Source organism: Rattus norvegicus, chromosome 17 (genome assembly GCF_021556685.1).
Source record: "Rattus norvegicus strain SHRSP/BbbUtx chromosome 17, alternate assembly SHRSP_T2T, whole genome shotgun sequence".
NCBI classification, from domain to species: Eukaryota; Metazoa; Chordata; class Mammalia; order Rodentia; family Muridae; genus Rattus; species Rattus norvegicus.
In genome coordinates, this window is record NC_141550.1 from 2,855,126 (window position 1) to 2,927,214 (window position 72,089).

The following is a 72,089-nucleotide window of genomic DNA, read 5'->3' on the forward strand; positions in this document are numbered from 1 at the left end:
CCTAGCAACATCTTCTGCAGTGGGAAGGTGAAAAACATACAGCTGTAGTGGGTAAACTTCTGTCCATGAACAAAACAGATAGCTTAAAACTTCTCTCAAACTAAATATTCTTTTTGCTCTGATCACCATGTCAGTGAAGAAATAAGAAATTATAGACTTTCCAGAATTCAATGAAAATGAAGCCACAACACACACACACACACACACACACACACACACACACACACACACACACACACATACACACACACCCCAAACTGAACCCAAGAACACATGTAAACATCAACCACAGTCCTATTGAATCAAGGACCTCAACATCATATCAGACACAAGTGCTCAAGATGCAATTTCCTGACAAGAGTGGCAACGGTTCAGGCACCAACATCAGCCATTGAAAAGTGGGACTTCATGAAACTACAAAATATCTTTAAGGTAAAGGTCACTGTCAGTAGGACAAAATAGCAGCCTAAAGATTGAAACAGAATATTCACTAATGCTTTATCTTACATAGGGTTAGTATTAAAAATTTCTGAAGAACTCAAGAGGTTAGACAGAAACAGCTCAAATATCCCAATTAAAGTATAGGGTACAGTACTAAACAGAGAATGGTCAACAGAGAAATTTTGAATAAGCAAGGAATACTTAAGGAAATGTTCAGATGCTGACAAACAAGACCTCCGAATTTGGAATCATGCCAAAGAAGCTTCTCTACTTGAAATCCCTTGCTCCAAATGCTTTGTGCAGATGAGGCTCCCATACTGAAGTTATTCTTGTGAAACCCATAAGAACACTTAGAGGCTAGGACCACAAGAACCTCAAAGGTGGCTGCTAATTTACACCCTGCACACAGGAGGGCCACTTGGCCACCTCCCCATTCTCAGTCCTCTGATAATTCAGGTTAGGGACAGTGGTCACATGCTCACCACAATGAGACTTAGTAGCTCAGGCCTGCACTCCTGGAAATCACTCAGCAGAAGAGGTCAAAACACACTATACCAACCTTAGAAGCATCCTCAGCAAGAGAGCTGAACTTGCTGTAGGAACAAGGCACCTGTAAGATCCCTCCTCTTCTGATTGCAGGGTCTTCCTAGAGGCCCTCATTGGCCAGTGGATCTTGAGTGCCATAAGCACCTCTCTTAGGGTTGGATTGTGCTGAAGAGACACATCAGCTTAAGGTTTCCTGGGCCAGCATTCTAGTCCAGGAGCTGACCCTTTTAAGATCCCCAAGATGTGTGTTTCAGTATCAAATATGCCTGTCCTCCGTTATCCCACCTTTCTATCTTCCAGCAGGAATTTCTTTCCCCTCCTCCTCCCACTCATTCTTCTTGTCCTCATTCTCCTCTTCCATATACACTGCTCCTGCTTTTCCTTCTCACGCTCTTCCTCCTCCACTTCCTCTTCAGTTTCTTCTGCTCTGCTTTTTCTTCCTCCTCCTTCCTCATCTTGTTCTCCTTCTTCTTGTTGTCTTGTTCCTCTTCTTGTTCTTCTTTTCACTCTTCCTCTTCCTTTTCTTTTCTACCACCCCTTTGTCCTCTCCCTCCTCCTCCACTCAAACTATACCTCCTTGAATCAAGATGGATAGCTTCTAACGTCCATTATTCACTATATGACCCCTTGAAAGATGGGGTCTTCCCAATTGAAAGAGCTTCCTGGACACAAAATATGATGTTTGTTTCTGTAACTTCACACTTACATCAGGAAACTGTAGCTACTATTCATCTGCTATATAATGTAAGGGTCTGAATATCACTGAAGGCAGACCCCAGACTTAGATAGTAGGCAAAACCAAAGATGGCTTATTGTGCAGAGACGGTCTTCATACAGAGGTCAACCATTCTTTGAAATACCAACCCCAGGAAGAACACAAAATCATTTTATAGGGAACCAGGGAAAATCTCTAGCATAATAAAATATTTCTTTGGTGGATGCTATGAGGTCACAGGTTGTCAGTGTTTTGCATCCCTGTGTTATGAACTTTTAACCATGTAATGAAATAGGGCTGCCCAGTGCAAATGGTCCACTCGGAGAAAAGGTATTTCCCATATTTGTAGTTATCCCTTGACTGGTCTCTGGGGTGGGGGGTGTTTATGAATTTGTTCTAGATTTTATTGTCTGTTCCTAGAGCTGGTGTCTCATGACTTTCTCTATGTTAATTGTGGTCTATCCTGAAGCTGGTGCTTTATGGCTGTTTTTACAAACAGGCCTGGTGTTCCAAAAGGATACAAGGGTTGCTTCAGTGCAGATAAAAGGGGTTTATCTTTCCCTTTCAAAATAATTCTCCAGAAATGGGGTTTATCTTGTTCTTTCAATATGAGAATCCAGACAACCCTGGGAGAAAAGCAGGAAGTGGATGCCAATCTCAGTGGAGCACTATTGGTAGCCAGCACATCTTCCTCAGTGGGAGGTGAAAACACATATCTGTATTAGCAGAGGTTTTCCAGATGAACAGAACTGAAAGCATGGCTCTCTCTATGTATGGATGAAGTGGATATAGAGAAATGTCTCATGGAATATTGTCCACGAGTGAAACAATGACTGTGTAACAATGGCAAGCTGAAGAATACAGTCCTGTCTGTATGTCTCAGCTGGTCTTCAGCATATTCTAGAATTCCTAACAGGAAACCTCTAATGCTAGAAAAATAAAGTGATCTCTCTTGCCAGAGTATTGAAGGAAGAAAAAGAAAAATTCACCATCTTCATCATCCTCTATATGTAAGCTTCCACCAGCATCTGTGGTCTAGGTAAAAGATTTTTCTTGTCAACTCAAAAGCTCCAGAAACAAAGAAAAAAAGGTTTTCCCATGTTGCATATTCCAAGTAAGAAAAACCCCTCACAGTGCCCATCTCTTTCAGTTTAGGTAACTGACTGCAGTAATTTTACCTGAAGCCCATTTTACCTCATCCTGAATGCTGTGTCTCTCAAGGCTGTGACATGTTAAAGAACACTCCATTTCTCTTTTTTTTTCTTTTATAGGATATTTTCTTTATTTACATTTCATATATCTCCTTTCCCAGTTTCCCCAACAGAAATCCTCCATTACCTAGCGCCCCACCCCCCGCTTCTCTGAGGGTGCTCCCACAAACCCACCCACTCTTGCTTGCCTTCTTGGCATTCCACTACACTGAAGCATCGCACCTTCACAGGACCAGGGGCCTCTCCTCCCACTGATGTTCAACAGAGGCATCCTCTCCTACAGATGTAGCTGTAGGCATCGGTGGCTCCACGTGTGCTCTTTTGTTGGGTGTTTAGTTCCTGGAAGCTCTGGGGGATCTGCTTGGTTGATATTCTTGTTCTTCCTATGGGTTTGCAAACCCCTTCAGCTCCTCCAATCCTGTCTCTAACTCATCCATTTGGGACCACATTCTCAGTCCAATGGTTTGCTGCAAAAATCCACCTCTGTATTTGCCAGGCTCTGGCTGAGCCTCTCAGGAGACACAAAGATCAGACTCCTGTCAGCAAGCATTTCTTGGCATCTGCAATAGTGTCTGTGCTTGGTGACTGTATGTGGGATGAATATCCAATGGAGTCTTTTCTGGATGGCCTTCCCTTCAGTCTCTGCTCCACAATTTGTCTTTTTTTTTTTTCATCCTGTGGTTATTTTGTTCCCCCTTCTAAGGAATGAAGCATCCACACTTTGGTCTTCCTTCTTCTTGAGCTTTGTGTGGTCTGATAAATGTACTGTGGGTATTCTGAAGTTTGGGGGTAATATCCACTTATCAGTTTGTTCATATGTGTTTGTTTGTGACTCATTTACCTCACTTAGTATGATATTTTATAGTTCCACCCATTTGCCTAAGAATTTCATGCAGTCATTGTATTTAACAGCTGTGCAGTACTCCACTGTATAAATGTACATTTTCTGTATCCATTCCTCTGTCGGAGGACATCTCAGTTTTATCCTGCTTCTGGTTATTTAAAATAAGGCTGCGATAAACATAGTGTAGCATGTGTCCTTCACAGTAGTCACAAATAATACTAAATACCTTGTTGTGACACTAACCAAACAAGTGAAATATCTGTATGACAAGAACTTCAAGCCTCTGAAGAAAAATTGAAGATCACAGAAGATGGAACGATGTCCCATGCTCATGAATTGGCAGGAATAATATTGTAAAAAAAGGCCATTTGGCCAAAAGCAATCTACAAATTCAACTAAATCCCCACCAAAATTCCTATTCAATTATTCAAAGTGTTAGAAAGAGCAATTTGTAAGTTAATTTGGAATAACAAAAAACCCAGAATAGTGAACAACATCCCGAACAATAAAACAACTTCTGGGGGAATCACCATCCCTGATCTCAAGCTGTATTACAGAGCGATAGTCATAAAAACTGTATGATACTGGTACAGAGACAGGCAGGTGGAGCAATTGAATAAAATTGAAGACCCAGAACTGAACACCCACTCCTTATAGTCAATCGATGTTTGACAAAGGAGCTAAAACCATCCAGTGGAAAAAAGATAGCACTTCAACAAATGGTGCTGTACGAGTCTGTCAGAAGACCCCCACTCAATAAGGCCATAGAGACCAGAATTACTGCAATCCGCAAGAGGTTTACTGTCCCAATTTATGGTGGGGTTCCCCAGCAGGAAGGCAAGAGGAGACCCACAGCTCACAAAGCACACACTTTTTTTATAAACATTTTGGCAGGGCATTCAGAAGTCGGCTGAGTTGGACGGCTGCGACTGATTACCCTGAGCAACATTTAAAATTATTGGTCAACTCGAATGGGAAGGTTGTCTCCTTCATTTGGACCTGTCCTGCCCATCTTATGGAATTTGTGGTATTTCCTGGCATTTTCTTTTCTCCAAGTCACTTCCCTCTCTGTCCTCACCCTAGGCAGTGTGGTTCCCCGTTTAGGCCATTTCCTTATGGGTCCTTCCCCCAGGCAGTGTGGTGGCCTGCTGTTTCTGACAGGTGCTTGTTCAACTGGAGGTCAGCATGTGGAAGAATGCAAATTGACCCATTCCTATCACCCTAGACAAAGCTTAAGTCCAAGTGGATCAAGGAACTCTACATAAGCCAGATACACTCAAACTAATAGAAAAAGTGGGGATGAACCTCGAATACATGGGTATGGAAGACAATTTCCTGAACAAAACACCAATGACTTCTCTCCAGTGTGTATGCATCCATTAAGAGGACTGTGCTCTTTGCAGTCTTTCCCTGGCAGGTAGACATCTATCACCATAAAGGTTGTGCTGTACAGTTTCAGTGAGTACAAGATCTCCCTGGGACACGGGCAGCACTATGCCAGGACAGATGGGAAGGTTTTCCATTTTCTTACTGGCAAATGTGAGTCTGCTTTCCTTTCCAAAAGGAATCCTAGGCAGATAAACTAGACTGTCCTCTACAGAAAAGAAACAAAAAGGACAGTAGGAAGAAATTCAAAACAAAAGAACCCACAGTGCAGTCATGTTCCAGGGAGCCATCACTGGTGTGTCTTTTGCTGATATAATGGCCAAGAAGAATCAGAAAACAGGAGTCAGTAAAGCTCAATGAGAGCAGGCAATAAGGGCTGACAATAAATCAAAAAAGGCTAAGCAGGTATCAAAGAAGACAGCCATATTGGCTGTGAAGGCCCTGACAAAGGCAGCCAATAAACAAAAGATTGTGAATCCTGTGAGGTTCTCTGCTTCCAGAGTTGGTAGGAAATGCTAGTTTGGTAAATCAGACTTTAAAATGAAGATCTGCCTTTAACTCAAAACAAAACAAACAAAAAACAAAAAGATGACTGAGGATGGTAAAGCTGTTATTACATTGATACATTGACTAAATTTGTAGTGTTTCTCTCCAATATGTACTTTTTTTTATGTATTTGGAGACTATTATGTTGGGAAAAGGCTTTGTCACATTGATTACATTTGGAGGGCATGTTTCCTGTATGTTTTCTTTAATGTTTACTGTGTTGTGAAAGGCTTTACCACATTGCTTACGCTTGTAGGGTTTCTCCCCAGGATAAACTTATCCATTACTTTTTGAGGACTGAGATTTAGAAACGGTTTACCACATTGATAATATTTGTATAGTTTCTCTATTTGTGTTATGACTGTGTTGTAAAAAGGATTTATCACATTGATGAAATTCCTAGCATTTCTCTCCAATATGCGTTCAATTATGTTGTTGGAGATTTCAGTGCGGTGAAAATGCTTTACCACATTGATAACATTCATAGCATTTCTCTTCAGGATGAAAACTCCTATGATTCTGGAGGTTTCCGTGTTGTGAAAAGGCTTTTTCACATTCATTAGGGTTTCTCTCCAGAATGTATTCTTCTGTCTTTTGAGATTAACATATTGTGGAAAGAATTTATCACATTCATGACATTGGTAGGGTTTCTCTCCAGTATGAATTCTATTATGTATCAGGAGGTTATTGTGTTGTAAAAAAACTTTATCAATACATTTGTAGGGTTTCTCTCCAGTGTGAACTCTTTGATGCTTCTGGAGTCTACTGGGTCATGAAAAGGCTTTATCACATTCATTACATTTGTAGGGTTTCTCTTCAGTATGAAGTCTTTCATGCATTTTAAGTTTACTGTGATTTTCAAAAGCTTTCCCACACTGACTACATTCATAAGGTTTTTGTCTAGCTTGTGTTCTTTTATGTATTTGGAGAGTTGTGTAAGGAGAAAAGGCTTCAACACACTGAATAACTTCAGAGGGCTTCTTTTCTGAATGGATCCTTTCATTCCTTTAAGCATGACTATGAGCATGTAAAGCAAAGGGTTTTCCACAGTGAGTATATTCGGAGGGAATCTCTGCACTCTGACTTCTTTCATGCCTGAGAAGATGATAGGTGTATGGGCAAACATTAGCACACTGATGAATATTTTCATCATAATTTAATGTTCTTTTTGTCTAAATATAAGGACGCATCTCACCTTAAGATTTTATCACTTGATTCACATTCAAGCTTTCCCTTTCACTATGGGCTGTTTTGCATCTCCCAAGATGCCTGAGATGGCAGAGCATTTACTACATGGCTCAGCTTTACATATCCTCTTTATAAAAGATTTTTCCCAAATTTGAAGAAAAGGAAAAGAACTCAGACCTGAGTGTATTCCAATTGTTATGGTAATGTGATTCATAGTATATTTGCAAAATGATTCAGGAGAGAAAGCAATTGAGATAGATATAGAGAAAGAGAACAAGAAAGAGAGAGAGAAAGAGAGAGAGAAGCAGAGAGAGAGAGAGAAAATAGAGAGAGATGTACATTATTTTTTTCAATATCCCTTTTATAAACATAGCTTATACTCATTATTATATATGATATACCTATGAAAGGAAGACTAACACATTGCATTCATATAGTTTAACCATTTGTACCTCATAGAAATGTGATAGGGATAAAATTACTGCACAACATCCTTCTTACCACCAATAATCCGCCCATCTTGCTAAATATAAAATATCAAAACTAATATATGAGTAACACTAGTTTTACTATAGACTATTGGCTTATTAGAAGCTTTTGGACATGTATTTGTCAACTATTCAATGTTTGTAGCTTTTGCAAAATTAGCAGAAATGTATTGCCAGTTGGACAGTGTAGTTCTAATAGGGCTGTGTTTCAAATGGTAAGGCATTATTTTCAAGTCCTCTGTCCTGAAGGATTGTATTGCAAAAACAAATCAGGTACAGGACATTGAAGACTATGGTTTTGTTAGAATGTATCAATCATCAATACACTTAAAACTTTGCTTATTTACACTGTTGCTTTACTTTAAAACTTTAAACAAACATTAAAATTTCTTCAGTAGCAGATTTGTATAAACTTGTACATAAGAATTACCTTCTTTGTCTTCTAGAACTTTGACAATGTTTCTCAATATTTTGGCCTTCTCAATTAAAGCCTACAATAGAGCAATAGAAAAAAGTTTGTATGGAAATTATGAAAAATGTCTGTTAGTATCTTGAGTGAACCTTAGAGTCATGCATGTTTACACACCAAATTCTGCATTCATCTCTGTCGCGCCCACCTCGACCGGCAAGGAAGACGCAACACCGTTGGATCCTTCTCAATCAGCCTTTATTGCAGGAACACCTAATTGATAGTACGGGGACCCCGGGGAACAAAGGCACTCGCCTTAAATACAAGACAGGCTGTGGCTGTAAATTTGTCCACTGGGGATTGGTGGAGCATGAAATACCTATTTAGCATGAATATCACCCTGGCCTTGTAGGTGCTGGGGGTCTGCCAACACATGCACTGTAGGTGTTTACCACAAACGACCACCGGATGTCGGCGCCATCTTTAGCCGCTCCCTACACATCTCAATTGAAATTACAGAAGTGCATCCAAAGAAAAACTGTTTTAACCTATTTTAAAACAAGTAATGGAATTCACACTCTTTTTTTTTTTTTTTTTTTTTTTTTTTTGGAGCTGGGGACCGAACCTAGGGGCAATTCACACTCTTACCTGTAGCACTGAGGTTCCTGTAGGTCTCCCTCATGACATGTTTGCAGAGCTTCTTCTGGAAGGGATCCAGCAAAGCCCACTCCTCCTGAGTTAAGTTCACATGTACATCCTCATAAGTCATTGTCTTCTAGAGTATTCCATACATGGGTACAGAAGAAAGGAAGATAGAGTCAACATTAATGGGCATGTATTCTTCATAGACAATGTGTTCAAATAATTATGGGGCCTGTCCCACTTATTTCCTGACTCCAAAGTTCTACTGTAACTACCAAGTCATATTAGAAGGAAACTCATTATTATGAGGTTCACCCTGTCATTTCTCATTCTGGTGAACAGAATGTAGCCTTTCTAGGGAAATGTCACCTACATGTATAGAAAGGACACGAGCTCTACAAGACCAATAGTGCTTACCACACATCAAAGAATTTCTATTAACATTAACAATAACTAACCTTAAAAATCAGTAAGCATGGTGAGTCTATTGGCTTATGCCTTTAACACTGCAGTCAGGAGACAGAAGCAGAAGTATCACATTGAGTCACATGCCAGTGTGGTGTATACAATGTGTTCTAGAAGAGCCAAAGGTACATAGTAAGACCTTGTATCCTCTACCAGAATTAACCAACCAAACCAGAAATATAGAAAGAACTCGGGTTTTTCCTTAAAGTCCTAAAAGAATTATATATATGACCCAGTTCTGTATACATCTTCCAGAAACCAGAGGTCCACAGGTACAAATTATAACATTAACAAGATATTACCAAAAGGCAGTATATATTTAAACAGTAGCAAGAGGAGAGAAAAAAATATTAGCAATGTGAAAGTTGATTAGATGTAAGCAACAAAGTGCAGGAGAGATAGCTCAGCAGTGACGTATAGGGGCATGGTTCTGATGCTTTGACTGGGAATCTGCATGTAAATTCTGCAGTTCCTTGTCTCTAATTGGATTTTGATCAACTGAAATCCAGGATCAATATCCATTGACAGCATCCAATAAAAATGGTGAATTCCAGGTTTCCAAAGGTAAGGAAAGAGAAGCAGGAGACAGGAAACAGAGATTTGCGTTGCTTTGGAGAGAGAGCTGCTCACCAGGTGAGATGTCCAGAGGAGTGGTCATTGGCCGATTCCCCAGGTTGGAGATTAGAAATGCAACTAAGCTGAGATTAGTTTTATGGGGTTGAGCAATGAAAAGGTAACTGGGAAACTAAGCTAAGGGCAGATATAGAGTGTGGAGCATAGACTAATGGAAAGGACACACTAGCTGTGGGAGGTCTGGAAAACCACTGCCAGTGAGACATAAGTCAGGATAAGCATATTAATGTGTGTGTATTTATGTTATATTGTGTGATGTTGGTCCCCAGATACAAGGGAACCAGGGCAGGGACTGGAAGTGTGCCTGTTAGGAACTTAAGGCAGGGTAGATCAAAGGCTATCTGCTACAGTAACAGCTCTTGCTGGTCCTAAAAATAAGTGAGCTCAGTTGCTGGTATTTACAGGAGGATCATAGCTATCCAGTTTTTCACTTTCAAGAGGAGGTGTCAGACTATTGTCTGGCTACTCTGAGGACTGGACCCAGCTGAGGTATATATTCATGCATATAGGCAAAAGACTAATAGTCTTTCTTTCTTTTTTTTTTTCTGTTACCAATTTTTTTTTATTAACTTGAGTATTTCTTATTTACATTTCGAATGTTATTCCCTTTCCCGGTGCTGAGGACTGAAACCAGGGCCTTGCACTTGCTAGGCAAGCTCTCTACCACTGAGCTAAATCCCCAACCCCCTAATAGTCTTTCTAACACAAAGTCACGACAAACACAACAGGTAGAAAAAAGGTCAGTGAATGCCCTGCAATGACTGAGAAGACTCAGAAGTATTAACATCATGAGTACGTGGTACCCTAGGAAATAGAATGAGAATGTCTAAGAAATTTCGAAAAATCAAGATGTGGGGTAAGTTCAGCACAAAAGCATATGCTTGACATATAAAGACACATACATTCCAGGCCCATTTATATCATTAAAAGAGAAAAGCCAGGTATGTTGGCCCACATTTGATTCCAGCACTAGAACCCAGAATCAATTTGATCCCTACATTCAAGACCTGACTAGCATATAGGCCTACTTTGAGGATACCCAGGGCCATAGAGAGAAACATTGTCTTCAAAAACAAACAAACAAACAAAAAATTAAAAAAAATGAAAACATTAGTTAAGCAAAATAGCTTAGCATGGAATTGCTAGGTTGGACTGTGATATTCCTCAGATTTGCTAATGACTGTGTTTATGGGGAATCCTAGAAGAAATTGCTTGCTATCTCACACAGATGTGTCTGACTCCTTGGCCTCCCCACGTCCCTCATTAGTTTGGACCACCCAGCTAGGCCTCAGGAACTTAGCATCTCCGCTACTGGAAGTAGGGTGATCAAATAACTCAGACAAAGCAGGTCTTCTGCGGTCCACATTTCTACATGAAGTTGTCAGTGAAGTCAATTCTTTTTTTTTTTTTTCACCTTTATTAACTTGAGTATTTCTTATTTACATTTCTTTCTTTCTTTTTTTTTTTTTTGGTTCTTTTTTTCGGAGCTGGGGACTGAACCCAGGGCCTTGCGCTTCCTAGGTAAGCGCTCTACCACTGAGCTAAATCCCCAGCCCCTCTTATTTACATTTCTATTGTTATTCCCCGTCCCAGTTTCCAGACCAACATCCCCCAACCCCCCCTCCTCCCCTTCTCTATGGATGTTCCCTGACCCATCCTCCCCCAGATTACCGCCCTCCCCCCAACAATCACGTTCACTGGGGGTTCAGTTTTGGCAGGACCAAGGGCTTCCCCTAGTGAAGTCAATTCTTACACAGGTTCCACTTTACTTCTAATTTTCCCCCAAAGGACAGAGACCTCAGAAAAAACTAAAGAAAAGTCTTTTTTCCTTCCCATTGACCAGTCACGGCACATCATGGATGTTGTTGAAAGACTATCTTCCAGGAATGGATTGCAGAATCAAGATTGAGTGTTCAAAGTAGTAATCAATGACATAGAATAAGGCAAGCCTGAGCTACAGAAGATACTGCTATAAATACAGACAAATAATCAAAGGATTTGGGACATGAATTGAAAGCTTTAGTGTTTGGGAATCGATGGAAAATTGAAAGAAGCAATAAATTTGGCTGTGATTCTTTAAAAAAAGAAATTTAAAGGGTAATGCCAAAAATGGACTTTTGGGGAAAAGAAATGTAATACTAAAAATGCGTAGGTAAATTAACTTTGAAAAAGAGCAAGCCATTCTCTGGCAGAGGTAGTGGCATTCATAAAATTATTTTTTTAGTTTGCCCAGATGTGGACTGGTAGTTGCTCAGTCCTGTAACCTGACACACCGCCTCAGCCAATGAATGGGCTGTGTCTCAATTATCTGAGCTGACTTAACTATGTCAATGAGGACTGCACATAGCCACATAGGACAGTACCCTGACTGGAAAGTCAATATTCATTGGATCAACCTAATCTCACCCACCAATCTTGTGTGTTTACATTAAAATGTATGAATTAACACTCCTTAGGAAATTACAAAATCACACACCCTATGTCAAGCAGGACTTTATTCATAAAGGAGAGTCCTGCAGCTCAGTGCTTTAAACTTTAATTAGTCTATGATCCAGCTGTTGCCTACCCTGTTTCACTCTACACTGTATACAGGACTTTGTCCCTCCTGTACTGTTCTCAGGGCATAAGTCCTGCTCCACATGAAAATCCTTTCCCTGTTACTGCAAAGCACAGTTCATTCCACAACTCAAATAGGTAATTTTAAAACTTGGTTGTGGTACTGCCCTTTATCTTAAGAATTTAGAAACTTAAATCAAGAGGAAAGCAAGGTCATTGCTCCGGGGACCAATACACTGGGATCACTGACAGTGTCCCTGAGGCAACTTAGTTTGTGTCAGAAACATTTTTATAAAGGTCTGAAAATATAGCTGTTCTAGAATTTATATGTCTTCACAGGGAGGAAATCATTCAAGACGCAATTAAAATATTAATTAAGAGAAATAATATCTGCAACAATAGCACTCATCCAGTTCTGACTAATGCTGAGAGAAGAGCCAGGTCAGAAGACACTTTGCATTCCACATATAAATGATGGCATCCTTATCTCTCTTGTAGGTTCACACCACAGGTTACACTCTAAACAGTGTAAGAACAGAGTTAAGACTATTTGGTTTAGCTACTTGGTGGTTGGGAGATTTGCATTGCAAATATATTTCACCAACCATTGCTTAACTAGACCAATACTTTGAAACAGCAGGTCATTCTTCAGTGACAGTGTCCTAAGTGGAAGGAGTCAGAAGATGCAAAAGACAGAAAAAGCATAATGTAGAATGTATAAAAGGTTGCATGGGGAAGCCAGGAGCTAAGGCTTCTGCTAAGGAAGCTTCTGAAGAACAGCAGCTGTATCCTACCTACAGGGAAAAATGGAAAGAAATGGGAGAGTTCCATAAAGTCAGCAGAATCAACCATACAAGGTAACAAACTATAAACTCATCTGATCAAACAGTGCTGCTCACTGAGTACAGGGAAATGTCATCAACACTAGACACCATGCCTAGAGTGGTTTGGAACTGCTATCATCAGTCCCATGTGGCAGGAACTGTTGGAATCACAGGGAGCGAGACATCCTCTCTCCAAATAACCTGGGTCTAGACCATTAGACCTGGGCACCTCTCCCAAGCATATGCCTGGTTTGAGAGAAGGAGCTGTGTCTTTTGTTTTTGACAAATACCTCAAGGCTCAGTCCCTTACAGGCTCTGCCAAGCAGGTTTTGAGGCAGAGAGCTATGTAATTCTCTATTATGAAGGCCTCATGGAAAGCCTTACTTGAGATGGCCAGTCCTTACCACAACAGCGTTATCCCTTTCAACTGGTTTCACCCAATTTCTTACCCATGTGGCAGAACTATGCTTTTCTCAAGAAGAAAAATGATCCTTTAAGGCACACTAGGCTTTAGTATTGGTTGTGTACACCGCAATGCTCCCTTGAGCCAATTTTTAAAATACTGAACTAGATCACGGATAGGTCTAGTGGCTGATTGTTAATTACAGTTGTCTCCTTGTTTTTTGAATGGAGCCTTATGTTCCTACAATCTTAGTGAACAACCATGTGTATCCGACCACCCTAATCTCTAACATGCTTGGTTACCATGCTACCTATCTGTGGGTGTTTTAGAGGCAATCAAACTCCCTCAGCTAAATTCTACTTGTGCACTGTTGCTTTAACCTCTCCATCCCCAATAAGCCCTTGCAAAGGAAACACAACTCAACTGATATAAATACAAGCTGCATGCTTCGACTGGACAGATCTACCCCTGCACTACTCTAGTCACCAGCTATGAGATCCCTTAATCTGGGGGTTTCTCTAGGCCAGGTGCTTCAGCTCCATTTTCCTTCCTGCATCCTCACCTTCCCTCACTTCTCTCCTTCTCCCTAAAGCTTCCAGCTCCACCTTCCCTTCCAGGCCCAATTACCTGCTCTAGTCTTTATTTTACAAGTTAAAAGGGGGAGAAGATTCCAATGAAGTCACCTGAGTATGTGAAATATTCCTCATCCTAGGCAGCCCCTCTTGGGGAAGCGGGATTAGCATCAAAATACAAACAGCACCAGGGCAATCCACAGTGCCTCTTACTATTTCCTAAGCATTGGATAAGCCTTTACATCATAGATTCTCCTGTTCCCATCGCAGATTAAATTCCCAGTGCTACCTAGCCTTTAAGATGTGGTTTATAACCCCAACACAATTAACTCCACATAGATCTTAACTGGTAAGTGTCAAGTTCTAGAAGATGCCAAGAATCTATGTCACCCAATCTGGCATCCTGCCAAAGATTCGTCTCTACTTGAAATCCCTTGCTCCAAATACTCTGTGCAGATGAGGCTCCTATACTGAAGTTATTCATTAGAAACCCATAAGAACATTTGGTGACTAGGACCACAAGGAACTTCCAGGATGGCTGCTAATTTCCACCCAGCCCACAGAGGGCCACCTCCCCATTCTCACTCCTCTGATAATTCAGGTTAGGGACAGCGGTCCCATGCTCACCATGATGAGACTTAGTAGCTCAGGGCTGGCACTCCCGGAAAGCACTCAGCAGAAGAGGTCAAAACACATTACACCAACCTTAGGCGCCGCCTGCTCAGCAGTAGAGCTGAACTGGCAATAGTGAACAAAGCACCTGGAAGAACCCTCCTCTTCTTCTGATTGGAGCGTCCAACTGGAGGTCCTGATTGGCCAGCGAGTCTTGAGTGACATAAGTACGTCTCTTAGGGTTAGATTGTGCTGAAGGCAAATATCAGCTTAAGGATTCCTGGGCCACCATTCTAGGCCAGTAGGTGCTCTTTTCTGGTCTGTAAGATTTGCGTTTCAGTATCAAATTTCCCTGTCCTCCATTATCCTAACTTTCTATCTTCCAGCAGTAAGCAGGAAATTCTTCCCCCTCCTCCTCCCACACCCTTTTGTTCCTCTTCCTCCTCTTCCTAATGGTGCTACTGCTCCTCCTTCTTATGCTGCTCCTCCTCCTCTTCCTGTTCAATTTCTTCTCCTCTGCCTCTTCCTCCTCCTCCTTCCTCATCTTGTTCTCCTTCTACTTCTTGTTTTGTTCCTCTTCTTGTTCTTTTTCCTCTTCTTCTTTCTCTTCCTCTTCCTCTTCCTTTTCTACCACTCCCTTTTCCTACCCCTCGTTCTCCACTCATGTTAAACCTCCTTGAATCAAGCTGGATAACTTCTAAAGTCCATTGTTCAATATATGACCCATTCGCAGAATGATTTCAAGGATATTAAAAATTAAAGAGAGCTTTAAGGATACAAAATATGATATTGGTCTCGGCAATTTCACATTTACATCAGGAAAACTGTAGTTAATAATCCTCTGCTTCATAATGTAAGGGTCTGGAAATCACTGAACGAAAATTGCAGCCTCCGATAGTGTGCAAAAACAAAGAGGCCTTATTGTGCAGAAATAATCATAGTATAGGGGTCTACCATTCTTTAAAATACCAACCCCCAAAAAGGTACAAAATCTTTTTTATAGGGAACCAGGAAAAATCTCTAACATAATAAATATTTCTTTGGTGGATGCTATGGGGTCACAGGTTGTCAGTGGTTTGCATCCCTATGCCATGAACTTTGTAATGAAATAGGGCTGCCCAGTGAAGATGGCCCATTCTGAGAAAAGGTATTTCCCATTTTTGAAGTTATCCCTGGGCTGACCTTAGGTGGGGTGTGTTTATGAACTTGTTCTAGATTTTATTGTCTGTTCCTAGAGCTGGTGTCTCATGACTTTCTCTATGTTAATTGTGGTCTATTCCTGAAGCTGGTGCTTTATGGCTGTTTTTTCTAACAGGCCTGGTGTTCCAAATGGATACAAAGGTTGCTTCAGTGGAGATAAATGAAGTTTATCCTTTCCTTTCAAAATAATTCTCTAGAAATGGGGTTTATCTTGTTCTTTCAATATGAGAATCCAGACAACCCTGGGAGAAAAGCAGGAAGTGGATGCCAATCTCAGTGGAGCACTATTATTAGCCAGCACATCTTCCTCAGTGGGAGGTGAAAACACATATCTGTATTAGGAGAGGTTTTCCAGATGAACAGAACCAAAAGCATGGCTCTCTCTATGTATGGATGAAGTGGATATACAGAAATGTCTCATGGAATGTTGTCCACGAGTAAAACAATGACTGTGTAACAATGGCAAGTTGAAGAATACAGTCCTGTCTGTATGTTTCAGCTGGTCTTCAGCATATTCCAGAATTCCTAACACGGAATCTCTGATGCTAGAAAAATAGTGATCTCTCTTGCCAGATTATGGCAAGCAGAAAAATTTATAAAGTGTGACCAGTTTCATTATCATTTATATTTGTAAGCTTCCACCCGAAGGTGTGGCCTAGATAAAAGATTTTTTTCTTGTCAACTCAAAAGCTCCAGGGAAAAAAGGCTTTCCTATGTTATTTATTCCAAATTATGAAAAAAAAAAAAAACTCACAGTGCCCACCTGTTTCAATTTAGGTAACTGACTGCAGTGATTTGACCTGAAGTGCATCTTACCTCATCCTGAATGCTGTGTGTCTCAAGGCTGTGACATTCTGTAGAAGACTCCATTTCTTTTGTCCTTTTCTTTTATTGGATATTTTCATTATTTCCATTTCAAATGTTATCCCTTTCCCAGTTTCCCAATGGGACACCATCTATCACATAGCCCCTACCCCGCTTCTGTGAGGGTGCTTCCACATACCCATTCACTCTAGCTTGCCTTACTGGTATTCCCCTACAATGAACCATCAAGCCTTCACAAGACCAGGAGCCTTTTCTCCCACTGATGTCCAACAGGGTCATCCTCTTCTACATATGTAGCTGGAGCCATGGGTTGCTCCATGTATACTGTTTTGTTGGGTGTTTAGTCCCTGGGAGCTCTGGGGCATCTACTTGGTTAATATTATTGTTTTTCCTATGGGGTTGCAAACCCCTTCAGCTCCTCCAATCCTTTCTTTAACTCCTCTATTGGGGACCCTGTATTCAATTCAATGGATTGCTGTAAAAATCCACCTCAGTATTTGTCAGGCTCTGGGAGAGACTAACAGAAGACAACTATATATGGCTCCAGTCAGCAAGCATTTCTTGGTACCTGCAATAGTGTCTTGGTTTGCTGACTGTATATGAGATGAATACATGGTGGGATAGTCTCTGGATGGCTTTCCCTTCAGTCTCTGCTCTACACTTTGTCTCCTTATTTCCTCCTGTTAGTATTTTGTTCCCCCTTCTAAGGACTGAAGCATCCACACTACTTCTTCCTTCATCTTGAACTCATACGTTCTGTCTATTGGATTGTGGGTATTCTGAGCTTTTGGGCTAATATCCACTTATCGGTTTGTGCATACCATGTGTGTTCATTTGTGATTAAGTTCCCTCACTTAGTAGGATATTTTATAGTTACAACCATTTGCCTAAATATTTCATGTAGTTGTTGTATTTAATAGCTGAATAGTACTCCATTGGGTAAATGTATCATATTTTTGGGTTGGGGATTTAGCTCAGTGGTAGAGCGCTTGCCTAGCAAGCGCAGGGCCCTGGGTTTGGTCCCCAGCTCCAAAAAAATTTTTTTTAAAAAATGTACCATATTTTCAGTGTCCATTACTCTGTTGGAGGAGATCTGGATTCTTTCCAACTTCTGCCTATTATACAAAGGTCTGCAATGAACCTAGTGTAGCACGTGTCCTTGTTATATGCTGGAGCATCTTTTGGGTATAGGCACAGTAGTGGTATAGCTGGGTCCTCAGGGAGTACTATGTCCAGTTTTCTGAGGAACCATCAGAAGGATTTCCAGAGTGGTTGTCCCAGCTTGCAATCTCACCAGCAATGGAGCAGTGTTCCTCTTTCTCCAAAATCCTCTCAGGTATGTGCTGTCACCTGAGTTTTTGAGCTTAGTCATCCTGACTGGTATGAGGTAGAATCTCTTTGTGGTTTTGATTTGCATTTCCCTAATGACTAAGGGTGTTGAAGATTTTTTTAGGTGCTTCTCAGCCATTTGATATTCCTCAGTTGAGAATTCTTCGCTTAGCTCTGTACCCCATTTTTAATAGGGTTATTTGGTTTCTGGACTCTAACTTCTTGAGTTCTTTTATATATTAGATGTTATCCTTCTATTGGATGTAGGACTGGTAAAGATCTTTTCCCAATCTCTTGGTTACTATTCTGTCCCATTAGCAGTGTCCTAAGCCTTACAGAAGCTTTGTAATTTGTTGATTGTTGATCTTAGAGCATAAGCCATGAGTGGTCTGTTCAGGAAATTTTTCCCAGTGCCCATGTGTTCGAGGCTCTTCCCCCATTTTCTCTTCTATAAGATTGAGTGTATCTGGTTTTATGTGAAGGTTCTTGATCCACTTGGATTGGACCATTTCACAAGGCCACTTGGACTGGAGATAAGAGTAGATGGGTTTGAATTCTTCTACATGCCGACTGTCATTTGAACCAGTACCATTGTCAAAAATGCTGTCTTTTTTCTACTGCATATAAAGCACTACATAAGCAAATTCAAAGAAGGAAACCACATGATCATCTCATTAAGTTTCGACAAAGAACTGGAAAAAATTCCACACCCTTCATTGTAAAAGTCTTGGGAAGATCAGGAATTCAAGTCCCATACCTAAAGCAATATACAGCAAAAACTAGTAGCCAACTTCAAACTAAATGGAGTGAAAATTGAAGCAACCCCACTAAACTCAGGGACTAGACAAGGCTGCCCTCTCTCTTCCAACTGTGTATAGTACTTTAGCCAGAGCAATTGGAAAACAAAAGGAGGTCAATGGGTTACAAATTGGAAGAAGTCAAGTATCACTATTTGCAGATGATATATTTAAGTGACCTAAAAAATTGTACCAGAGAACCCCTAAACCTGAAAAATAACTTCAGCAAAGTGACTGGGTATAAAATTAACTCGAACAAATCAGTAGTACTCCTCTACTCAAAGAATAAACAGGCTGAGAAAGAAAGCAGGGAAATGACACCCTTCAGAGTAGTCACAAATAATATCAAATACCTTGTTGTGACCCTAACCAAGCAAGCAAAATGTCTGTCTGACAAGAATTTCAAGTCTCTAAAGAAAGAAATTGTAACCTATATTCCAGATCACATTAAGAGTTTTGATATAAAGTTACGTTTGTCAAAGCCTTTTTCATCATCTAATGATAAGATCATGGTTCTTTCTATCAGTTTTTATATGATAGATTATGTTGATGACTTTTCATATATTGTACCATCCCTGTGTCCCTGGAATTAAGCCTAGTTAACCATGGCAAAGAGTGCTTTGATATCATCTTGGATTTGATTTACAAGTATGTTATTGTATAATATTGCAATGATATTCATAATGGAAATTAGTTTGAAATTCTCCTAGTTTGTTGAGTCTTTGTTTATTTTGGTATTAAGGTGAGTATGGGTTTAAAGCATGGGTTTGGCAATGTTCCTTCTGTTTTTATTTTGTGCAATGGTTTCAGGAATCCTGGCATTAGTTCCACAGAACTGGACAGGACTGACACATCACAGCTGACTGAATACAGAGATTACAATAGAAGGCAGTGGAGTTCAGGTACACCACAAGCATTGTAGTCCAAAGGGCCTTTTCTTCGTCTTCTTCTTTAACATCCAAAGCACCTAATAGTTCATCCATAACCCATGGTTCTTTCTTTCTTTTTTGAAGATTTATTTACTTTATTTTTTATCAATACACTGTAGCTATTTTCAGACAAACCAGAAGAGGGTGTCAGATCCCATTACAGATTATTTGAGCCACATCTGGTTGCTAGGAATTAAACTCAGGACTTCTGGAAGAACAGTCAGTGTTCTTAACCACTGAGCCATGTGTACAGCCCCCATGTTTCTTTATAAATACCTGACTTCCACAGTTTTAGAGTAACTTCTATTTGAGGCCCAGTGTCCCTTGATGACTGACTTGATGTCACATAGAAGCGCCACCACTCAGATTTCCTAAATGAATGTTTTGTAGTCAACAAAGGAACAGAAAATCATTCAGCAAATCCATCTTCATGCATGCATGTTCCTGTTCTCTCCTTACACGAAGCACAACTCACATCAGAGGTCACCTGACATGCATTGTTGTGGGCTCCCACTCTGCCAACTGAGTCCAGAAAACACTCAGATTCTATTAGGAAATTTCAATAAAATGAGGTATGCTCTTTCTTTTTTCTTTTTGCTTTTTTTTTCTTGAGATAGAATGTCACTACCCTGGCCTAAAATTCAGAAAGACTGGCCTATCACCATCCCCATGTCCCAGGATTACAGGTATGCACCTCTATGTCCAGCTGAAATGTTTTTTGAATGTCTTAGCTTTGAATCAAAGAATGAATGACAAGGTAAGAATTAAAGAATAAAGCTCATGGTTTTGATGTTCAGTAATACCTACTGAAATCTTATACTCATAATTTAAACTGGCAAATCATTTCCTATGTTCTCAAAAATGGGGTTATTTTCTTTACCTTGTTCACTTTCTCCATGTAAAAATGTTTCAAATGTGTGTGTGGATATACACCTGTGCCATGGGTGTAGGTAGCAGTGAGAAAACACCTCACAGATGTCTCTTATCTACTTCCACTATGTGAGATTTAGACATAAAACCAAAGGAGGCTTTTAGGTTCAAGTGATATTATAGATCTGTATTTGATTTAACATTTTATATACTGCAGGTTTCTGACATACATATGCCAGACCCTAAGTATAGAAATAAGAAAAGAATTTGTAGGTAACATAGGTCTATCAGACATTGAAATCAGGTCATCGGGATTAGAAGCAACCAGCTGTACTCACTGAGACAGTTGTCTGGCACTCATTTGTGGTTCTGAGAAAAGTGCTCTGAAGAAGTATTTCTACAAATGAAAGAACACTTAAAAAAGAGTAGCACAACATTTCCTTTTGCAAAGAAGATTTATTATCAATTTGTACTCTTTCCCTCAATCCTTATAGCGCAAGGTATTTACAATCTGAAAAGAAGGCAGTATTTTCTGGTGAAATATTTCACCTAATCTTTTTTGAGCATCAGTGAGAAGGCTCATTGTGAAATGTCTCTGGTGTGCAAGGGTGGGAAACTGATCTAGATCACTACATTAACAATGGCCAAATACAGATCATACAACAAATGTGAATCATAAAAATATAATTGTCAAATTATGTATATACACACACATACATATATATCACTTCAAGTTATGATGTGAGATACAGATAGCTGATTGCTCCACAAGATTACATCTCTAGGATCAGATGAATTTGGGTATACACATTAGATTATTGAGTGACCCGAACACTTCTTTAGGGTTAGTGTGTTTTGTAGGCACACATCATCAAGCTTCAGGGCATAGGAATCTACCAGGATTTCCAGATTCATAGAGAATTGTGTTTCAGTAACACTCTGGCTGTTCTCCCATAGCCTATCTTTCTGTCTTCGAGCACTCAGCAGGCATTTCCTCTGGTTCCTCCTAGAATCAAGGTGGATAGTTTGCATAGTACATTATTCAACGTGCAGCAGTGTGAACTATCAAATTCACAGGCAGAACTGTTCCATGGATATTACCAATTAAGGAGAGATTTTGGATACAAATTAAGATATTTGTTTCTGTGACTTCAGGCTGGTAATAAATTTGTGTAAATGATTTGCCATGCATACAACAAACTTTAATATCTATTTCAAAGGTTTGAAAATACAAAGCACAAGTACAATTGGTGATCTCTACCAAAACACTTGAGTGAACATGGGAAATAATTTATTTCCTTCAAGGATATGATGAAGAAGAGATAAATAGGATGCATTTCTTGAAATTTAAACACACGATATACATACAGTCTAAAATCAAGTCATTTTCATGGATAGCACTTTTATCTTGTATAAGTTCTTTTTGTTTGTCCCAGAGAAGAGGGGTGCATATAGAGCCTAGTGAAGCTATGTGACATTCCTCTCAAGTTACTTCCAATTGGTGAAGAAAGAGGAGAGCAATCAATAGCTGGGCAGAGGAGACATAGGAAGAGTTTAGGCAAACTGGACTTTGGGTCACAGGAGAACCACAAGGGAGAGAAGAAAGTTGATAGAGAAAAATAACCTCCGTTTATATAAATAATAAAATAATGGCTATGTAGATGACTAATTGGAGTTAAGCATAGCCCAGAGGAAACAGTGCAAATTATATGATAACATTATTGTCAGGAAATACACATAATAGCATAGAGCATAAATATCTACCCATCTCCTGTTCTGATTAAGGTTTATTATAAATATGAAGGTTTGTGTGTCTTTTCCCTGGAAAATAAATGGTAAGTGGTGGGGTAGAAACCCTGGAATGGGATTAAATTTTTTCTACACTACTGTAGACATTTTATCACAGTGACAGAAAAGGCACGAATACGCACCCATTGAAATTTACACCTGAGTGAGTTCTTTCATGGAATGAAAGTGAACTGTGAAACCTAAACCAGTTACTTTATCAATGAAATTCATAAAGCTATTATCATTATGAATTTACAGGTACAAACAAAATAGAGACATCGCCACACTTGGTCAGATAGTTGACACTTGCTATATAGTTTTTCTCAAGAATGAACAATTTCGGGTAACTTCATGAAAGTGGGTTATCTAAAGATAGTACCAAGTCCATCAGAGTCATAGATTGCCTTAATTATGAGTTGTTAGAGATCTTGAAAGACTACTGTGATATGCAATATTTAACAGATTACTCCACCATGAAAATACCACAAAGTGCAAAATTTTGCCACATTGGCTATATTAATAGGGTTTCCTGCAGCATGTATTTTTCTCATTTCAAAAAATTACCACATTGCTCATTTTCATTAGGCTTCTTACAAGTCTGTGTTATTTTATACAGTATAAATGTCAACTTCATAGTCCTTACCATGTTACTCACACAGGGTTTCTCTCATTGGTGGGTTATTTTATCTCTTCTAAGATGTATTATGTGGTTAAAGATGACTGTGTAGTGCAAAGGTTTCCCACATTGTATAGATTCATAAGGTCTCTGTTTTTGTGTGAAAGTGTGTCTGTCTCTCTGTCTATCTCTGTCTCTTTATCTCTCCAGCATGTGCTCCTTGCTGTATAAGGAGGTAACTGTGCTGGGCTGGGCACAGTCTTTACCATCATGCTTATATTCAGGTTTCTTTCCAATACAAATATGTTCAGGATGATGAAGACTTTGATCACATTCATAGGGTTTCTCTTCAGCATGTTCATTTATACTTTCAACAGTGACGGCATTGTAAAAAGGCTTTCTAACAGTCATTACCTTGGTAGTTTCCTCTCTAGAATGTCTTCTTTTATACATTTGTAGATTATAAAGTTGAGAAAAAGCTTTGTCACATAGATTACACTTGTAGTGTTTCTCTCTGGTACGTATGTTTCCATGCCTTTTAAGATGACTGTGGAGTGTAAAGTTGTCATCACATTGATTACATTCGTAGGGCTTCTCTCCAGCATGTAGTTTTTTTTTTATGTATTTGGAGACTATAGTTTTGGGAAAAGGTTTTGTCACATTGATTGTATTTGTAGGGTAACTCTCCTATATGTGTTCTTTCCTGTATTTGGAGACTACTATGTCATGAAAAGGCTTAATCAGATTGAACACAGTTTAGGGTTTCTCTCCAGTATAAAGTCTTTTTTGCTTTTGTAGAATACTATGTCATGAAAAGGCTTTATCATATCGCTTACATTTGTAGGGGTTTCTCTCCAGGATGAATTTTCCATTACTTTTAGGATAACTGAGATTTGGAACCACTGTATCACATTGTATAGTTAGTTGTAGAGTTTCTCTCCTATATGTGTTGTGACTGTGCTGTGAAAAGGCTTTATCACATGGATGACATTCCTATCCTTTCTCTCCAGTATGTGTTCTTTTATGTTGTAGGACATTTCTGTGCTATACAAATGTTTTACCACATTGATGACATTCATAGGGTTTCTCTATAGGATGAAGTCTCCTATGCCTCTGGAGGTTTCCTTGTTGTGAAAAGGCTTCACCACATTCATTACATTCGTGAAGTTTCTCTACTGCACGGAGTTTTTATAATTCTAAAGCCTACCATATAGTAAAAAGGCTTTATAACATTGATTATATTTGTAGGGTTTCCTCTCCAGTATGAATTATTTTGGGCATCTAGAGGCTACTATGTTGTGAAAAGCCTTTATCACATTCACTACATTTGTATGGTTTCTCTCACAATGAATACATTAGAAGGGTTTCTCTCTAGTAGGTATTTTTTATGTTTCTGGAGTCTGTCATGTCAAGAAAAGGCTTTATCACATTAATTGCAAATTGCATTTGTATGTTTTTTCTCCAGTATGAATTCTTTTATGCTTAAGGAGGCTACTCTGTTGTGAAAAGGCTTTATCACATTCACTACATTTGTAGGGTTTCTCTCCAGTGTGAATTCTTTTATGCCTCTGGAGGCTACCGTGTTGTGAAAAGCCTTTATCACATTCATTGCATTTGTAGGGTTTTTCTCCAGTATGAATTCTTTTATGATTCTGGAGGATACTCTGTAGTGAAAAGGCTTTATCACATTGATTACATTTGTAGGGTTTCTCTCCAGTATGAATTCTATTATGCATCAGGAGGTTACTATGATCTGAAAAGGCTTTATCACATTCACTACATTTGTATGGTTTCTCTCCACTATGAATTCTTTGATGTGTCTGGAGTCTATAGCAGTGTGAAAAGGTCTTATCACATTCATTACATTTGTAGGGTTTCTCTCTAGTATGAATTCTTTCATGCTTATGGAGGATACTGTGTAGTGAAAAGGCTTTATCACATTCATTACATTTGTAGGGTTTCTCTCCAGTATGATTTTTTTTATGTCTTTTAAGATTACTGTGATTTGCAAAAGCTTTCCCACATTGAATGCATTCATAAGGTTTCTGTGCAGCTTGAGTTCTTTTATGTATTTGGAGAGTTGTGTAAGGAGCAAAGGCTTCAACACACTGAATAACTTCAGAGGGCTTCTTTTCTGAATCGATCCTTTCATTCCTTTGAGCATGACTATGAGCATGTAAAGCAAAGGGTTTTCCACAGTGAGTATATTCGGAGGGAATCTCTGCACTCTGACTTCTTTCATGCCTGAGAAGATAATATGCACATGTGAAAGGTTTACCACACTCATGAACACTTTCATCTGGATGATTTAATGTTACTGTTTCTCTAAATATAAAGAGGCATCTGGCCTTAATTTTTTTCACTTCGTTCACATTCAAGCTTTCCCTTGACTATGGGCTGTTTTGCATCTTTCAAGATCCCTGAGATGGCAGAGCATTTATTACATAGCTCAGCTTTACATATCCTTTTTCTATAAAAGGTTTTTCCCAAATTTGAAGAAAATAAAAAGAGTTCAGAGTTTTAACACACTAAGTGTATTCCAGTTTTTAGTGAACTAGTCATACTATATTTGTGAAGTGATCCATGAGAAATAGAAGCATTTCTACCTTTCCGGTACTCAAGAGAATTTACTACAGAATGAGGTTGCTTATGTGTTGACAATAAAGTTGGAAAATCAATTAATTGAAAACGTGTATCATGCTGAAATATCCCACTATAACTGCTACCCACTATATATCTTCACATTGCTATGGGAAAGAGAGTGAGAGAAAAAGATTGAATTTGATAGATATATATAGAGAGAGCCAGATATGTACATTGGTTTTTTGATTGAATTCGATAGATACAGAGAGAGAGCCAATATGTACATTGGTTTTTTCAATATCCCTTTTATATGTATATAACATGGTTTGTATTCACTATGATATCTGATATACCTATGAAAGGAAGACTAACACAGTGCATTCACATAGTTTACCATTTTGTTCTTCATAGACATGTGATAGAGGGATTAACACATACAGGGATTACTGCACGACATCCTTCTTAACACCAATAATCTGCCTATCTCGCTAAATATAATGAAGTCACTATAATATATGAGTAACACTAGCTTTACTGTAGACTATTTGCTTATTAGAAGCTTTGAGACATATATTTATCAATTATTTAATGTGTGTAGCTTTTATAGCAGAAACATTTTGTCAGTTGAACAGTGTAATTCAAAAAAGGGTTGTGTTTCAAATGGTGATATACACTAAGGCATTGTTTCCAAGTCCTCTTACTTAAAGGAATGCCTTGGAAAAACAATTAGATACAGGACACTGAGGACCATGGTTTTTTTTAGAATGTATCAACCATCAATTCACTTAGAGTTGTGCTTATTTACATTGTTGCTTTACTTTAAAATTTTCAGCACACATTTAAATTTCTTCAGAGTCATAGTTGTACAAGCTTGCACACAAGAATTACCTTCTTTGTCTTCTAGACCTTTGACAATGTTCCTCAATATTTTGGTCTTCCCAATTACAACCTAAAATAGAGTAACAGAAAAAGTATGGATAGAAAATATGAAAAATGTAAGTTACTATCGTCAGTGAACCATAGAATCATGCATGCTTTACTCACCAAATTCTGCATCCATCTCAATTGAAATTTCAGAACTGCATCAAAAGAAAGAAATTGTTTTCTCCAATTTTAAAACAGGAAAAGGAATTCATACTCTTACCTATAGCACTGAGGTTCCTATAGGTCTCCAGCATGACATCTTTGTAGAGCTTCTTCTGGAAGGGATCCAGCAAAGCCCACTCCTCCTGAGTGAAGTTCACATGCACATCCTCATAAGTCACTGTCTTCTAGAGTATCCCATACATGAGTACAAAAGAAAGCATGATAGAGACAACATTAGTGGGGCATGTATTCCTCAAAGAGACTGTGTTCATATAATTATGGGGACTGTCACACTTACTTCTTGACTCCAAAGTTCTACTATAACTACCAAGTCATTTTAGAAGGAAATTTAATATTGAGGTTCACCGCTGTCATTTCTCATTCTGTTGAACAGAATGTAGCCTTTCTAGAGAAATGTCAACTACATATGTAAAGAGGACACAGATCTACAAGACCAATAGTGCTTACCACACATCAAAGATATTGCATTAACATTAACAATTGTTAATTGTAAAAATCAGCTGTGTCTATTGTCTTATGCCTTTAACATTGCAGTTAGGAGAGAGAAGCAGAATTATCACATTGAGTCGGATGTCAGTGTGGGGTATACAATGAGTTCTAGAACAGCCAAAGGTACATAGTAAGACTTTGTATCCTCTACCAGAGAATGAAACCAGAAATATAGAAAGAACTCAGGTTTTTCCTTAAATTCCTAAGAGCAATATATGTATAATCCAGTACCGGATTCATCTTCCTGGAACCCGAGGTGCACAGGTACAAATCATAACTTTAACAAGATATAACCAAAAGGGATTATATGTTTAAACAGTAACAATAGGACAGGAGAAAATCTTAGCAATGTGAAAGTTGATTAGATGGAAACAACACAATGTAGGAGAGATAGCTCAGCAGTGAAGTATAGGCCGGGTTTTTATGCTTTGCCTGGGAATCTGCATGTAAATTATGAAGGCCCTTGTTTCTAATTGGATTTTTATTGATCAGTAATATTGACAGCAGGCAATGGAAACAGTGAAATAGGTGAGAATTCCAGGTTCCCAAAGGTGAGGAAAGAGAAGGAGAAGACATGAAAGAGAAATGTGCCATGCTTTGGAGAGAGCTACCCACCATGTGAGATGTCCAGATGAAGGATCATTGGCCACTTCCCCAGGCTGAAGATTAGAATTGCAATTAAGCTGAGAGTAGTTTTATGGTGGTGAGCAACGAAAAGGTAACTGGGCAACTAAGCTAAGGGCAGATATAGAGCATCAAGCAAAGAGTAATGGGAAAGACACACTAGCTGTGGGAGGCTTGGAAAAGCACAGTGAGTGAGACATAAGTCAGGGTAAACATATTAATGTGTGTACGTGTGCGTGTACGTGTGTACGTGTGTGTGTGTGTGCGTGTGCATGTGCGTGTGCGTGTGTGTGTGTGTGTGTGTGTGTGTGTGTGTGTGTTGTATTGTGTGATTTTGGTCCCCACATATATGGGAACCAGAGCAAGGCCTGGAAGTGTGCCTGTCAGGAGCTTAAGGCAGGGTAGTTAAAAGGATACATACTACAGGAAAAGCTCTGCTGGTCCTACAAATAAGTGATCTCGATTGCCTGCATTTACAGGAGTATCACATGTTTCCTTTATTCCTCTTTCAGGAGGTTTCAAACAATTGTCTGAATACTGTGAGGACTGGACACACATGAGGTGTATATTCATGCATATAGGCATATTATTGATAGTCTTTCTAACATAAATTCACAATACACAGGATAGGAAGAAAGAAGGTCAGTGTCTGCAATGACTGAGAAGACTCAGCAGTATGAACATCATGAGTATGTGGCATCCCAGGAAATACAATGAGAATGTCTCTGAAATTTCAAAAATGAAGATGTGGGGTAAGCTCAACAAAAAGGCATATGCTTGATGTATAAAGACACATACATTCCAGGCCCATTTATGTCAATAAAAGAGAAAGGCCAGGAGTGTTGGCCCACATCTGATCTCAGCACTAGAAGCCAGAATCAATTTGATCCCTACATACAAGGCCTGACCGGCCTATGGGTCTACTTTGAGGACAGCCAGTACCACAGAGAGAAACATTGTCTTAAACAAAAAATAAATTTGAAAATTATGAAAATATTAGTTAAGCAAAGGAGCTTAACATTGAGTTGTTAGGTCAGAAGAGACTTTGCATTCCACATATGATATCATCCTTATCTATCTTTTAGGTTCACACCACAGATTATACTATAAACAATTTAAGGATGGAGTTAAGACTATTTGGCTTAGCTACTTGGTGGTTGGGAGATTTACACAGCAAATATACTTCACCAACTATTTCTTAACTACACCAATACTTCGAAAAAAAACTTCAGTGACAGTGTCCTAAGTGGAAGGTCCCAGAAGATGCAAAAGATTAAAAGAGTGCAACATAGAAAGTATAGAAGGTTGGGTAGGGGTAGCCAGGAGCTAAGACTTATGCTAAGGAAGCTTCTGAAGAACAGCAGCATTTGTACTACCTACAGGGAAAAATGGAAAGAAATGGAAGACTTCCACGAAGTCAGCAGAAACTACCATACAATGTGACAAACTACAGAGGGATCTAATCAAACAATGCTACTCACTGAGTACAGGGAAATCTCATCAACACTAGACACCATGCCTCGTGTGGTGTGGAACTGATATCATCAGTCCCATGTGGTAGGAACTGTTGGATTCTCAGGAAGCAAGACATCCTCTCTCCAAAGGACCTGGCCATACCATTGCCAGCTCTCCCAAGCATATGCCTGGTTTCAGAGAAGGAGCTTTGGTTTTGATTCTGATAAATAGCTCAAGGCCTTAGAGAAAGGTTCCAAGTCCTAGGCCCCAGGCGTTTACAGGCTCTGCTAAGCATGCAGTTGTGTTTGAGAAGGAGCCATGTAATTCTCTATACATGAAGGCCTCATGGAGAGACTTGCTGGAGAAGGACAGGCCTTACCACAACAGTGTTTTTCATTACGAATGGTTTCACCAGAAGTCTTGCCCATGTGGCAGAACTGTGCTGTTCTGAAGAAGAAAAATGGCCCTTTATGGCACACTAGGCACACTAGTATTGGTTGTGACCTTGCAATGCCCCATTGAGCAGATTTTTCCAACAGGGACCTATATCTGGAGATGAGCCTAGTGGCTGTTTGTTAATAACTACTGTCTCTTTTGTTCTGAACTGGAGTCTTATTTCCCCACAATTCTGGTGAACAACTATGTGTATCCTACCACCCTAATCTCTAACAAGCTGGGGCACCATGCTACTTACCTGTAGCTGTTTTAGAGGCAATCAAATTTCCTCAGCTAAATTCTACTTGTGCATTGTGAACAATACAACCCAAATAAGCCCATGCAAAGGAAACATAACTCAATATGAATACAAGCTACATGTCTCGATTGGACAGATCTACCATTACACTACTCTAGTCCCCAGCTGAGATCCCTTAAAATGGAGGTTTCTCTAGGCCAGGCGCTTCAGCTCCATTTTCCTTCCTGAATTCTCACCTTCCCTCACTTCTCTCCTTCTCCCTAAAGCTTTTCAGCTCTACCTTTCCAATCACCTGCTCTAGCCTTTATTTTACAAGTTAAAATGTGGAGAAGATTCCAATAAAGTCACTTGAGTATGTGAAATAATCCTCATTCTAGGCAGCCCCTCTTGGTGAAGTGGAATTAGCATCAAAATACAAACAGCATTAGAGCAATCCACAGTGCCTCTTACTATTTCCTAAGCAGTGCAAAATCCTTTACATCAAAGATTCTACTCTTCCCACCGCAGATTAAATTTCCTGTGCTAACCAACCTGTGAGATGTGGTTTTCAACACCCCCTCCATCCACACACACAAAATTAACTCCACATAGATCTTAAATGGCAAGGAATAAATTCTACAGGATGCTGAAAAACTAGATCTCCGAATTTGGAATCTTGCCAAAGACGTGCCTACGCAAAATCCCTTGTACCAAATGCTTTGTGCAGACGCAGCTCCCATACTGAAGTTATTCATTTGAAACCCATGAAAACACCTAGTGGCTAGGACCACAAGGAACCTCCAAAATGGCTGCTAATTTCCACCCAGCCCACGGAGGGCCACCTCCCCATCCTCAGTCCTCTGATAATTCAGGTTAGGGGCAGTGGTCTCATGCTCACCATGATGAGACTTAGTGGCTCAGGGCTGGCACTCCGGAAAGCACTCACAGGAGATGTCAAAACACATTACACCAACCTTAAATGCCTGCTCAGCAGTAGAGCTGAACCAGCAGCAGGGAACAAAGCACCTAGATGAACCCTCCTCTTCTTCTGCTTGGAGGGTCTTCCTGGAGGCCCTGATTGGCCAGCGAATCCTGAGTGACATAAGCACCTCTCTTAGGGCTAGATTGTGCTGAAGGGACACATCAGCTTAAGGTTTCCTGGGCCACCATTCTAGTCCAGGAGCTGACTCTTTTAAGATCAGTTAGCTCAGTGGTAGAGCGCTTACCTAGGAAGCGCAAGGCCCTGGGTTCGGTCCCCAGCTCCAGAAAAAAAAAAGAAAAAAAAAAAAAAAGATCAGGAAGATTTGTGTTTCAGTATCAAATATGCCTGTCCTCCGTTATCCCACCTTTCTATCTTCCAGCAGGAATTTCTTCCCCCTCCTCCTCCCACCCATTCTTCTTGTCCTCATTCTCCTCTTCCATATATACTGCTCCTGTTTTCCTTCTCATGCTCTTCCTCCTCCACTTCCTGTTCAGTTTCTTCTGCTCTGCCTCTTCCTCCTCCTTCCTCATCTTGTTCTCCTTCTTCTTCTTGTGGTCTTGTTCCTCTTCTTGTTCTTCTTTTCACTCTTCCTCTTCCTTTTCTTTTCTACCACCCCTTTGTCCTCTCCCTCCTCCTCCACTCAAACTATACCTCCTTGAATCAAGATGGATAGCTTCTAACGTCCATGATTCACTATATGATCCCTTAAAAGATGGGGTCTTCCCAATTAAAAGAGCTAACTGGACACAAAATATGATGTTTGTTTCTGTAACTTCACACTTACATCAGGAAACTGTAGCTACTATTCATCTGCTATATAATGTAAGGGTCTGAATATCACTGAAGGCAGACCCCAGACTTAGATAGTATGCAAAACCAAAGAAGGCTTATTGTACAGAGATGGTCTTCTTACAGAGGTCAACCATTCTTTGAAATACCAACCCCAGGAAAAGCACAAAATCATTTTATAGGGAACCAGGGAAAATCTCTAGCATAATAAAATATTTCTTTGGTAGATGCTATGAGGTCACACATTGTCAGTGTTTTGCATCCCTGTGTTATGAACTTTTAACCATGTAATGAAATAGGGCTGCCCAGTGCAAATGGCCTACTCGGAGCAAAGGTATTTCCCATATTTGTACTTATACCTGGACTGGTCTCTGGGGGGGGGGGTTTATGAATTTTTTCTAGATTTTATTGCCTGTTCCCAAAGCTGGTGTTTCATGACTTTCTCTCAGTTAATTGTGGTCTATTCCTGAAGCTGGTGCTTTATGGCTGTTTTTTTCTAACAGGCCTGGTGTTCCAAAATGGATACAAGGGTTGCTTCAGTGGAGATAAAAGGGGTTTATCCTTTGCTTTCAAAATAATTCTCCAGAAATGGGGTTTATCTTGTTCTTTCAATATGAGAATCCAAACACTGAGAAAAAAGTAGGATATGGATGGCAATCTCAGTGGAGCACTATTAGAAGCCAGCACATCTTCCTCAGTGGGAGGTGAAAACACATATCTGTATTAGGAGAGGTTTTCCAGATGAACAGAACCCAAAGCATGGCTCTCTCTATGTATGGATGAAGTGGATATACAGAAATGTCTCATGGAATGTTGTCCACGAGTGAAACAATGACTGTGTAACAATGGCAAGCTGAAGAATACAGTCGTGTCTGTATGTCTCAGCTGGTCTTCAGCATATTCCAGAATTCCTAACACGGAACCTCTAATGCCAGAAAAATAGTGATCTCTCTTGCCAGAGTATGGCAGGAAGTAAAAGAAAAAGTTCCCATAGTCATCATCCTTACATATGTAAGCTTCTACCAGAAGATATGGCCTAGATAAAGATTTTTCTTGTCAACTCAAAAGCTCCAGAAAAACAGAGGGGTTTTGCCATGTTATATATTCCAAATAAGAAAAAGACCTCACATTAACCACCTGTTTCAGTTTAGGTAGTTGACTGCAGCACTTTGACGTGAAGGGCATTTTACCTCATCCTGAGTGCTGTGTGTCTGAAGGCTGTGACATTCTAAAGAAGACTCCATTTCTTTTTTTCCTTTTCTTTCATAGGATATTTTCTTTATTTACATTTCAAATGTTATCCCCTTTCCCAGTTTCCACTCCAGAAACCCACTATCACATAGCCCCTCCCCTACTTCTCTGAGGGTGTTCCCACAAACCCACCCACTCTTGCTTGCCTTCCTGGCATTCCACTACACTGAAGCATTGCAGCTTGACAGGACCAAGGGTCTCTCCTCCCACTGATTTCCAATAGGGCCATCGTCTGCTACATATGTAGCTGGAGTCATGGGTGGCTCCACGTGTGCTCTTTTGTTGGGCGTTTAGTCCCTGGAAACTCTGGGGAATCTGTTTCGCTGATATTATTGTTCTTCCTATGGGGTTGCAAACCTCTTTAGGTCCTCCAATCCTGTTTCTAACTCCTCCATTGGGGACCCCGTACTCAGCCCAATGGTTTGCTTTAAAAATCCACCTCTGTATTTGCCAGGCTCTAGCTGAGCCTTTCACGAGACAGCTTTATCAGGCTCCAGTCAGCAAGCATTTCTTGGCATCTGCAATAGTATCTGTTTGGTGACTGTATGTGGGGTGAACACCCTGTGGAGTATTCTCTTGATGTTTTCCCTTCAGTCTCTACTCCATACTTTGTCTCCTTATTTCCTTCTCTGGGTATTTTGTTTCCCCTTCTACGGACTGAAGCATCCACACTTTGGTCTTCCTTCTTCATGAGCTTCATAGGATGTGTTAATTTTATTGTGGGTATTCTGAGCTTTTGGGCTAATATCCATTTATCAGTTTGTGGATATCATGTGTGTTTGTTTGTGACCAAGTTATCTCGGTTAGTATGATATTTTACAGTTCCAACGATTTGCTTAAGAATTTTATGCAGTCATTGTATTTAATGGCCATGTAGTACTCCATTGTGTAAACTTACCACATTTTCTGTATCCATTCCTGTGTTTGAGGCCATCTGAGTTCTTTTGAATAAGGCTTCGATTACATAGAGCAGCATGTGTCCTTGGGAAATGACACCCTTGACAGTAGTCACAAAAATATAAAATATATTGTTGTGACATTAACCAAGCAAGTGAAATGTCTGCATGAGAAGAACAGATTCAATGAAATCTCCACCAAATTTCCAACTCATTTATTCAAAGACTTAGAGCAATTTGCTAATTCATTTGGAATAACAAAAACACCAGAACAGCATAAAATATACTCAACAATAAAAGAACTTCTGGGGAAATCATCATCCCCAAGCAGTACTACAGAGCAATGAGGATAAAAACTGTATGGTATTGGTACAGAGACAGGCAGATCAGTGGAACAGCATTGAAGACTCAGAAATGAACCCACACTCATGTGGTTAACTGATGTTTGACAAAACTAAAACCATCATGTGGAAAAAAGATAACATTTCAACAATGGTGCTGGTTCAACTGGATGTTAACATGTAGAAGAATGCAAATTGACCCATTCTTATCACCCTGGACAGAGCTTAAATTCAAGTGGATCAAGGAACTCCACATAAAACCAGATACTCAAATTAATAGAAGAAAACTTGGGGATGAGCCTCAAATACATGGGAAAAGGGGAAAATTTACTGAACAAAACACCAATGGCTTCTCTCCAGGTGTATGTGTTGCTGTAAAATTATAAAAAATGGAATGCTGTCTTTAACCCCACTTGGTCGGCACCACAGTGTCACAAGATATCTGGTAGATATCTTAATCTCAATCAGCAAAGCCTCTCACCCGCTTTGCTCTAGCCCCTATAATACTGCCTATGGCCTCTCTCTGAGCCTGGCAATAATCTCTCTACCAATGCAGTCCCCAAAGCAGGCTGTCACCATGCCAGGAATATACATCTCAATTCCATCGTGGCTTAGTGTCCCAGCTGACACATACTCTATTAAACTTAATTCCCCACAAGAAACAACACACAATAACCTCTGATCCAATTGATAAGATCCTCTTCCCTCAAACTTTTCTGCAGCTCATCCTTCCCTCTCATCCAATGACAGGCCTCGTCCTATCTTGTACCTGCCTTCACCTGTTTAATGATATCACACACACATTACCCCATGCCTTTTAAGATTACTGTGCTCTGTGCTGTCTTTCCCTGGCAGGTGAGTATCTATGACCGTGAAGGCTGAGCTGTTCAGTTTCACCGGGTTCTAGATCTACCTGGGACATGGGCAGCACTATGCCAAGACAGATTGGAAGGTTTTCCAGTTTTCTTACTGGCAAAAGTGAGTCTGCATTCCTTTCCAAAAGGAATCCTAGGCAGATGAACTAGACTGTCCTCTACAGATACACACACACACACACACACACACACACACACACACACACACACACACACACAAACACAGACTGAAGAAATTCAAAAGAAAAGAACCCGCAGTACAGTCATGTTCCAGGGAGTCATCCCTGTGTGTCTCGTGCTGATATAATGCTAAGAAGAATCAGAAAACAGGAGTCAGGAAAGCTCATTGAGAGCAGGCTAGAAGGAACAAGAAAGGAAAAAAGGCTAAGCGGGTATCAAAGACTGCAATGGTGGCTGCCAAGGCTCCCACAAACGCAGCCAATAAACAAAAGATTGTGAATACTGTGAAGGTCTCTGCTCTGAAAGTTGGTAGGAAAAGCTAATTTGGTAAATCAGAGTTTAAAATAAAATCTGTCTTTAACTCTAAACAGAACAAAACAAACAAACAAAAAAAGATGAATGTGGATTTGAAAGCTTTTATCACAATGATTAATTTGTAGGGTTTCTCTCCAGTATGTATTTTTCTATGTATTTGGAGACTATTATTTTGGGAAAAGGCTTTGTCACATTGGTTACATTTGGAGGTTATCTCTCCTGTGTGTGTTCTTTAATGTATTTGGAGATTACTGTGTTGTGAATGGCTTTATCACATTGCTTACGTTTATAGGGTTTCTCTCTGGTATGTGTCTAGAGACTACTTTCTTGTGAAAAGGCTTTAACACATTTGTTACATTTGATGGGTTTTGCTCCTGTATGAATTCTTCTATGTACCTGGAGTCTACTGTGTTGTTAAAAGGCTTTATCACATTCATGACAATTGTAGGCTTTCTCTCCAGTGTGAACTCTTTTATGCCGCTGGAGGCTACTGTGTCTTAAAAAGGCTTTATCACATTCATTACATTTGTAGTGTTTCTTTTCAGTATGAAGTCTTTCATGCTTTTTAAGTTTACTGTGATTTTCAAAAGCTTTACCACACTGACTACATTCATAAGGTTTCTGTCTAGCTTGTGTTCTTTTATATATTTGGAGAACTGTGTAAGGAGCAAAGGCTTCAACACACTGAATAACTTCAGAGGGCTTCTTTTCTGAATGGATCCTTTCATTCCTTTGAGGATGACTGTGAGCATGTAAAGCAAAGGGTTTTCCACAGTGAGTATATTCGGAGGGAATCTCTGCACTCTGACTTCTTTCATGCCTGAGAAGATAATATGCACATGTGAAAGCTTTACCATACTCATGATCACTTTCATCTGGATGATTTAATGTTACTGTTTCTCTACATATAAAGAGGCATCTGGCCTTAAATTTTTTCACTTCGTTCACATTCCAGCTTTCCCTTGACTATGGGCTGTTTTGCATCTTCCAAGATCTCTGAGATGGCAGAGCATTTATTACATAGCTCAGATTTACATATCCTTTTTCTATAAAACGTTTTTCCCAAATTTAAAGAAAAGCAAAAGAGCTCAGAGCTTTAACACACTAAGTGTATTCCAATATTTACTGTAGTGTTGTTCATACTATATTTGGGAAGTAATCCAGGAGAAATAGAAGCATTTCAGCATTCCTAGTATTCAAGAGAATTTATTACAAATTGAGGTTCTACATGTATTGCTAATGATGTTGGAAAAATAATTAATTGTAAACATTTATCATGTTGAAACAGTCTAGTATAAGAGCCACCCACTATATATCTTCTCATTGTTATGGGAGAGAGAGTGTCAGAAAAAGATTGAGATACATAGATAGAAAGATAGGTAGAAAGATAAATAGATGGAAGGGTGGAAGGATGGGTGGTTATGATAGATAGAGATAGATAGATACATAGATGGATAGATAGGTAGAGAGAGGTACATTGTTTCTTCAATGTCCCTTTTATATACATGGTTTGTATTTATTATGATATATGACATATCTATGAAAGGAAGCTGAACGCATTGCATTCACATAATTTAACACTTTGTTCGTCATAGACAAGTGATATAGGAATGGAGGTTAATGCATAACATCCTCTTACAACAAATAATCTGCCAATTTCACTAAACTAACAATATCACTATTAATATCTGAATGAGCTTATTAGAAGCTTTTCGAAATGTATTTGTCAATTATTCAACATGTGGAGCTTTTACAAAATTAGCAGAAATGTATTGCCAGTTGTACAGTATAGTTGTAATAGGTCTGTCTTTCAAATGGTGATATACATTAAGGCATTGTTTCCAAGCACACTTCCTTAAAAAACAGCATTGCAAAAACAAATCAGATAAAGCACATGGAATACCATGGTTTTGTTAGAATGCATCAATCACCAATATATTTAAAGCAGTTCTTATTTACACTGTTGCTTTACTTTCAAACTTTCAGCACACATTAAAATTTCTTCAGAGGCATATTTGTATGAGCTTGCATATAAGAAGTACCTCTTCTGTCTTCTAGATCTTTGACAATGTTCCTCAATATTTTGTTCTTCCCAATTAAAGCCTGAAATAGAGTAAGAGAAAAATGATGAATGGAAATTATGGAAAATGTAAGTTACAGTGTTCAGTGAATCTTAAAGTCATGCATGCTTTACTCACCAAATTCTCTACCCATCTCAATTGAAATTACACAAGTGCTTCAAAAGAAAGAAGGGTTTTCTCCAATTTTAAAACAGGAAAGGGTATTTATACTCTTACCTATATAGCATTGAGGTTCCTGTAGGTCTCCAGCATGACATCTTTGTAGAGCTTCTTCTGGAAGGGATCTAGCAAAGCCCACTCTTCCTGAGTGAAGTTCACATGCACATCCTCAAAAGTCACTGTCTTCTCGAGTATCCCATACTGTCTTCTTGAATATCGCATATATGGGTAGAAAAGAAAGCATGATAGAGACAACATTGGGCATGTATTCTTCATAGACAATGTGTTCATATAATTATGGGGCCTATCAGACTTATTTCTTGACTGCAAAGTTCTACTGTAACTACCAATACATACTTTAAGGAAATGTATTAATGAGGTTCACCCCTGTCATGTCACAGCCTGTTCAATAGGATGTACCCTTTCTAGTGAAATGTCACCTACATATGTAAAGAGGACACAAGCTCTACAAGATCAATAGTGCTTACCACACATCGAAGAAATTGTATTAACACTAACAATTACTGACTGTAAAAATCAGTTAAAAGCTGGGTCTATTGTCCTATGCCTTTAACACTGCAGTCAGGAGATAGAAGCAGAATTATCACATTGAGTCGGATGCCAGTGTAGGGTATACAATGAGTTCTAGAACAGCCAAAGGTACGTAGTAAGACCCTCTATCCTTTACCAGAATTGACTAACCAAACCAGAAATATAGAAAAACCTCAGGTTTTTCCTTAAATTCCTGAGAGAATTATACATAAAATCCAGTTCTGTAGTCATCTTCCAGAAACGTGAGGTCCACAGGTACAAATTGTAAGATTAACAAGATATTACCAAAAGGGAATATATGTTTAAACATTTACAATTAGGCAGGAGGGTGGTGATTTAGCTCAGTGGTAGAGCGCTTGCCTAGCAAGTGCAAGACCCTGGGTTCGGTCCTCAGCTCCAGGGGAAAAAAAAGAACTTTACAACTAGGCAGAAGAAAATCTTAGCTATATGAAAGTTGATTAGATGTAAACAACACAGTGCAGGATGGAGGGCTCAGCAGTGAAGTACAGGGCATGGATCTCATGCTTTGACTGGGAATCTGCATGTAAATTATGCAGTTCCTTGTCTCTAATTGGACTTTGATTGATCAAGATCCATTGACAGCAGCCAATGCAAAGGGTAGAAAAGGTGAGAAATCCAGGTTCCCAAAGGTAAGGAAAGAGAAGCAGGAGACAGAAAAGAGAGATTTGTCTTGCTTTGAAGAGAGGCGACAACCATGTAAGATGTCCAGAGGAGCGTTCATTGGCCACAACCCCAGGTAGGAGATTAGAGATGCAATTAAGGGGGCTGGAGAGATGGCTCAGTGGTTAAGAGCTCCCGACTGCTCTTCCAGAGGTCATGAGTTCAATTCCCTGCAACCACATGGTGGCTCACAACCATCTGTAAAGAAATCCAATGCCCTCTTCTGGTGTGTGTGAAGACAGCTACAGTGTACTTATATATAATAAATGAATAAATCTTTAAAAAAAAAGAAAGAAATGCAAGTAAGCTGAGAGTAGTTTTATGGTGGTGTGTAGAGGGCCGCAATACGTTCGCCACCACTAGTTGGCGCTGTCTTCCACTGCGCCCCACGTGGTAGATCAGGATAGACTCTGCCATTGCAAGATGGCTCCAACCTTCGCCGCGCCAGCCGGCCCCCCCTTTCAGGTAGTTAACTGTGCGCATGTGCAAGAGTGCTTTCCTGCCAGGTCTTTGCCCATTCCGGGGCGTGCCTGATGAGATCATGAGTAAGCAACCAATCAGGTGTGGATGCGTGCTCGAGGGTTAAATAGGCGCGCCTGGCCGGTGCGCGGGGCTTCTCCATGAGATAGGAATAAAGTATCACTCATAGCAAGAATTTCTATGTCTCGCGTGCTTCTTGCCGGCGGAAAGTCGCGCGCGGGACAGTGGTGAGCAATGAAAAGGTAACTGGGCAACTAAGCTAAGGCAGATATAGAGCATAGAGCAAAGAGTAACGGAGAGGACAAACTAGCTGTGGGAAGCTTGGATGAGACATAAGTTAGGATAAACATGTTTGTTTGTGTGTGTGTGTGTGTGTGTGTGTGTGTGTGTGTGTGTGTGTGTGTGTTCTAAGGTGTGACACTGTTCCACAATAAAAGGGAACCAGGGCAGAGACTGGAAGTATACCTGTCAGGAACTTAAGGCAGGGTAGTGAAAAGGATACATGCTTCAGGAAGAGCTCTTGCAGGTCCTACAAATAATTGAGGTGAATTGCTTGTATTTACTGCAGGATCACAGCTATCCATTATTCTACTTTCAGCAGGTGTCAGACCATTGTCTGGCTACTCTGAGGACTAGACACACTTGAGGTGTATATTCATGCATATAGGCAAAAGACTCATAGTCTTTCTAACATAAAGTCACAACAAACATGACAGGTAGAAAGAAGGTCAGTGAATGCCCTGCAATGACTGAGAAGACTCAGAAGTATTAACATCATGAGTACATGGTACCCTAGGAAATAGAGTGATAATGACTATGAAATTTCAAAAATCAAAATGTGGGGTAAGTTCAGCACAAAAGCATATGCTTGACATATAAAGACACATTCATTCCAGGCCCATGTATATCAATAAAAGAGAAAGGCCAGACATGTTGGCCCACATTTGATTCCAGCACTAGAACCCAGAATCAATTTGATCCCTACATTCAAGGCCTGACTAGCATAAGCCTACTTTGAGGATATCCACGGCCACAAAGAAAAACATTGTCTTCAAAACCAAAACCAAATTTGAAAAATATGAAAACATTAGTTAAGCAAAATAGCTTAGCATTGCTTCTTCTGTATCTCATATGATTTAAGGACAGAGTCTATTAAAAGGAAGGCACAACAGGAAGGAAGGACACGAGAAGGAAGCTGAAGGATGAATTTCGAGGAAAACAGAATAACAGAAATAAGTGGTTATTGATTAAGTCTATAGACACTCAAATCCCATCCCAATAAGGAATTGCCTCTTGTAGGAGTCCTTCTCCACATATTCTCACCAACAAGTCCACCAACAAGAGACAAATGTTTAAAGTCAACATACTATCTGGATGCTCTTTCATCCACCTAACTATGCTAGACCATGCTCTCTATAGGTTCATGGTCATTCCATGACAAAAATGCATTTAATCTAACATCAAGGACCCTTAAAGTCTGTTACAGCATGTACAGTGTTCAAATGTCCAAAGTCTCCTGTCACCCTCAAGACAATCTTTAGACTGTCACATACTCTAAAGTCTGAAAGCAAGTTATATCTTTATCACATAAAATGGCAAATCCCATGGGGTAGAGAGCTGAATTCCCAGAAGTTTGGACAATCCTGAGACCTCAGTGGAGTCCGCCACTTCTGCCCACTTCTGTTCACATTTCTGAACCAAAAGGAACCTGCATAGTGTCCCCTGGATACAGGAATATAGGAGTGGTCACTGGCAGGAACCTGCTGATTCCTGAACTGGAACTGAACTGAACCAGTACCAGAGCTCCCTCCACCCACATCTTGTGGGTGGGACAGTTGGACCCTCAGAAGTGTGGACAATCCCGAGAACTCACAGGAGACAACTACTTTATGCACACCTATCTGACCAAAGATTAAACCTCCTAGTGACATCAGTGCCCTCTGGGCACAGAGACCTAGGAGCAGTCAGGGACAGGACCTTTCGAGTTTCTGCCTGTGCTGAGAGCTGAAAGGCAGTCACAAGGAGTCACACCTGAGAGCAGAGGTAAAATCAACTTTTCTGTTCCAAGCAACCTGTCAGGTGGCCTCTGGACACACAAGGCAAAAGACTTCTGGGACAGGACACTTCTGGTTTCTGGATGTGTCTGGAACTGAACTGAATGAATCCCACAGGTCCCAGCACCCAAATCCCATAGGGGAGAGAGCTAAATTCCCAGAAATGAGGACAAATCTGAGACCTCAGGACAGACCGCCACTTCTGCCCACTTCTGATCACATTCCTGGTCCAAGGGGAACTTGCATAGTAGCCTCTGGATACAGGAATAGAGCTGTAGTCAGTGGCAGGAACCTGCTAGTAGTTTCTGCTGGAGCCTGGAGATGAACTGAACTGGTCCCACAGCTCCCTCTACCCAAATCCTGTAGGGGAGAAACCTGGATCCTCAGAAGTGCAAACAATCCTTAGAACTCAGGGGAACCAACTACTTTCTGCCCACATTCCTCACTCAAGAGGAAATTGCTTAGAGCCATCTGTGCCCTTTGGGCACAGGGACCTAGAAGCAGTCAGGGGCAGGAACCTTCCGGTTTCTGCTTGTGCCAAAAGCTGAAAGCCAGTCACCAGCATAGCCTACACACCATGAGCAGAGGTAAGGCCAACACTTCTGTGCCAGCAACCCACCTGGAGGCTTCAGGTCAAAAAAAACCAGGAGTAGGTCTCTGTTCCCAGATTCAGCTGAAAGAAAACAGACCTACAGGAGGGTCAAGCCACTGTCAGAGACAGCAACACAAGCTAACACCAGAGACAACCAGCACAGCATCCTAATCAACAGGAACCAAGACTACTAGGCATCATCAGAGCCCAGTTCTCTGAGCAAATCAAACTCTGGATTTCCAAACACACTGGAAAAGCAAGATTTGGATTTAAAATCACATTTTACGATGATGATGGAGAACATAAATAACTCCCTTAAAGAAATACAGCACAGAACAAGTAAACAAGTAGAAGCCCTTAAAGAGGAAACACAAAAATCCCTTCAAGCATTACAAGAAAATACAACCAAACAGGTAAAGGAATTGAACCAAACGATCCATGATTTAAAAATGGAAATACAAACAATAAAGAAAGCACTAAGGGAGATAACCCTGGAGATAGAAAACCTAGGAAAGAGATCAGGAGTCGCAGGTGCAAGTGTCACCACGGAATACAAGAGATAGAAGAGAGAATCTCAGGGGCAGAAGATACCATAGAAAACATTGACACAACCATCAAATATAATGTAAAATGCAAAAATCTCCTAGACCTAAACATCCAGGAAATCTAGGACACAATGAGAAGATTAAACCTAAGGACAATAGGTATAGGAGAAAGTGAAGACTCCTAACTTAAAGGGCCAGTAAATATCTTCAACAAAATTATAGAAGAAAACATCCCTAACTTAAAGAAAGAGATGCTCATAAATATACAAGAAGACTACAAAACTCCAAATAGGATGGACCAGAAAAGAAATTGCTCCTGTCACATTATACTTAAAAGGCCAAATGCACACAACAAAGAAAGAATATTAAAAGCAGTAAGGAAAAAAGGTCAAGTCACATATAAGGGCAGACCTATAAGAATTACACCAGACTTCTCACCAGAGACTATGAAAGCCAGAAGATCCTGGGCAGATGTCATAAGAATACTAGGAGAACACAAATGCCAGTGCATGCTACTGTATCCAGCAAAACTCTCAATTAATATAGATGGAGAAACCAAGATATTCTATTACAAAGCAAAATTTACACAATTTCTTTCTAAAAATCCAGCCCTACAAAGGACAATATGTGGAAAACTCCAAACCATGGAAGAAAACTAAATCCTAGAAAAATCTCATGCAATGAACCCAAAAGCAGAGAACCAAACAAACATAATTCCACCTCTAACAACAAAACTAACAGGAAACATAAATCACTATTCCTTAATATAGTTTAACATCAATGGACTCGACTCCCCGATAAAAAGATGTAGACTAACAGACTGGATATGTAAAGAGGACCCAGCATTTTGCTACATACAGGAAACACAACTCAGAGACAAAGACAGATACTACTTCAGAGTAAAATGCTGGAAAACAACTTTCCAAGCAATTGATCTGAAGAAACAAGCTGGAGTAGCCATTGAAATATCAAATAAAATCGACTTGCAAACAAAAGTTATCAAAGAAGATAAGGAAGAAAATTTCATACTCATCGAAGGAAAAATCCACCAAGATGAACTCTCAATCCTAAATATCTATGCTCCAAATGCAATGGCATCTACATTCTCCTTAAAAAAAAGAAAAACCAAAAAAAAAAATAACCTCCTCCCCCCAAAAAAACTTCCTGAAGCTCAAAGCATACATTGCACCTCACACAATAATAGTAGGAGAACCCTACTCTTATCAATGGATAGATCATGGAAATACAAATTAAACAGAGACATAGAGAAACTAACAGACGTTATGAACCAAATGGACTTAAGAAATATTTATAGAACATTTCATCCTAAAACAAAAGACTATACCTTCATCTCAGCACCTCATGGTACCTTCTCCAAAATTGACCATATAACCAGTCACAAAACAGACTTCAACAGATATAAAAAGATTAAAATAATCCCATGCATCCAATCAGATCACCATAGACTAAGGTCTTCAATAACAACAATAATGACAGAAAGCCCACATATACATGGAAGTTGAACAAAGCTCTACTCAATGATAACAAGGAAGAAATAAAGAAAGAAATTAAAGACCTTTTAGAAATTAATGAAAAAGAAGGCACAACGTATCCAAACTTATGGGACACTATGAAAGCAGTTCTAAGAGGAAAACTCATAGCTCTGAGTGCCTCCAAAAAGGAATAGGAGAGAACATACATCAATCAGCAGCTTGACAGCACACAGAAAAGCTCTAGAACAAAAGGAAGGAAATACACCCATGAGGAGTAGAAGGCAGAAAATAATCCAACTCAGGGCTGAAATCAACCAAGTAGAAAAGAAAAGGACTATACAAAGAATCCACAAAATCAGGAGCTGGTTCTTTGAGAAAATCAACAAGATAAATTAACACTTAGCCAGACTAACCAGAGGGCACAGAGAGTGTATCCAAATTCACAACATCAGAAATGAAAAGGGAGACATAACAACAGAATCTGAGGAGATTAAAATAATCATCAGATCCCACTACAAAAGCCTATATTCAACAAAACTGGACAATCTGGAGGAAATGGACAATTTTTTAGACAAGTACCAGATACCAACGTTAAATAAGGATTAACTAAACAATCTAAACAATCCTATCCCTCCTAAAGAAACAGCAGCAGTTATTAAAAGTCTCCCACCCCAAAAGAGCCCAGGACCACATGGGTTTATTACAGAATTCTCTCAGACTTTCATAGAAGATATCGTACCAGTACTGTCCAAACTATTCCACAAAATACAAACAGACACAAACCACACAAAAACCCAACAAAGAAAGAGAACTTCAGACAAATTTCCTTTGTGAATATTGACACAGAATTATTCAATAAAATTCTTGCAAACCTAATCCAAGAACACATCAAAATTATCATCCATCATGATAAAGTAGGCTTCATCCCAGGGATGCAGGGATGTTTCAACATACAGAAATCCATCAACGTAATCCACTATATAAACAAATTCAAAGAAAAAAACTACATGATCATTTCATTAGATGCTCAGAAAGCATTTGAGAAAATTCAACACCCCTTCACAATAAAAGTCTCGGAAAGATCAGGAGTTCAAGGCCCATACATAAACATAGTAAAAGCAATACACAGCAAACCAGTAGCCAGTATTAAACTAAATGGAGATAAACTTGAAGCAATCCCACTAAATTCGGGGACTAGACAAGGCTGCCCAATCTCTCCCTACCTGTTCAATATACTACTTGAAATCCTAGCCAGAGCAATCGGACAACAAAAGGAGGTCAAAGGAATGCAAATTGGAAACGAAGAAGTCAAAATATCACTATGTGCAGATGATATGATAATATACTTATTGACCCCAAAAGTTCCACCAGAGAACTACTAAGCCTGATAAACAACTTCAGCAAAGTGGCTTGGTATAAAAGTAACTCAAACAAATAAGTAGTCTTCCTCTACTCAAAGGATAAACAGGCTGAGAAAGAAATGAGAGAAAAGGCATTCCTTCACAATAGTCTCAAATAACATAAAATACCTTGGTGCAACTCTATCCAAGCAAGTGAAAGAACTTCAAGTCTCTGAAGAAAGAAATTGAGGAAGATCTCAAAAGATGGAAAGATCTCCCATGCTCATGGATTGGAAAGATTAATAGGTTAAAAATGGCCATCTTCCCAAAAGCAATCTACAGATTGAGTTCAATCCCCATCAAAATTCCAACTCAATTCTTCAAAGAGTTAGAAAGAACAATTTGCAAATTCGTTTGGAATAACAAAAAACCCAGGATAGCGAAAACTATCCTTAACAATAAGAGAACTTCTGGGCTTCAGTCTCTGCTATGTGGGGCTAGAGTGTAGGTCTTTCCAAAGACTAGCTAGCAATTTTGTTCGGAGCTAGCTTTTGAGGCTTCTGCCCACCGCCATGGACGAGCCAACCGAGAAAGTCGACCCAGTTGTGAACCCAGAAACTCAGATGAATGATGGATCTCAGAGGGAAGATGAAGGGGACTCGCCGGATGATTCAGAAATCCTACAACCAGAAACACTAGTAAAGGTCATGAAAAAGCTAACCCTGAACCCCAGTGCCACGCCGACAAAATATCATCGTCGTCAAAGGGTTCATCTCCGTAAGAGCCAGCCTGTGGAGAACAGAAGTGAAAGAATCATGAGGGAAGTTCAAAGCGCCTTTCCCAAGAGAAGGGTCCGCACACTGTTGTCGGTGCTGATAGACCCCAAAGCAAGAATGAGAAGATTTGTTCGGATTGAGCAGAGACAAAGACAGCTTGAAGGAAATGAGAGACGAGATGAGCCATTCAGATGTCTCTTTACTTTCTGCCATTATCAGAGATGGGATCCTTCTGAGAATGCTAAAATCCAGCAGAACCAGAAGAATTAGGGCAGTTTGAATTGTACACCGTTCTTGCCGTTAACGGTGCCATGCAGCAGATGTGAAAGCTGTTTTTTTGTTAAGATTAAACTTTTCTTGGTGCTGGGGAAATCTCTTCTAATTGTTAACCTTTAAATTATATAGGATGTGTGACATTTGGATTCATGGGAATGACAGATTTACCCAAGAATTGAGCATGAGTCAAAGCCTGATAGTTTGATTTAGAAGGTAATTGGAATAGATCTTTTATTTTAGATTTTCTAGTTTGCAGAGAAATTTGTAATAAAGGCAAATTTGTTATCTTTAATAAATACACAGAATAGATTAGAATGAGCCATTGGAGATGGGGGACTCGTTTTTTACAGGTGCATGTGTGGGTGTGTGCACACTTGTGATGTTCAGAGTTCAATGTGTGCTACCCTGTATTTCTCCATGAGGCCTAGCTGGTCTAACTCCTGGTCCTGCCTCTTGTTTTCCCCTGAGTTTTGACACCATAGGCTTCTCGGCAAGATCTGGAAAAGGCTTGATGTTCGTGTTTGTTCATGCTGTGTAATAAACAATTGGTTGACATATTCCTAAGGAAAAAAAAAGAGAGAGAACTTCTATGGGAATCATCATCTCTGACCTCAAACAGTATTACAGAACAATAGCGATAAAAACTGTATGGAATTGGAACACAGACAGGCAGGTAGATCAGTGGAACAGAACTGAAGACCCAGAAATGAACCCACACACCTATGGTCACTTGATCTTTGATTAAAAAGCTAAAACCATTCAATAGACAAAAGATAGCATTCATAACAATTTGTGCTGGTTCAGCTGGAGGTCAGCATGTACAGGAATGCAAATGGAACCATTCTTATCACCCTGTCCATAGCTTAAGTCCAAGTGGATCAAGGACCTCCACATAAAGCCAGATACACTCAAACTAATAGGCAAAAAGTGAGGAAGAGTCTCGATCACATGGGCACTGGGCAAAATTTCTGAACAAAACACCAATGGCTTAAGCTCCAAGATCAAGAATCGACACATGGGGCTCATAAAACTGCAAAGCTTATGTAAGGCAAAGGACACTGTCAATAGGACAAAACGGCAACCAACAGATTGGGAAAAGATCTTTGCCAATCCTACATCTGATAGAAGGCTAATATGCAAAATATACAGAGAATTCAAGAAAGGAGTCAAATAACCCTATTAAAAATGGGTACAGAGCTGAATAAAGAATACTCAGCTTAGTCACATTGGAATCCTTACTCATAATGGAAAAGAAAATCAAAACAACCCTAAGATTCCACTTCACACCAGTCAGAATGGCTAAGATCAAAATCTCAGGTGACCACAAATGCTGGCGAGGATGTGGAGAAAGAGGAACACTCCTCCATTGTTGGTGGGAATGCAAACTGGTACAACCACGCTCGAAATCAATCTGAAAGGTCCTCAGAAAACTGGTCATTCCACTACGTGTGGACCCAGTATACCTCTCCTGGGCATATACGGAAAAGGAGCTCCAACACACGAAAAAGACACATGCTCTACTATGTTGACAACAGTCTTATTTATCATAGCAAATGCTGGAAAGAAACCAGATGACCTTCAACAGAAGAATTGATACAGAAAATGTGGTACATCTACCCCATGGAGTACCACTCAGCTATCAAAATATTGACTTCATGGAATTTGTAGGCAAATGGATTGAACTAGAAAATATCATCCTGAGTGAAGTAACCCAATCACAGAAAAATACACATGGTATGCACTCACTGATAAGTGGAAATTAGCCCAAAAGCTCGAATTACCCAAGATGCAATCCACAGACCACATGATGTTCAAGAAGGACAAGCAAAGTGTGGATGCTTAACTCCTTCTTAAAAGGAGGGTATATGGAAGAATAGTTTGGAGAAGAGACAGAAGGAATAGCCATTTGGAGCCATATATATCCAACAAAACTAAATAAGATTAATGACACTAAGAACTGCATGCTGACAGGAGCCAAATATAGCTGTCTCCTCAGAGGCACAGCAAGAGCATGTCCAATACAGAGGCAAATGCAAGCAGCAAACCATTGAACTGAGAATGGGATCCCTGTTGGAGGAATTAGAGAAGGGACTGAAAACGCTGAAGGGGCTTGCCACCCCATAACAACAACAGAGCTCCCAGGGACTAAACCACTACCAAAGACTATACATGAACTAAGCGATGGTTCCAGCTTGATAATGTACCAGAGGATGGCTTTGCTGGGCAACAATAGGAGGAAAATCCCTTGGTCCTACGAAGGGTGAACACCTGACCCCCAGTGTAAGGGAAAGTCAGGAGGGCGGGAAGGGAGGGTGGTTGGGGTGGGGAACACCCTTATAATGAAGGAGAGGGGGATAGCATAGGGGGCTTATGTCCGGGAATCTGGGAAAGGGAATAACATTTGAAATGTAAACAAAAAAGTATCCAATAAAAGAAAAAAACGGCACAGAATATCACTTCCCATTGCAATAAACAGGGATGGGTACATCAGTAGATGGAGCAAGGCGAGAAACCTCCAGGTCAAAAGGCAAGACCTTTGGCTCTGTCTCAGACATATGTGGCTTACATTTTACGGGGCAACTTGTAACATAGCTGTTGTTTTGGTTACTTCTACATTGTGTATGCAGCTCTCCACAGCAGATGACTCATGTTTTGTACCTCAACATCATGTGGTCAGGAAATACAACTGAATCTTCATCCTCATGGCCTCAAGTAATGAACTCAACAGGCTCATCAATGGGGCTCTGACTCTGCAGAACAGAGATGGCTGGAAGAGTGCTGAATTGGAACCACAGAGCAAGCATCCATGACCTTTGCATCCTTCTTGTTTCCAACCCACAAGAAATAAGTGGTCTTCTTGAGTCTTGCTTCTAAACTGGGCTGGACCCCATCACAGATGAATAACAGTTGTAGAATCTTTTACTGGGACTAGGAATCACTTTGCCTACTCCTTCCATTAATTGGAGGGTTAGTAGGAAAGCGTGTTATTCTCATGGCATCTTCTAAGATTTCAAGTCCATAGAAAGGATCTTCTGTTTAAGGGTGATAATCTCCTTGCATTTCAATTTATGCTTTCCTTTCAGCACTTGGTTATTTGAAACTACCTTTTTCTGGATAAGCCACAAACTTTGATTTCACTCCTACCGAACTTGTCGAGTTATTTCATTTGGAACTTCTACAAACTGGACCTCAATATTCCCTACAAGTCCGTGTACAACACACTATAAGCTTCAGTGTGTGCACTGCATAGAGAAAGTAGCAGCAACACAGCAATGGCTAGAAATCCAGATTCTCCCCTCCTCAAGGAATGCCCTCTCACTAAGGAAAGAAAGAAAGCCCAGTGCATCTCCACAGATCAACACATATACCAACAAAACAGTGTGGATCACAGCTCATCCTAGTCTAACACATTAGACTCTGATAGATCCACCAGGGTACTCTTCCACGTCTGGGGTCTGGGGTCTGGGGTCCTCACACTCACCACGGTGGGACTGTGATCTCCCTCAGATTTCCTAATGGATGTGTCTAAGGGGAATCCTAGAACACACTGCTTGCTATCTCCCACTGGTGTGTCTGACTGCTCGGCTTCCCCTATCCCTCATTAGCTTGAACCACACAGCTAAGTCTTAGGAACTTAGCATCTCCCCTACTGGAGGTATGCTGGTCAAGAAACTGAGACAAAACAGGTCTCCTGTGATCCACACTTCCACACGAAGTTGTCAGTGAAGTCAATTCATACACAGGATCCTCTTTGTTTGTAGCTACCCCCACCCCCCACGCCAAGGACAGAGACCTCAGAAAACACTAAAGAAAGGTCCTTTCTCCTTCCTACTGTCCACTCTTGGAACATCTTGGAAGGTGTTGTAAGACTGTCTTCCAGGAGTGGGTCCCAGAGTCTCACCCACCAATCTTGTGTGTTATGAATTATGTGTTATGTGGTATGAATTAACACTCGTTAGGAAATTACAAAATCACACACCCTAAGTCAGGCAGGACTTTATTCATAAAGGTGAGCCCTGCAGATGAATGCTTCAAACTTCAATTAGTCTGTGATCTAGCTGTTGCCTACCCTGTTTCACTCTGCACTGTACACAGGACACTGTTCCTCCTGCACTGTTCTGAGGGCAGAAGTCCTGCTCCACATACAAATCCTTTCCCTGTTACTGCAATGCACAGTTCAGTCCATGACTCAAATAGGTAATTTTAAAACTCGGTTGTGGTACTTCCCTTTATCTTAAGAATTTAGAAACTTAAATCAAGGGGAAAGCAAGGCCATTGCTCTGGGGACCAATACACATGCTGTAGGCCACCTGCTTCACTTCCATTTTCCTTCCTCCACCTTCCCTCACATCGCTCCTTCTCCCTAAACTTTTTCAGCTCCACCTTCCCCTCCCCAGCCCAATAACCTGCTCTAGCCTATATTTTACATGTTAAAATGGGGAGAAGTTTCCAATGAAGGCACCTGAGTATGTGAAATACTCCTCATCCTAGGCAGTCCCTCTGGGGTAAATGGAATTAACATGAAAATACAAACAGCACCAGAGCAATCCACAGTGCCTCTTACTATTTTTTAAGCATTGGACGATCCTACATCATAGATTCTCCTGTTCCCATCACAGATTAAATTCGAGGGCTACCTAGCCTTTGAGGTGTAGTTTATGATACTGACAAAATTCACTCCAAATTGATTTTAAATAGCAAGGGACAAGTTCTGGAAGATACTGAGAAACTAGGTCAGTGAATATGGCATCCTGCCCATGATGTTTCTAACAGAAATCCCTTGCTCCAAAGGCTTTGCACAGATGCAGCTCCCAAACTGAACACTTGAGAACACCTAATGACTAGGACCACAAGGAATCTACAAGGTGGCTGCTAGTTCTGACCAAGCCCATGCATGGGAGGGCCACCTCCCTGCCTCCCCCTTCTCAGTCCACTGCTAATTCAGGTAAGGGGCAGTAGTCACATGCTCACCATGATTGGACTTGGTAATTCAGGGTTGGCACTCCGGTAAGGCACTCAGCAGCAGAGTTCAAAGCATGTCCCACCAACCATTCAAGCCTGCTCTGTAGTAGAGTGGAACTTGCAGCAGGAACAAAAGAACCCGGAAGAACACTCTTTTTCTCCTGATTGTAGGGTTGTCAAAAACGCCCTGACTGGCCAGTGAATCTTGAGTGACATGAGCACCTCCATTAGGATTAGAGTGCGCTGAAGGGATGGAGTAGCAAGTTTTCTGGCCCATCATTGTACTCTAGGAGATGACCCTTTTTAGTTCTACAAGATTTGTGTTTCAGTATCCCATTTGTCTGTCCTCCAATAGCCGACCTTTCTGTCTTCCACCACTAAGCAGGAATTTATTCCCCCTCCTTCTTCTACTCCTTGTCCTCATCTTCCTCTTCCTAGTGCTGCTCCTCCTCTTCCTGGTGTATTTCTTCTCCTCTTCCTCATCTTCTTTTTCTCCTACTCCTTGTTATTTTTGTTCCTCTTCTTGTTCTTTTTCCCCTTCCTCTTCTTTTCTACCACCCTCTTTCTGCCCCTCCTCCTCCACTCATACTAAACCCCCTTGAATCAAGATGGATAGCTTCTAAAGTCCAATTTTCACTACATGACCCCTTGGCAGAATGGTTCCAAGGATACTAATAATTAAAGAGAGCTTTTAGGACACAAAATATGATGTTTGTTTCTGTAATTTCACATTTGCATAAGGAAAATTGTAGCTAATATTCATCTGCTATACGATGTAAGGGTCTGAAAATTGTTGAAGACCCCAGACTCTGATAGTATACAAAAACAAAGAGGGTTATTGTGCAGAAACAATCATCATTCAGGGGTCAATCATGATTTGAAATAGCAACCCCAGACAAATGACGCTCTGGAGCCACAGGTTGTCAGTGGTCTGCATGCCTTTGTCATGAACTTCTAACCATATAATGAAATAGGGCTGCCCAGTGCAGATGGCCTATCCTGAGAAAAGAAATTTCCCATTTTTTGTGGTTATCCCCTGGCTGGTCTCTGGGGGTATGGTTTTATGAATCTGTTCTAGGTTTTATGGTCTGTTCCTAGAGCTGGTGTTTCAGGACTTTATATTAATAATTGTCTACTTCTTAAGCTGGTGATTTATGGCTGTTTTTAAAATCAGGCCTGGTCTTACAAATGAATACAAAATGGTTGCCTCAGTGGAGATAAATGGGATTCATCTTTCCCTTTCAAAATGATTCTCCAGAAATGGCATTTATCTTGCTCTTTCAATATGAGACTCTAGACAACACTGGGAGAAAAGCAGGAAGTGGATGCCAATCACAGTGAAGCACTATTGGTAGCCAGCACATCTTCCTCAGTGGGAGGTGAAAACACATATCTGCAGTAGCAGAGGTTTTCCAGATGAACAGAACCCAAAGCATGAATATCTCTATTATGGATGAAGTGGATATAGAGAAATGTCTCATAGAATGTTGTCCAACGAGTAAAACAATGACTTCAACAATGGCAAGTTGAAGAATACAGTCGTGTCTTTATGCCTCAGCTGGTCTTCAGCATATACCAGGTTTCCTAACACGGAACCTCTAATGGTAGAAAAATAGTGATCTCTCTTGCCAGAGTGTGGCAGGAAGAAAAAGAAAAAGAGTTCCCATCTTCATCATCCTTACATATGTAAGCTTCCACCAGAAGATATGGCCTAGATAACGATTTTTCTTATCAACTCATGAGCTCCACAAAAAAAGGGGGATGGGTTCCCATAGTAAATATTCCAATAAGAAAAATCCCTCAGAGTGCACACCTGTTTCAGTTTAAGGAACTGACTGCAGTCATTTGACCTGAAGTGCATTTATCCTCATCCTGAGTGCTCTGTGTCTCAAGGAATCTTCTGTAGAAGATTCCATTTCTTTCTTTTCTTTTCTTTTCTTTTACTGGATATTATCTTTATTTACACTTCAAATGTTATCACCTTTCCTGTTTTCCCCTTCAGAAACCCCCTATCACATAGCCCCTCCCCTGCTTCTGAAAAACCCACCCATCTCACCTGCCTAACTGGCATTACCCTACACAGAATCATCAAGCCTTCACAGGCCCAAGTGCCACTCCTCCCACTGAAGTCCAACAAGGCCATTTTCTGCTACATATGTAGCTGAAGCAAAGGGTCACTCCATGTGTACTCTTTTGTTAGATGTTTAGTCCCTGGGAGCTCTGGGGAGGGGGGTCTGCTCGACTGATATTGTTGTTCTTCCTTCAGCTCCTCCAATCCTTTCTTTAACTCCTCCATTGGGGACCCCGGACCCAGTCCAGTAGTTGGCTGTGAGCCTCCAACTCTATATTTGTCAGGCTATGGCCAAGCCTCCCAGGAGACAGCTATATCAGGCTCCTGTCAGCAAGCACTTCTTGGCATCTGCGATAGTGTCTGAGTTTGGTGACTGTATATGGGATGGATCCCCAGGTGGGTCAGTCTCTGGATGGCCTTTCCTTCAGTCTCTGCTCCACACTTTGTCTCCTTATTTCCCGGTTTTGGGCCAGCAAGAGACACCTGCTGGAAACTGGGATTAGACTAAGGGATGGGCTCATTTAGAACATACAACAGAAGAAAGGGCCCAAATTGCTTAGAGGAAGAAAGACAGTGGCACACTCAACGGTAAAGCTGTACTCCCCAGAAAATAAACAAAAGACTCACTTTCCCAAATGTACAAATGGACTCATTCAACCCTCACCTGCATAAAGAGAACAATTCACAGACATCCTAAGTTTGAATCTGAACAATTTAAGGATAGAGTGGTGACTACTTATTTTAGCCACTTGGCAGTTAGGAGATTTACATAGCAAATATATTTCACCAATCATTTCTTGACTACACCAATACCCTGAAAGAGCAGGTCATTCTTCAGGGACAGAATCCTAAGTGGAAGGCTTCAGAGGATGCAAAAGATAGAAAAAGTAAGAGATAGAAAGTATAAAAGGTGGGGTGGGGTAGCAAGGAGCTAAGGCTTCTGCTAAGGAAGCTTCTTCTTAAGAACAGCAGCATTTCTACTACCTACAAGGAAAATGGAAAGAAATGGGAGACTTCCATGAAGTGAGCAGAATCAACCATACAAGGGACAAATTAAGGAGGGATCTGATCAAACAATGTTGCTCACTGAGTACAGGGCCATCTCATTAACATTAAAGACCACGCCTCCACTACTTTGGAACTGATGTCTTCAGCCCCATGTGGTAGCAATGTTTGGAATCTCAGCATCAGAGACTACCCCTGTCCACAGGACCTGGCCCCAGACCATTAACAGATCTCAAAAGCATATGCCTGGTTTTAAAGAAGAAGCTCTGCTTTTTAAATACATACCTCAAGGCCTTAGGGAAAGGCCCCAGGTCATAGGCCCCAGGCCCTTACAAGCTCTAAGATATGGCTGAGTTTGAGAAGGAGCTATGTAATTCTCTATCCACGAAGTCCTCATGGATAGCCTTGCTCAATCAGGCCAGTCCTCACCACAACAGTGTTTTTCCTTTTCAAATGGTGTCACCTGATGTCCTGCCCACCTGGCGGAACTATGCTTTTCTCAAGAAGAAAATCGATCCTTTATGGTACACCAGGCCTTAGTGGTGGTTGTGACCCTGCAATGCTCCATTAAGCTGATTGTTAAAGGGCTGCTCTGTGATCTGGGGATGGACCTAGTGGCTGTTGGTTAATCAGGGCTGTCTCCTGTGTTACCTTCTGAAGCCATATTTTCTCACAATCCAGGGGAACAACCATGTGTATCCTAGCATCCTAATCTGTAAGATGCTTGGTTAACATGCTACTTACCTCCGGGAAGCAGTCTCTCCCTGAGGTAAACTCTACTTAGTGTGATTCACTATTTCCCAGGCATTGGAAAATCCTTTACATCAAAGATTCTGTACTCTTTTCATCACAGCTTAATATCAATGTCTACTCCAGGAACTCTGAAAGTGGAAAAGTCACAGTCCAGAATGGGACAGAATAAAAGGAAGTTCATAACTTCCCTTCTTTGACATTATTTAATATTACAAATGAACAGTAAGGTAATCAATTTTAGATGATTGATGAACGTCTGACTGGCCCATTTTTGGGTCTACACACCAGGCTATCAAGAATCTGAATAAAACATTGAAGTTAGTATGAAACCAAGATACTGTAGTTACACTAGTCCTACGAAATAGAAGATCTGCATAATGCAATGTGGCCCATCGACTCAGGGGAGAAGGGGGAAGAATTACGGGAGGGTGTAACCGGAAGGAGGGCAGTGCTCAGAATGTAAACTGAATACATAAAAGAAATAAATCAATTTATTAAAAAGCAGGGGATGGCTTTTATAGTCAAGCTCAAGGCCTAGGTACATAGCATGTGCTTACAGAAGTAGAATCTTTTTTCAGTTAGTAACTTAGTTCACAATCACCCAGTTAACAGAACATACCAGGAACACTGGAAACCATGTATGATGTGGAAATCAAAAGAATGTACATGAAGAACAAGTCAAAAAAAAAAAAGGCAACTTTTACCTTGGAATCAAATTTTACCATTAAGATTAATTAGTAAAGGAAAGAAAAACCGAAATATGCTAGCCTATCACAAATACAGTTCTGATTATTTCCTTTGTTTGAGACAGGGTCTGATTTAGAACTCCAGCTGACTTTGATTTGATGAGCACACTATAATGTATAACACATATTAAAAGTATAGGAGATGGCAGTCTGTGTTTAAGCAAGCGCCTTTCAACAAATATTCCTAGCATCAAAATCTTCTACAGAAGAGAGAGCTGAGAAGTCATTTGACGTTGGTCTCATTATTAGTAAAGGAGAATGTTCTTAACAGGATTTTTCCTCACGGCAGTCTAGACTTGTCAATCTTGGGATCACTCCAACCCTTAAAGGATTTGCACTGATGCTAACTGCTCTACAGCTAATGTAGAAGAAAGTCCTCCCTGGTTTGTGTAGTTGGAAGGGGAAATTTACTGTGTTCCAATCATCCACACAACCCTACTATATGGTTAATTTTCACTGATATCATAAAATAGGCCATGGCCAAGAGGAATCATTATTGAAAGCATTGAATTGGACTTGCACTTGTAAAGGATTAGAGTCCATGACAGCAATGGAGGCACATGGCGACAAGAAGAGAAAAGAGCTCACTGGTTGAATCTCAGACAGGATGGAGATAGCAACTCAGGTTTAAAAAATACTATAAATTAAAATATCAAACAATTGGTACTGGTAAGATGGTTCGGTGGTTAAGAGCACTGACTGCTTTTCCAGGTAGACTGAATTCAATTCCCAGCTACCACAGGGTGGCTCACTACCATCTGTGTTAGGATCTGATGCCCTCTACTGGCTTATCTGAAGACAGCTACAGTGTATGCATAGACATAAAATAAATAATTCTTTTAAAAAATGTATTTATGATGGGGAAGCTGATCCCAGGCTATGTGCCATCCTATACAACACAGAGTAATGAATAGGACAATAAAGAAATAGAAAACACACAGACACAGTAAGACACAAAGATACAATAATCAAGACTGCGTGCAGTCTTGCTGACATAATGAGAGAACGGAGAGAAAAAGCCATGAACGAAAGCACAAAATACAGTCAGGCTTTCATCAAACACTTAAGAAGACTCTGCCAGGCATAATGTCAACTTGACCATCATTATCTATGATTGTATGTGTGAAAAATTTAAAAAGAACACAGACTTCACAGCCACCACAAAAATACCTCAAACTGCCCTCTAATCTGTTTATTTCTTACCGTCAGTGGCTACTGATCTTTCTCTCAACAGTGCTTCCCATCACCGCCTGTCTATCAGTTTCTAAACAATTAGTAAAATGTAGCAGGCAAACCAAAATGTGGAACGCAGTGTTCACAAGTCCTAGGAACCAGACCGTCATTTCTTAGAAATTATGTTTTGACTTCACAACAAAGGCACTGTTCATCCCTAATATTAAATACTGTCACAACAGCAATGTTATCAACTTCCTTTTGGGGTACAGAGCTAAACAAAGAATTCTCAAACGATGAATCTCGAATGGCTCGGGGGCACCCCCTAAATTTCATCTCCATCAAATGATCATATGGTCTGAAATGCTGACAATCAGCAAATTAGGAGGCAGAGACAAGAATATACGAGAATATTGTGAGAGCCTCAAACCAAATCAGTCATTTAAGTATTAACAATCCAAACACTGGGGCTGGAGACATGGCTCAGTGCTTAAGAGCACTGACTGCTCTTCCAGCGGTCCCAAGTTCAAATTCCAGCAACCACCTGGTGGCTCAAAACCATCTGAAATAAGATCAGATGCCCTCTTCTGGTGTGCCTGAAGACAGTTACAGTGTACTGCTATATAGTAAAATCTTTTAAAAAATTTTTAAAAAACAGAGGGAAATTTCATTTAAAAAAATGTTCAACATTCTTAGTCATCAGAGAAATGAAAATCAAAATGACCATGAGATTCTACCTCACACCAGTCAGAATGGCTAAGATCAAAACCTCATGTGAGAGCACATGCTGGTAAGGATGTGGAGAAGAGAAACACTCCTCAATTGTTGGTGGGTTTGCAAGCCGGTACAAACACTCTGGAAACCATTCTGACTGTTCTTCAGAAAATTGGACACAGTCGTCCTTGTAGACCTAGATATATCACTCCTGGGCATATACCCAAAAGATGTTCCAACATATAACAAAGGTACATGCTCCACTATGTTCATAGCAGCCTTATTGATAATACCAGAAGCTGGAAAGAACCCAGATGTCCCTCAACAGAGGAAGGGATACAGAAACTGTGGTACATCTACACAATGGAGTACTACTCAGCTATTAAAAACAATGACATCATGAAACTCACAGGCAAATGGATGGAAGTAGAAAATATCTTCCTGAGTGAGGTAACCCAGTCACAAAAGAATAAATATGGTATGTACTCATTGATAACTAGAGGTTAGACAAAAAGCTCAGAATACCTACAATACAACTCACAGACCATATGAAATGCAAGAAGGAAGACCAATGTGGATGCTTCAGTCCTACTTAGAAGAGGGAATAAAATAATTACAGGAGGCAAAAAGACGGAGAGGGAAAGGCTGGGCGGGCAGTGGGGGTGGGAGAGCATTAGTTGTGGGGAGAGACAGGAAGAAGTACAGAGGGTCAGGAAATGGAAGGGAAGTATGTAGCAGTGGGGAATGAGGAACTGGGAGTAGCCACTAGAAAGCCCTAGATGCTAGGAAAGCAAGAGGCTCCCAGCACACAACTGGGATGGCATTGGCTGAAATACCCAACAAAGGGGAAAGAGAACCTGTAGAGACCATATGCAGACCCAGTTGAGGGATGGGGCCACACACACATCTCAAAAATATTAACACACAATTGTTCCTGTCTAAGGGAAATGCAGGGACAGAGAATGGAGCAGAGACTGAAGGAAAGGCCATCCAGAGACTGCCCCCCCATGCTGATCCATGTTATCTGCAGACACCAAACCCAGACACTATTGCTGATGCCAAGAAGCATGAGCTGACAGGAGCCTGCTATGGCTGCTCCCTGAGGGGCTCGGCCAGAGCCTGACCAATACAGATGTGGATGCTCACAGCCAACCATCGGACTGAGTGAGCACTAGGACAGCAATGTAGGCGCGGAAGAGGAATATAATAGGGGGTTTGCAGAGGGGAAACCAGGAAGAGGGATAACATGTGAAATGTAAATAAATCAAATAACCAATAAAAATGAACGAATTAATAAGAAATGAAATATAAAATGTGCAATCAATCGTTGACTCTTTCAAAAGAAAAACATTATTAATAATAAGAAACTCCCCACGTATCCGTACCAATTTTGAATAAGTAAGGGCCATTCCCTGGCAGAGAGAATGGCTTTGACCTGGACCCTATGTGCAATGTTAGGTGCTAGATATGTAACATAACACACAGCTGGAACATACGGCATTCTTCTCAACCCACTGAGCTGAACTAATTGTGCAAGTGGATTGGACACAGCTGCAAAGGGGTACCCTCCAGTTGGAAATTCAATATGCATTGATCAAGCCAACCTCCCCAAAACATGATTTTGTATAGAACTTAGGTGAGTTTATGCATATTTGCTTGTATAAAAGTCTTTCTTCTCTGAGGGTGTCTCTCTTCTCCTGGCTCATAGAAGTTTATTGCTCCAAACTTTCCTCAAGTCTATCAAGTGAGTGCATCTGGACTTGAGGGAAAGGATCTAGCAATCAATCCTTTAGTAGACAACGTTTGAGAAAAACTTGGAAATAAACATTAAAGTCACCTTTCAAAGTGTGTCACTTTTCTCCCTGTGACTTCAACTACCAGGCTGGAAGTTAGAGCAGCCCAGTTCCCTGGAGATAGAAGAAAGGCTACTTAACCCCTCTGCTGTTTTAAGGTGAGGGGCTACACACCAGAGATTGCAGTTTACAGTCTGGCCTCTGAGGAACTCAGGAACGTCAGCTACAGCTTCAAAGCGCCTTAGACTTAAAATAGATAAAACAGCAACCCTAAATATCTCGCAAGACCAAGTCTTGCCCCCGCGGACATTCTTCCCCCTCTGCTGCCTCAAAAGAAACCAAAAAGAAAGAACAGCCAGGGTTGGCCCCCTGCATCCCACCACAATGAGTCCGGCGGCTGAGCCGCCCGCTCCTTCTCGTTTTGGGCAGTTTTCACCTGCTCACCATGTCCCGACTTAGTAGATTGCCAGCACGTCCATAAGACACCAGGCAGCAGACATCAAAACACAACAGGCCAATCAGTCAAGCCGGCTAAGCAACTCCAGTAAATCAGCTGCTGGAAACAGGGCACCAGGAAGTACCCTCCTCTTCTACTAGTGGAGGTCCTGCCTGGAGGCCCTTATTGGCCAGTGAATCTTGAGTGACATGAACCCCTCCCTTAGGATTGGAGTTCGCTGAAGGCTCACAGCATAGCATTTCTGGCCCAGGATTCTAGTCCAGGAGCTTACCCTTCTCAGAGCTGCAAGATTTTTATTTCAGTATCTCTTTAGCGTGTCTTCCAATAACCTATCTTGCTGCCTTCCAGCACTCAGCAGGAGTTTCTTCCTCCTACACCTGTTGCTGTTGCTGCTCCTCAATCAAGAGGGATAACTTGCAAGGTACAGTATTCAGCTTGGAGCAGACTGAAGTATAGGTTCCAAGGATAGTAAAAATTAAAGAGAGACTTTAGGGCACAAAGTGTGATATGTGTTTCTCTGATTGTACGCTGACGTCGGGAAAATTGCAGCTAATATTCAACTGCTACATGTGAGACTGCAAACAACCCTGGGAGAAAAGCAGGGAATGGATGCCGACAGCTACGGAGCACTAATGTTAGAAGCACATCTTCCTCAGTGGGAAGGTGAAACATCATATCTGTGTTAGTAAAGGTTTTCCAGATGAACAGACCTAATACAATGGATCTGTCTATGTGTGCATGGAGTGGATATATAAGAATGGCTCGCAGAATGTGGTCCAACTAGTAAAACAAAAACTGTATACCAATGGAAATTTGAAGAATACAGCAGTAGCTGTGTGTCTCAGCTCGTCTTTACCATATGCCAGAATTAAAGAGAAGGAGATGCAAATGCCAGAAAAATAAAATGATCTTTCTAGCCAGTGTAGGGGAAGAAGAGAAAGAACTACCAACTTCAATATCCTTTATACATGGAAGTGCCCACCACAAGCTATGGCCTAGACTAATTTTTTCTTGTCAATCAATACCTCCAGATTAAAGAAGAGATTTCCCATCTTGAATATTGCAAATAATAACAATCCCTCAGAGTGCCTATCTGTTTGGTTTTAGGGAACTGAACTCTTGTAACTAGAGTAATTTGAACTAGCTGCATTAGTGTCAACAACACTTCACAGTAAGGTCAGGTCTTTATCCATATTCTTCTTTCTTTACATTTGTTTCTACTTTATTTATTTTCTTAGATATTTTATGTATTTACATTTAAAATGTTATCTACTTTTCCCCCTCTCCTATACCCCCGCCCCCCTACCCTTGCTTCTATGAGGATGCTCCCACCCCACACATCGATTCCAAACTTAACGCCCTGGCAATACACTTTCCAGATTCTTCATTGCCTGGTCTGTGGACCAGAGTAATGGTCTGTCAGGGTGATTATCGACCTAGGGAAATGGATGACATCACTACTCATTGCTAATGTCAAGTACTGCCAATACAGGAAAACTTTCACCTTCAGAGCCAAGCCTAGAAGAGATGCAGGACTGTCCTCCCATCATGTGGCCTTAGAGACAGGACTAAAGGTTCAAAGCAATTCTCTATTAGGTAGCATAACTCAGCCTGGGCTTCAGCAGACCTTGTCCTAAGCAGAACTTGTAAAAAAGGGAAAGAAATTCTTGTGCCTGGGACACATCACAGAATGCAAACAAGTAAGAGTTCAGAGCAGTGCTGCATTAAAGGGAACCAGTGGAGGACTTTTTACAAACATAAATAGAATTGAAAAACACATAGCCATTCTGACTTAGAAAAAGAGCGGCCCTTTTCCTGGAAAAGCATTTATCAAATACCGTTTGACCTTGTCTCTATCTGGAGCGTTGGCTGCTGGGACCTGGAACTTGCCACAAACAACTACGGGCAATGAAGGCCTGTGTTTCACATTTCTGAGCTGACTTCTCTATGTCAATGCTGACTGCACATATCTCCCCAGGACAGTAACCTGAGTGCAATTTGAATACTCATGGGCTTCACTGACATCACGAATCCTACACCCACGGATCTAGTCTGTTTTCACTCACCCAACATGAATTAATACATTCTGTAAAATTACTAAATCACCACCCTGCCATGATCAGGTCCTTTTTTAAAATGGCTACTCCAGTAGCTGATTGTGCCCACCGCCCCAGTAGTGTACCCAATAAACTTCCTCCTATTCTGGTCTGAATGCAGAGGCTATGCCCCTCATGCAAATCCTTTCCCTCTGGATGCAACAAACAGTTGATTATATGACTCAAATGCGAACTTTTAAAACACAGTGATGGTACAGATGTTAACTTAAGATTCAGCTGGTGTTATCAGTAGGACAACAATGTTACTGACGTGGGAAATAACATAGTGGAATGAGGGCTCTGTGACTCGCCATGGGAACGCTTGTCTCAGAAACAATGTTCTAAAAGGCTGGATGCCCAGCTGGTGTAGAATTAACATCCTTTCCCAGGGAGAGATCACTCATTCCCCTCTGGCTGATGCCCAAAGAAGAGGCAGCCTAGGACAGATTTTGAGTTCCACGTATGCTGTCATCCATAAGACTCTTTTAAGTTTGGGCTCCAGGCAATGTTTTGAACAATTTAAATGGGAGCCGGAACTTGCAAGTTTAGTCACTGAGGCAGATGGAGATTTACACAGCAAAACTATCTCATACTAGTCCTTAGTGTTTTGATCAAAAAGATGGACTTAAAAGATGTTTCAATGCCACAACCCTCCTATATACGAAGGACACAGAACACAAATACAGAATACATCAAGGAACAGTCACATGACACTGCAATAGTTACTGTTCTTACCTGAACACCTGTGCTGAGCTATTCTAACCTCAAGGTAAAGTAGCTTTTCCTCCTGAGCAAGCTGGTTAAGAGGAAGGCAATAGATGCCTCAATGCAGGACATAAAGAATTACATTTCAACTAGCCCTGACTGCTCTCTTTCTCAGAACCATGACTTCACTGCAGAGAATTCCAGTGTTTTAAGGTATGCTTTTTGTATTTCTTTTTATATGTATGGGTATTTTGCCCCCATGTGCACAGTATATGCTTAGACCAGCAGGGGGAAGCAGATCTTTACAGAGATAGTAACCAATTAGTTTTGGGAATTGGCCTCCTGCCCCTCTAACAGTGCCTTATCAAACTGCTGTGCTATCTGAGCACATCTTTATTTAAATTTTATTTTTATACATCTTGATCTCAATATATCGTATTACTTTTTTGCCTTCCTTATCTCTTCCTTATGCACCCTGAAATCCTACCTTCCCAATTTCTTGTTACCCATGTCTGAAAAAGTATGCACCAATAAATGAATAACACCTGCTTTGTGCGGTACTGTTTGGTGTGTACATGATTTCACGGACAAACACTTTGCACTGGATGTGCCATTAGGGAGCTCATACCTGCCTGAGGAAAAATTTCCCACTTGCAGTAGCCTGGCCCTGAAGTAACCAGGGTGTTTCAAACAGGAAACATTATCAAGTATAGGAAAATTGGAGTGTAAGTTCCTCAGCTAACACTTAATGGTGTCATTACCCTGAACCTCTGGAGCTGCATGGATATAGGCCTGAGTCAATCACATTCTGACTTGTTTCTCTAGGACTAGCCATACCCCATTGATCACATTCACCTTGGATGACCTCGAAATCCTGAAACGGCTGTCTCCACTTTCCAAGCACGGTGATTACAGGCCTGTGCCACCAGGTCTGACTGAGGTGGCTTCCAGTTTAGTGAGTCATTAGAATCACAGCATGAGCAACATGAGCAGTTCCACATATCTATGCAGTAATGACAGAGTATTCTGAGTCTGGGTTTCACCATCTGTAGAAAAGGACAGAATTCTTCCCTAGTCCTTTGGTGACTTATAACAGACATGATAAAGCAAAACAATATTGCTCCTAATTAGAAAGACAGTGGAGGGCTGGAGAGATGACTCAGTGGTTAAGAGCACTGACTGCTCTTCCAGAGGTCCTGAGTTCAAATCCCAGTAACCACATGGTGGCTCACAACCATCTGTAATGAGATCTGATGCCTTCTTCTGGTGTGTCTGAAGACAGCTACAGTGTACTTATATATATATATAATAAATGAATAAATCTTTAAAAAAAGAAAGAAAGAAAGACAGTGGAGGGGCTGGAGAGATGGCTCAGTGGTTAAGAGCACTGACTGCTCTTCCAGAGGTCCTGAGTTCAATTCCCAGCCACCACATGATGGCTCACTACCATCTGTAATGGGATCTGATGCCCTCTGCTGGTGTGTCTGAAGACAGCTAGAGTGTACTCACATACATTAAATAAATAAATCTTGAAAGAAAGAAAGAAAGAAAGAAAGAAAGGAAGAAAGAAAGGAAGAAAGACAGACAGTGGAGCTGAAGGGAAGAGGGCTGCATTTCATGGTAGACATCTATTGCTAGACTTAGGACCACAGTTTGTATCTTTGCTACCCTAACCAGATAGACTCAGCCACTCATCCCATTAAGCCAATTAAAAGAACTGACTCATCTAGCTGTGACATGTTCACCTATAATGCTGTTATTCTCAGGCAAGGTGGGCAAATTTTTTTGAGATTATACAACAGGTAGGAGTTCCAGGCCAGCCAGAGACTAGAGTGAAAATACTGTTTAAACTAAAACAATAAAAATGAAGGAAAAGAAAAAAAAGGAAATTGTTTATAACAGTTGAAGAAGATTAACATATTTACTTCGTGGGACTCATTTGGAACAGGGAATTTTCTCCTATTCCTAAGTCCTTAACAGAATTCTAGCTCTTCTTGCGTCTGAAAAGTATTCAGTAAATGGGAAGATATGCAGAGAAGTTCATACCTAGAGGAATCAGTCATTTTCCAGAGACTCCAAGGGAAATTCAAAGCTCATGGGGTCCACTGTTACACTACAGCATAACTAAAGGGAGAGATATGAATGAATCTTTAGAATATCTACTTCCTACCAGGAGGGCAGGTTATAGGTATGACGTTTTGGGACTGAAAGACTTTATGGTCTAATTGGAGACTGCCCTGTTGGGTATGTAGGGTGCTATCACTGACATCTCTGTGTACGTGCCAAGAAAAAAGAGAGGGCAGATCCTGGCCCGCAGCAGCTCTCTGCTCCCAAACCCCATGGGAGAGAGACCTCACCGCCTGGTCAGGTGGGCACTCCTGAGGCTGCAGAGCGGAGGAGACCACCAACACTGCCCACCCATGCCCACATCCCTGGCCCAAGAGGCAACTGTATAAGGCCTCTGGGTTCCCGTAGGGGAGGGCCCAGGAGTGGCAGGACCCCTGCGCCTGAGACACCGCCGGAACCTGAAGGAAACACACCGGATAAACAGTTCTCTGCACCCAAATCCCGAGGGAGGGAGAGCTAAACCTTCAGAGAGGCAGACACGCCTGGGAAACCAGAAGAGACTGCACTCTGCGCACATCCAGACGCCAGAGGAAAACACCAAACGCCATCTGGAACCCTGGTAGACGGAGGCTCCCGGAAAGAGAGGCGCAGATCTTCCCGGTTGCTGCCGCCGCGGAGAGGACTTAGGCAGTACCCCACGAGCAAACTTGAGCCTTGGAACCACAGGTAGGACCAACTTTTCCCCTGCAAGAAACCTGCCTGGTGAATTCAAGACACAGGCCCACAGGAACAGCTGAAGACCTGTAGAGAGGAAAAACTACACGCCCGAAAGCAGAACACCCTGTCCCCAAAACTGGCTGAAAGAAAACAGGAAAACTGGTCTACAGCACTCCTGACACACAGGCTTATAGGACAGTCTAGCCACTGTCAGAAATAGCAGAACAAAGTAACACTAGAGATAATCTGATGGCGAGAGGCAAGCGCAGGAACCCAAGCAACAGAAACCAAGACAACATGGCATCATCGGAGCCCAATTCTACCACCAAAATAAACATGGAATATCCAAACACACCAGAAAAGCAAGATCTAGTTTCAAAATCGTATTTGATCATGATGCTGGAGGATTTCAAGAAAGACGTGGAGAACTCCTTTAGAGAACAAGTAGAAGCCTACAGAGAGGAATCGCAAAAATGCCTGAAAGAATTCCAGGAAGACATAAATAAACAAGTAGAAGCCTACAGAGAGGAATCGCAAAAATCCCTGAAAGAATTCCAGGAAAACACAATCAAACAGTTGAAGGAATTAAAAATGGAAATAGAAGCAATCAAGAAAGAACACATGGAAACAACCCTGGACATAGAAAATCAAAAGAAAAGACAAGGAGCTATAGATACAAGCTTCACCAACAGAATACAAGAGATGGAAGAGAGAATCTGGGGAGCAGAAGATTCCATAGAAATCATTGACTCAACTGTCAAAGATAATGTAAAGCAGAAAAAGCTACTGGTCCAAAACATACAGGAAATCCAGGACTCAATGAGAAGATCAAACCTAAGGATAATAGGTATAGAAGAGAGTGAAGACTCCCAGCTCAAAGGACCAGTAAATATCTTCAACAAAATCATAGAAGAAAACTTCCCTTACCTAAAAAAAGAGATACCCATAGGCATACAAGAAGCCTACAGAACTCCAAATAGATTGGACCAGAAAAGAAACACCTCCCGTCACATAATAGTCAAAACACCAAACACACAAAATAAAGAAAGAATATTAAAAGCAGTAAGGGAAAAAGGTCAAGTAACATATAAAGGCAGACCTATCAGAATCACACCAGACTTTTCGCCAGAAACTATGAAGGCCAGAAGATCCTGGACAGATGTCATACAGACCCTAAGAGAACACAAATGCCAGCCCAGGTTACTGTATCCTGTAACTCTCAATTAACATAGATGGAGAAACCAAGATATTCCATGACAAAACCAAATTTACACAATATCTTTCTACAAATCCAGCACTACAAAGGATAATAAAGGGTAAAGCCCAACATAAGGAGGCAAGCTATACCCTAGAAGAAGCAAGAAACTAATCATCTTGGCAACAAAACAAAGAGAAGAAAAGCACACAAACATAACCTCACATCCAAATATGAATATAACAGGAAGCAATAATCACTATTCCTTAATATCTCTCAACATCAATGGCCTCAACTCCCCAATAAAAAGACATAGATTAACAAACTGGATATGCATTGAGGACCCTGCATTCTGCTGCCTACAGGAAACACACCTCAGAGACAAAGACAGACACTACCTCAGAGTGAAAGGCTGGAAAACAACTTTCCAAGCAAATGGTCAGAAGAAGCAAGCTGGAGTAGCCATTCTAATATCAAATAAAATCAATTTTCAATTAAAAGTCATCAAAAAAGATAAGGAAGGACACTTCATATTCATCAAAGGAAAAATCCACCAAGATGAACTCTCAATCCTCATCTTCGGTTGGTTTATACACACGTGTGCAATTTCTAGGCTTGAAAGTAAAATGATGCTATCTGGTGCTGGATAGAGGAGCCTTATTTTTTATTATGGCAGCTTGCTATTTTTGTAACATGGTGATTTGGTTGAACACAATAAAGTACAGTAGTAACTGATCTCCCCTTCTTCCTGGATTTGTGAGGAGATGATTAAATGTTGATGTCAGCATCCTTGAGCATATTCAGATGAGCTTCTGCTTCTGTTGAAAAGGATGCTGTGTTTGATTGTGGTCCGAAGCTTTGAAGCACTACTTGGCATCTCCTTCCTTGGAGGTCTCACTGTTTAAACATAACAGATTTGATAGCTTGTTGGTAAGGTGAGGTCCAGCTTGTCTACACTAGGTCATCTTCATGTGAATCCGGTGGTTATACGGTTTTGTTCTAGGGATATTTCATTTTTTTAATAACGGTTTTAGCTGACATTCATGGAGAGAATGAATCCTTAGAACTGTGCCACTAGTGAAAGGAAATCCTGTCTAGAGTATGTTTCTTTACAAAGCTGTGTCACACCATCCTTTGGGCCCTCTGCTGGAAAAGTAGAATCAAGTCTCTAATAATGCCTTTTAAATTGTATCCTCTAGTATTATAGATGTAGGACAGTACTGTATCATACCTCTGTGGATGTAAAGTAGCTTGTACCTGCTTTATGATACGTAGTAGTGACCGTGCTTTATCAGAGCTGTTTTTAATGATGTTGCTCAGAATGTTTTCTTTCCAGATGATGATTGAGAAGCTAATTTTAAAAAAAAATGGTGCCAGGTACCACAAGAGTAACAGAACTGTGCTGTTTTCTCGGGTATTGTTTTTTTACTTTTTTTTTTTTAATGGAGTGTGCTGGATGTCTCTACAGTTTTGTTCAGATGACTGCAGAACCTGGAAAAGCTGTTGCTGCTGTTGATGCATAACACACTGCTATTATTGGTCTTTTTATATAAATATAAATATATATATACAGATATATAATTTGAATTTTTTGAAACTTTAGCTGTGCTGTCAACTTTGGAAAAAGTATCCCCGTTTACTGTGTTGAGTTGGCACTGTACAGAAATTAACAGCCATATTGGTCTAGAAATGTTGAACTTAAGTTTTTTCCATTTGTACAGGGGTAACGCACTGTATTAAATATGTAAGGTCTTATCTATGTGGGTTTGGTTATAAAAACTAATAAAGTATTCTCTAAATAAAAAAAAAAGAAAAAAGAGAGGTGAAGAATCAGACAGGACTGACTCGTCACAGCTGAGTGGATATAGGAAGTACAATGGAAGGCAGCTGGTGTTCACATCCGCCCCAAGCATTGCACTCTGGAGGGCCTTTTCTTCCTCTTGCTTTTACATCCAAAGCCCCACCCCCAATAGTTCACCCATACTCCATGGTTCTTTCTAAAGGCTTGACTTCCACAGACTTATGAGAGTGACTTCTGTTTGAGGTCCATCGTCCCCTGAGGACAGCCTTGATGTCACCGAGAGTCACCACCACTCAGAGTTCCTAACTGAAAGTTTTGCAGGCATCAAGGAATCAGAATACAATCCCATTCAGCAAACAAATCTTCATACATACATGTTCCTTTTCTCTCCCTACAGGAAGCATAAATTACATCAGAGGTTTACCTCCCAGGCATTGCTGTGGGCTCCCAATGCTGCCAAATGAGTCCAGAAGCCAGGCACATTGTTTCAGGAAATTTCAGTAAAAGGATGCATGCTCTTTAATCTGGAGACAGATGTCACTATATAGGATGGCTGTCCAAGAACTTTCTATGTACACAACCATGGTCTAAAGCACAGAGACTGGACTGCCACCATCCCCATGTCCTGGGGTTACAGGTATGTACCTCGAAGACACACTGAGGTTTTCCGATGACTTGCATTTGAATCAAAGAATGAATGAATGATAAACTAAGATTTAAAAAGGAAACTTCATAGTTTTGACATTCAGTAATACGTACTGATATTTTATAACAATAATTTAAACTGGCAAATCATATCATGTATTCTCAAAAACTGGGTTCTTTCCTTTGTAATTCCTCCATGTAAAAATGTTTCAACTGTGCTTGTGGATATACACCTATGCCATGGGTGTAGGTAGCAGTGAGAAAACACCTCACAGATGTCTATTACCTACTTCCACTATGTGAGTTTTAGAGATAAAACCCAAGGATGGTTTTAGGTTCACGTGGCATCATTGATCCTTATTTGGTTAAACATTTTATATACTGCTGGTGTCTGACATACATATGCCAGACCCTAAGTATAGAAATAAGAAAAGAATTTGTAGGGCTGGAGAGATGGCTCAGCGGTTAAGAGCACTGACTGCTCTTCTGGAGGTTCTGAGTTCAATTCCCAGCAACCACATGGTGGCTCACAACCATCTGTAATGGGATCCAATGCCCTCCAAATGCACAAAACAAAGAAAGAATGTTAAAAGCAGTAAGGAAAAAAGGTCAAGTCACATATAAAGGCACACCTATAAGAATTACACCAGACTTCTCACCATAGACTAAGAAAGCCAGAAGATCTTGGAGAGATGTCATACAGACACTAAGAAAACACAAATGCCAACCCAGGTTACTGTAGCCAGCAAAATTTTCCATTAACATAGATGGAGAAACCAAGATATTTCATGACAAAACCAAATTTATGCAATACCTTTCTACAAATCCAGCCCTACAAAGGATAATAGACTCCAACACACGGAGAGAAACTAGACTGTACAGAAAGCAAGAATATAATTTCCTTGCAATGAAACCAAAAGAAAGACAAACATAATTCCACCTTTAACAATGAAAATAACAGGAAGCGACAATCACTATTCCTTAATATCTCTCAACATCAATGGTCTCAACTCCCCAATAAAAAGACATAGATTAACAAACTGGATACGCAATGAAGACCCTGAATTCTGCTGCCTACAGGAAACACACCTCAGAGACAAAGACAGACACTACCTCAGAGTAAATGGCTGGAAAACAATTTTGCAAGCAAATGGTCTGAAGAAACAAGCTGAAGTTGCCATCCAAGAGTCATTAAAAAAGATAAGGAAGGACACTTTATATTCATCACAGGAAACATCCACCAAGATGAACTCTCAATCCTAAATATCTATGCTCCAAATGCAAGGGCACCTACATTCATAAAAGGAACCTTACTAAAGCTCAAAGCACATATTGCACCTCATACGATAATACTAGGAAATTTCAAAATCCTACTCTCATCACTGGATACATCATGGAAAAAGAAATTAAAAAGAGGCGTAGAGAAACTAACAGAAGTTAGGAACCCATTGGATGTAACAGAAATTTATAGAACATTCCATCCTAAAAGCAAAAGGATATACCTTCTTCTCAGCACCTCATGGAACCTTCTCCAAAATTGACCATATAATCGGTCACAAAACAGGCCTCAACAGATACAGGAAGATAGAAATAATCCCAAGCGTCCTTTCAGATCACCACGCACTAAGACTGGTCTTCGATAACAACAATAATGACAGAAAGCCCACATATACATGGAAGTTGAACAATGCTCTACTCAATGACAACGTGGTCAAGGAAGAAATAAAGAAATAAATTAAAGACTTCTTAGAATTTAATGAAAATGAGGGTAAAACATTCCCAAACTTATGGGACACAATGAAAGTGGTACTAAGAGGAAAACTCATAGCTCTGAGTGCCTGCAAAAAGAAACAGGAGAGAGCATATGCCAGCAGCTTGACAGCACACCTTAAAGCTCTAGAACAAAAAGAAATAAATAAACCCAAAAAGAGTAGAAGTCAGGAAATAATAAAACTCAGAGCTGAAATCAACCAAGTAGGAAAGAAAAGGACTACACAAAGAATCAGCAAACGCAGGAGCTGGTTCTTTGAGAAAATTAACGAGATAGATAGACACTTAGCCAGACTAACCAGAGGTCACGGAGAGTGTATCCAAATTAAGAAAATCAGAAATGGAAAGGGAAAGATAACAACAGAATCAGAAGAAATTTAAAATAATCATCATATCCTATTATAAAAGCCTATATTCAATAAAACTGGAAAATCTGGAGGAAATGGACAATTTTCTAGACAAATACCAGGTACCAAAGTTAAATCAGGAACAAATAAATCATCTAAACAACCCATAACTCCAAAAGAATTAGAAGCAGTTATTAAAAGTCTCCCAACCAAAAAGAGCCCAGGTTCAGATGAGTTCAGTGCAGAATACTATCAGACCTTCATAGAACACCTCATACCAATACTGTCCAAACTACTCCACAAAATTGAAAGAGATGGAGCACTACCAAATTCCTTCTATGAAGCCACAGTTACTCTTATAACAAAACCACACAAAGACCCAACAAAGAAAGAGAACTTCAGACCAATTTCCCTTATCAATATCGACGCAAAAATACTCAATAAATTCTTGCAAACCGAACCCAAGAACATATCAGAACAATCATCCATCACGGTCAAGTAGGCTTCATCCCAGGGATGCAGGGATGGTTTAGTATACGAAAATCCATCAATGTAACCCACTATTTAAACAAACTCAATGATAATAACGACATGGTCATTTCATTAGATGCTGAAAAAGCATTTGACAAAATTCAACACCCCTTCATG

The 72,089-nt window shown here is 40.5% G+C and overlaps 1 protein-coding gene and 3 pseudogenes across 2 annotated transcripts; 1 reads left to right on the forward strand and 3 right to left on the reverse strand.

Moving 5' to 3' along the window:
- Positions 1 to 5,992: 5,992 nt before the first annotated feature.
- On the reverse strand, positions 5,993 to 8,543 carry LOC147999935 (uncharacterized; annotated as a pseudogene).
- Positions 8,544 to 21,100: 12,557 nt separating this feature from the next.
- On the reverse strand, positions 21,101 to 33,845 carry LOC147999936 (uncharacterized). The gene is made up of 4 exons (XM_087591797.1): positions 33,687 to 33,845; positions 26,563 to 26,689; positions 26,307 to 26,367; positions 21,101 to 25,079 (listed from the first exon to the last, which is right to left on the reverse strand). Exons 1-4 carry the CDS (start codon positions 33,762 to 33,764, stop codon positions 24,260 to 24,262), a joined length of 1,086 nt encoding a protein of 361 aa, XP_087447923.1. The 5' UTR covers positions 33,765 to 33,845; the 3' UTR covers positions 21,101 to 24,259.
- A 38-nt stretch (positions 33,846 to 33,883) lies between these two features.
- On the reverse strand, positions 33,884 to 37,502 carry LOC147999937 (uncharacterized; annotated as a pseudogene). Its single transcript, XR_015641355.1, has 2 exons — positions 37,438 to 37,502; positions 33,884 to 36,215 (listed from the first exon to the last, which is right to left on the reverse strand). The product of XR_015641355.1 is annotated as an uncharacterized LOC147999937 (transcript).
- Positions 37,503 to 45,944: 8,442 nt separating this feature from the next.
- Positions 45,945 to 46,447, forward strand: Dppa3l2 (developmental pluripotency associated 3 like 2; annotated as a pseudogene).
- The last annotated feature ends 25,642 nt before the right edge of the window (positions 46,448 to 72,089 follow it).

What these genes read in the sequence shown, in the direction of transcription:
- LOC147999936 (XM_087591797.1), bottom strand. Translation starts at nt 33,764, where the DNA reads ATGCTGCTCTATGTAATCGAAGCCTTATTCAAAAGAACTCAGATGGCC. An exon ending in GAATGGATACAGAAAATGTG is followed by an intron (nt 26,690 to 33,686) that starts GTAAGTTTACAC and finishes GGGATACTCTAG; the next exon opens with AAGACAGTGACTTATGAGGA. An exon ending in AGGTCTAGAAGACAAAGAAG is followed by an intron (nt 25,080 to 26,306) that starts GTAATTCTTGTG and finishes TTATCTTCTCAG; the next exon opens with GCATGAAAGAAGTCAGAGTG.